The sequence below is a fragment of the Phoenix dactylifera genome, chromosome 9, assembly GCF_051530095.1.
Source record: "Phoenix dactylifera cultivar Ajwa chromosome 9, Ajwa_hap1_PhDact_Kaust_v1.1, whole genome shotgun sequence".
Taxonomy (NCBI): domain Eukaryota; kingdom Viridiplantae; phylum Streptophyta; class Magnoliopsida; order Arecales; family Arecaceae; genus Phoenix; species Phoenix dactylifera.
The window spans coordinates 20,775,563-20,847,651 of NC_143198.1; the positions used below are offsets into that span (position 1 = coordinate 20,775,563).

The 72,089-nt window shown below is 38.1% G+C and overlaps 1 protein-coding gene across 1 annotated transcript; it reads left to right on the forward strand.

Moving 5' to 3' along the window:
- The first annotated feature begins 21,773 nt into the window (after positions 1 to 21,773).
- On the forward strand, positions 21,774 to 31,059 carry LOC103709195 (polyadenylate-binding protein RBP45-like). The gene is made up of 7 exons (XM_008794423.6): positions 21,774 to 22,379; positions 24,202 to 24,676; positions 29,022 to 29,077; positions 29,158 to 29,288; positions 29,374 to 29,470; positions 29,581 to 29,751; positions 30,628 to 31,059. The coding sequence occupies exons 1-7, from the start codon at positions 22,035 to 22,037 to the stop codon at positions 30,628 to 30,630; spliced, it is 1,278 nt and encodes a 425-aa protein (XP_008792645.4). The 5' UTR covers positions 21,774 to 22,034; the 3' UTR covers positions 30,631 to 31,059.
- The last annotated feature ends 41,030 nt before the right edge of the window (positions 31,060 to 72,089 follow it).

Here is a 72,089-nt window from a genome sequence, read left to right on the forward strand (position 1 = left end):
CTTCAACCCCATCTTTTGTAGTTGAGTTCGTCAATCCTTTCTAGCCTCTCCACTTTATGCATAGGATTCTTAATTAAAGGGATGTAATCTTGTACCAAAAAATCAAAGTGATGTAATCGATTTGGGAAGTTTCACTATCCTAAAAATCAAAGTCGATCCTTTCTAATGACCCTACAATGCAACTTCTTGAGGAAGTTTATAGGCTTCATTCCAGAGACAGATGTTATGATTTGCTTCGTGATCTCCAGCTTGTCGAATTTATCAAACATACAAATCCACACTCCAAGCTGAAGATGCTTTTGAACTAGACATACTTTGTGAAAGAAATCTTCCCAACCCCACCGAAGCCGAGTATGAAGCCAGAATAGCAAAATTTTTACCACTCTTTATTTCTTCAGGATCTTAAGGTTGAGATCGTAGTCCGATCACTTGCATCTAAGGTGGCGAGTGCACAAGCAACTAACTCTATCAACCTCATGAAATACAATGCACCAACAATGATTCTATCAATTTTTTCCCCACTCTCTTTTAATCCCCTTTCCCCATGTCATGCCCTAAACCCAGCACCCGGATCCGGCATGCAACATGGACGCACACTTCCTAGAGCAGAGCCCTAGAGAATATGCTAGGCACGAAAATTTAATACAGCCTCAATATCATTGAATAATAATGATCTCAATTCATACCAAACAACAAAGTTAGTCCAATTACAAAATTTGATCATCCAACCAGTATCAGTGATGCTCTATCTAATTATCCCCTCCACCTATAATCTCAACTATAGCCATGTATTATGCAACCTGCAATGCTGAAAAAGAGAAAGAGGAAGAAATTGTGAGCTTTACAACCCATTAAGAATCTCCACGTATCCACACTAACACAATAATATTATAAGTTTGAAAATAGCAAGAAATTGTTGCACACATTATGAAATCACAAACTGACTATCAAAAATGCTTGAATAAATATTATAAATATGTACATGATAAGTGCTAAATAATGCATAAATTAATATCTTATTCATAGCACTTATCATTATTTTAATTCCCATATTTTGTAAATTCAATTAAAAAATTGTGTTACCTTCATCATTTCATTTTAATAAATTATTAAAGGTAATTCGAGTTTTACTTTTTTACTGATTGAGCTTAATGTATGCAGGTCAACTCATGCTTAATTAGGTAAAGCCTAAACTATACTGTATCATTTCACAATTTTACATCCTTCAGAGTCGACTCCAAAAACTCTTCTCCAAAACCCAGTGCTTCCCATTAATTTCTGACTCTTCACACGTTCACCTAAATTTTTTCCCACTCGTTCCAACTCTTTTTCCATATGATCCAATTCTCCTATTTTAATAAAATCCCTTCAATTATTGTTTCTCAGATCTCAAAGCATACCATCCAGTTGCACGGATCCCAAAGCCTTATCCCATCTCAGCCATTCATCTTGCATCCACGTCATCTGCATCATCGGAACAACTCCTTCATCTTTTCCGTGACCAACTCCACCTTCCCAGCTCCCTGTATCCCACAACAAATCCAACCACTCAAGAGTGATATATCATACGATAACTCATAAATCTTCAATAGAATTTTTAATACTTTTTATTCCATTTCTATTTAACTTGATCTGGATCAATTATCTTTTCGACTTTGGGCCAAATCTCGATCACATTTTAATAGTCAATTTTAAAGACCACGCAATAGCACGTATCTAGCAGGATTGTGATTACGGGTATCGATCCACAGAGATTGGGGTACAGTTGTTTTCTTAAAAATATTTGAAAAAGAAAATTTGTGAAAACTATTAAACTTAGAAATGCAATTAAAATGATATCAGTTTGGGGGACCTAGGGCAAGGAATTCACCACTAACATCGGAACAAGGGTTATTTGTATTTTAATTCGTTCTTGGATTAACATGCAAATTGGCTACAAGCCCTATAAGCATTCAAATAAAATTTCACAAAAGTAATTTAGAACATCCATCTTCGGTTAGCATGAAATGTCTGCCCTAAACTAATGCGGCAGGACACTGCATCTTCCCTAAGCATGGATGATCTTTTATTAACTTAGTGATCATGAAAAACGGTTGTATAAACTTCATATTTAAAATCACAGAAATTAAATATGAGATAAAAGAAGATATTCATTAAAAACATTGAGTTCATACAACTCTAAGAACATAAAATTAAACTAAGAAAATTAAACTAAGAAATTTAATAAAAATGCAATTGATAATGATATGAGTAGAAGAAACCTAGGGCAAGGAATTCACCACTAACATAGGAATAAAGGTTATTTGTAATTTATTTCATTCTTGGATTATTATGCAAATTGGCTACAAGCCTAATAAGCATTCGAATAAACTTTCACAAAAGTAATTTAGGCATAATCCATCTTCAGTTAGCATTAAATGTCTACCCTAATCTAAGGTGGCAGCACATCGCATCTTTCTTAAGCATGAACTATCTTATTTTTACTTCAATGATCATGAAAAACTTTTGTATAGACTTCATACTTGAAATCACAGAATTTAAGCATGAGGTAAAAGGATATTTATTAAGAACAAGAATGTCTATACAATTCCAAGAACATGAAATTAAATAAACAAAACCCATCTTCCTTTGTTAGGGTTGCATCCAGCCCTAGAGAAGAGCTCAGCCTTCCATGGAGTTGTAGACGACGGCAACAGCGCAGCAGCAGGCTTCCATCTATTCGTTCATTCTCCCTGGAGACTCCACTAAAATCGGCTCCCTCTCAGCACTTCCTCAATTCTTCTTATGGGAAGTTATTCCCAGAATACCCCAAAAATACTCTCCCTCTTGACTCTATGGGATTCGGCCTGAGAAAAGATAATCCCCAAGGAAGAGGAGTCTTCTCCTTTTATAGCTTCACCAGCCCCCCCCCCCCCTGTTTCCCTCACCTAGATAAGATCTTCCGAGTGGGAAGATAAGGGAGAGGAACGGCTTCTGTGCTGCAGACGCAGGTGAGACGCGGAGAGAATCATCACGGACGGCTAGATTCTCTGAAACGAAGTAATCCGAAAGACTTTCAGCTGGACTCGGGAGGAGATGGGACGCTGGGAGATACACTTGAGAAGATCTAATCCGGACGTTGGGAAGCCGGTGAGCTGAGAGTTGATCACTTCTTCAACGCGGAGGGGGATGCGGACGGCTGGGAACGAACTGGGACCCATCCATGGAAGATGGAGGCTCTGATCCGTGATGAAGAGGAGATGGATGCCGAGATTGCTGATCCGTGAAGCCCGGGAGGATGACGTTGAATCCTGGCTGGTCGTGGGATGAGGATAAAGAACAAACGCGGAGATGCATGGGAGATACGGACGGCCATGCGAAATGCTAAGATGAATCCTTTGCGGTTGGAAGCTGATCGTGTGAGGATTGGTTGCAGATGATTGGAGGTGGCTCTGTTTCGAAGCAGGGGAGGATGCGGTTGAAGCTTGGGACCGGTGGATACGATTGATGGCTGATCCGTGGGAACGAGATGAACTCGGAACAGGCTGGAAGATACAAACGAAGTTGATCCGTGGGAATGGGACTCATGGCTATGTGGAGATGTTGGAAGAATCGGGATGCTGATCCGGATGGCCACATGATGAGAATGGATTGCGGGAAACTCGGAAGGAAGGAGATGGGACGCGCACGATGACGCGGAGCAGGGGAGAATAGCATGGGAGAGACGTTGGGAGGAACTCGTGGACGATGGAAGTTTCTGTTCTTTGGATTCGGAAGGGAATGAATGATAGCTCATCCAGAACGGGAGGAATGATGTGGGTGATGCTTGGACATGGGGTGCATGTAAACGGGAAGAAGAGATTTTCGGGAGATGATCTAATTTGTGGGTGCATGGGATTTGGGTTCAGGAATTATTCCAAATGAGTTCGAATCAACCTGCATACATTAGACTCGACCAAAATAATTAAACCAAACTCGAATTACCTAATAATTTATTAAAATGCAATGATGAAGGGAAACATATTTTCTTATGTTTAAATTTAAAATATGTGCGTAAAAATAATAATAAGTGCTATATAAAATAGATAAATTTATTCATTATTTAACACTTATCACATTTCAAACCTATGATGAGGCTGTCAAGGTATCACATTTTCAGCCTGTGATGAGGCCTGCTATAGTTTCACATTTCTAGCCTGTGATGGAGCTTGCTATAATTTCACATTTCTAGCTTGTGACGATCTCTGCCAAAGTATCACATTTTCAGCCTATGACAGGGCCTGCCATGGTAACAAGATAAGCCCAAAGCCCTTATTTATTCAATCCAATTTATATCCACACATCAATTTTTTTTTTTTTTTTCAGCTTTAGACTAACCACAGTCACATTTTTCGCCCATGACAAGGCAATCAATATAACATGGTTAGTCTAGAGCACCACATCCATTAGTTCGATTATGCAAATATAAGTTATGCTCATATATGCATCCATCATACTATCAATCACAAGCATACATGATCAAAAATATAATTTAATACAAAAACTATCACAAAACTATTCTTGCTTCTTACTTATCTGCATCACTAGCATATCATACATGTATAGGCACAAAAATATCTATATCATGTAGGTCGCTGTATAAAGATTCTTACCTCTTTGTTGATAATCTAGTCAGACTATCGCGATCTACAAATCGGGATGCGCAGAACCCTGCTGAAAGAGATCTATACAGTCTAGTAGTGATAGTATGCTGAAATTTTAAAATTTTTCAAAATCAATGGCTGTACCTATTCGGGTTGCCTATGCACCCCTTCACAAGAGGGATTAAGCCAGACATAGTTCTTTTAATTTTAAAAATTGCAGCGGAAAAATTGAATTAAACTTTTTAATTCTAGCATGCATAAGAAATCAAATCTCTAAATATCACTACAAGAATTCATGATCAATATGTCGGGATCATTTAAACGATTATGCTAAGCATTATTGCACGATTAATATCAGATCTGAAATATAATTATTATTAAGTTCTTAACTCAATTAATCTATGACCCAACTAATCTTCAAATGTCCTTCGAATAGGCTCTGGAGATTACTCTGTAAGGAGCCCCAAAAGAGGTTTAACCCTCGGGGGTTGGATCCTGTTGTCGAATTTCTGTTTACCTAAAAATATACTAAACATATTGTTATTAGAATCGACAAATAAAGTTTAAATTAATTATACTCTTACCTTTTCTACTCGAAGAATAGTGGCCGTAAGAGGTCGATCTATAGGAAGGCGATTGGAGTTGCATAAAAATTAAAACGTTCATCCGGATTCGAAATTGATTTTTGAATGATAGAAGAAAAATATTACTTTGAGGATGTTAAATAATTCTCTGGTTTACCAGAGAATATTTTTTTATTTAAAATTAACAAAAAGCAGGTACTTAGATTCAAAAAGCATTTATATATTTAACTAATCAAAGAAGAGCTTTGGCAATAAAAAGAATGGATGAAAACAGTGCTAAGAAGATTGAAGCCTAGAACATAAATTGCATGAAAGAAAATTTTAATTGATTGCATAAAAAAAATGATAAAGATTACAAAATTTAAAGAACGGAAATTAAAAAAAAAACAAAAATTAAAACTTTAGCATAAATAAAACTCTCTACCCAAATAAACTCTCATAGAAAATAAAATATGAAACTCTCTCCCCTGTTCTTGGTTTTTCCCCTCCTTTGGCCCCCAACCGAGAACTCCCTTCTTTTTCTTTTCAAAAACAGAGCTTCTTCATCTTCTTCCCCGGACCAGCTGACCACCCTCTTCTCCCCTGTTCTTTGGCCCAACTGAGCACCCCTTTTCCCTCCTCTCCTCTTCCTGTTTTATAGATCGCCCCCACCTCTTGAAGCCGGCGATGGATCCCCTGATGGAGGGGTAACGGACGCGGGTCTCGGGGGATTTGCCAGGACACGGAGCAGACGCGGGAGGGCTGGCCGCGGGATTGCTTGGATGCGGAGACGACTGGATCGTCCGGGATGATGGCGTGATCCGTGGAGCTCGGACGCGATCTATGAGGCGGGATGCATGTAGATGGCTTGATCATGGGAGGAAGGAGAGGGCGGACACTGAGGACGCCTCGAATTTGGAAGGGGGATGCGTGATTGCTGGGGTGCCGGATTGATTGCAGACGGCCAAATCAATGGAGCTGGCCGCGAGATCGCTTGGAGGAAGAAGTTGGATGCTGGAAACGTGGATCCGGATCTGGATGATGGCCGCTGGGATTCCGGGAGGTTGACATGCGGACGGAAGAAGATGAGATGGGAGGCTGAGACGGGCGGCTTGATGCTGGGATCATGGATTAGCGTCCGCATCACGGGCGGAAGCAGAGGTGGAGGAGCGGGGTCTCGAATCCAGAAGGAAGAAGCGGGGATTTCTCGGAGGAAGGCATGGAAGTTGGATGCGGGGCGCTGGGATCACGGAAGAGGGGCTGATCATGGTGTGGATGCGGTTGGAACGGGCGGAAGAAGATAGATTTTCTTCTTTGGCCCACGGACGGATGGAGCGCTAAGTCGGAGGAGACGCGAGCTGGACGCGGAGACGTGCCGGAAAGCTAGCTGCATCGCGGGATGAGCTCCATCACGTGAAGATGCTGGCTTGACTTGAGCTCGGACATGTGTTTGCTCGAAACGGCCGGAAGGAACGGAGACAAGCTGGACATGGGAACTGCATGGCTTCGGTTGGGACCTTCATCGCGTGAAGCTTGGAATGGGCTGATACGTTGAGGCATGGCACGGCACAGGCTGTTGCTGGCTGGCACGCTAGGATGAGCTGAGCTCAAACCCAATGTTATTGGGTCTCTTGGATTACTTGCACTCAAACACAAATACAATGTTAATTAGTTAATTTTATCATTAATGATTAACTATAATACTAATTAAGATGGTATGACGATTGCACTTTTGTACTCTCATCACACCCTCCAACTAGCTTATTGCTAGTCTCTAGCAATTTAGTGCAAAAATGATAAAATGAGAGTGCAAAAATTTTATTTTTATTTTTAGTATTAATTATTAATATATATATATATATATGAACTAAAATAAATTCTCACTTTCGTAGAGCACCACGATTGCACTTAGCACGTGCAACAAGCCGTTAAACCCCTAGGATATCCTAGTGGACGAGTGTTGTCTCGTGAGGGTTTGCAGTGAAGTTACCCACAAACTTCAATCCCAAAATAAAATTTATTTTATGAAATGAAAGTCTAATTTCAAGTACATAACTGATAAGAATTTCAAAAGCACACAAGATTTTAATTACTAAGTAGCCCAAATTCTAAGTTAGTATGCAATTTAAGTTGAAGTCATTAAGTTTTTCATTAGGAAGTTGTAAGACTTATTTATACTTAAGTACTCAGTGAAGTCTGGACCATGCACAAGCTAAGGTTTTGGATCTCCAAAATATCGCTAATACTAGTAGTTTCCAAGAATTGGTCGGACAAGACCTATTTGCTGATTCAAAATCATCTTATTTGCAGGATTTCGAGAGTTGTGGATGTTTACTTTAATACCTCATGGGCTTTATCTGTAATACCTCATGACCTATTGTCTTTCTTAAGGTCAATATACATAATATTTTTTTTCAAGAAACATGATAATGTATTCTCACACCAGTTAGCATGAGGTGTCGGGTATCAAGACTCCCCTACGGACCTATACTCGGATTCCTCATCACAAGCCCGCTGACCTTTGATAATAGGTAGCCCTTTTTGATGTACTGACTAAACCACCATTTTTTATTTTTTTTTTATATTTTTTTATGTGAATCAGAAAAAGATGGTTCATCAGGATTCGAGGTTGCTACCATATTCTCAACACAATGTCGAACCTATACCTTAGAAATGCATGTCAGATGTGTTGTGAAATTCAAAGCACTAATTAGCTTACAACTCACTAAAAAGAACTTAATAAAAAGAACTCACTTTGCACTACTTCCGACTAGTCATTGGACTCTTAGATTTTATATACCTTGTGTGTTGTACAAAAATTAGATTTTTTTTTATTTTAAATGCTTAAAAACACCTCCAAATCTAAATCCAACATTGTCCTCAATGTTAAAAAAAATTTAAAGCAGTAATAGGACAGAGGAGAAGTTATCTGATATGGGTAGGTAAATTGACAATTAGGGCAAAAAAACCCCAAACCTGCATGTTAGTAATTTATTGAACTTTTTTTTTTGATAATATTTACATGTTGGGTTGCCTCCCAAGAGCGCTAAGTTTTATGTCTTCAGCTAGACAATTCTAACTTAATTAGCATAAACAGGATCTACCAGAAGTGTTTCTTCAACTTCTGGACTCAGATAATCGAGGTATAGTTTGAGGCGATGTCCATTAACTTGAAAAGATCTGCCATCCTTGGTACTGCCTATAATTATCGCACTACGCGGATGCACTTTCTCCACAATGTATGGGCCAGTCCAGCGGGATTTAAGTTTTTCAGGAAACAGATGTAATCGAGAGTCGTATAAAAGAACTTTCTGTCCTGGATAAAATTCCTTACGAATGATCATTTTATCATGCATGATCTTCATGCGATCTTTGTACTTCTTGGCACACTCGTAAGCATCATTTCTAATTTCTTCAAGCTCATCGAGCTGAAGCTTCCTATGTTCTCCCGCTTTGTCAAGATCGAAATTTAAATGTTTAATCGCCCAATAGGCTTCGTGCTCTAACTCGACAGGTAAATGGCAAGCCTTGCCATAGACAGTTCTATATGGAGACATTCCAATTGGTGTTTTGTAAGCCGTCCGATATGCCCACAGTGCATCTGTTAGCCTAAGAGACCAATCCTTCCGAGATGTATTAACAGTTTTTTTCAAGGATGGTCTTGATTTTCCGATTGGAAATTTCGACTTGTCCACTTGTTTGTGGATGATATGGTGTACTGACCTTGTGATTAATGTTGTACTTTCTCATAAGGGCTTTAAAGATTTTATTACAAAAATGTTTCCCCCCATCACTAATGATAGCACGAGGGGTGCCAAAACAAGTAAAGATAGATTCTTTAAGAAACTTGATCACCACTTTGTGATCATTGGTCTTACACGTGATAGCCTCAATCCATTTTGATACATAGTCAACTGCCACAAGAATGTACTAGTGCCCAAACGATATAGGAAAAGGACCCATAAAATCAATACCCCAAACATCGAAGATTTCTATAAATAAGATAGGGTTCAGGAGCATCTCATTCTTTCTCGAAAGTTTTCCTAATTGTTGACATCGATCGCAAGATTTACAATAGTCATGCGCATCTCAAAAAAGTGTGGGCCAATAAAATCCGCACTACAAAACTTTTGCAGCAGTTTTCTTCCCACTAAAATGACCACCACAAGCATGGTCATGACAAAAGAAAAGGACTTTCCTTTGTTCGTATTCAGGGATACACCGTCGGATGATCTGATCAGGGCAATATTTAAATATGTGTGGTTCATCCCAAAAATACCACTTCACACGAGCTAGGAAGCAATTTGCTCCTATTTGGTCCAAGAGCTGGGCATTTGTTCAGTAACGAGGTAGTTGACTATGTCAGCATACCATGGTACATTGGTATGGGAAATCATCATTAGTTGTTCATCCAAAAAAATTTTGGATATAAGTAAGGATTCTGCAGATGACTCAACAATCAGTCTGGATAAGTGGTCAGCTACTACATTTTCAGATCCCTTTTTATCTCGAATTTCGAGATCAAATTTCTAGAGCAATAGGATCCAACGAATGAGCCTTGCCTTAGCATCCTTCTTTGTGAGAAGGTACTTAAGGGCGGCATGATCAGAATAAACAAGAACCTTAGATCCTATCAAGTAGGGGCGAAATTTATCTAGAGCAAAAACAACTGCTAACAATTCTTTCTCAGTGGTGGAATAGTTGAGTTGGGCATCATTTAGAGTTTTGCTCGCATAATGAATAACATGGGGAAGCTTCTCCACTCGCTGACCTAAGACAGCTCCTATGGCATAATCAGATGCATCACATATGATTTCAAAAGGACGACTCCAATCAGGATACCTTATGATGGGTGCTGAAGTCAATTCAGACTTTAGTCTTTCGAAAGTAGTTACACAAGTTGGTGAAAAATTAAAAATAGCATCTTTGGCCAACAAATCACATAAGGGTTTTGATATTTTGCTGAAATCCTTGATAAAGCGGCGGTAAAAACCCGCATGCCCTAAAAATGACCGAATTTTCCTAATAGTCTTGGGGGGAGGCAATTTAGCAATTAATTCCACTTTGGCCTTATCCACCTCAATTCCCCTTTGTGACACAATGTGTCCTAAAACAATACCTGATTCTACCATAAAATGACACTTTTTCCAGTTAAGAACTAAGTTTTTCTCTTTACAGCGTTCTACAACAAGTGTCAAGTGGTACAGACATTCATCAAAATTGGATCCAAATACAAAAAAGTCATCCATGAAAACTTCTAGAAATTTCTCCACCATGTCGGAGAAAATACTCATCATACACCGCTGGAATGTAGCCGGTGCATTGCATAGCCCAAAAGGCATGTGACGATAGGCAAAAGTGCCATAAGGACAGGTGAACGTGGTTTTCTCTTGATCCTCACGTGCGATAGGGACTTGGTTATATCCAGAATAACCATCGAGGAAACAGTAATGAGAGTGGCCAGCTAGACGTTCTAGTATTTGATCGATAAAGGGTAGAGAAAAATGTTCTTTCCTAGTCATGGCATTAAGCTTTCTATAGTCGATGCATACTCGCCATCCCGTTTGGACTCGAGTAGGGACTAACTCATTGTGATCATTTTTCACCACAGTGATGCCAGACTTCTTGGGTACGACTTGAACTGGGCTTACCCACTGACTATCAGAAATAGGATATATAATCCCTGCATCTAAAAGCTTAATGACCTCGGTTCGAACTACGTCCTTCATGATTGGATTAAGTCGCCTTTGTGGTTCTCTAGAAATTTTTGCATATGTTGGACCACAGAAGGACTAATCCCCTTAATATCAGCTATAGACCAACCGATAGCTTTCTGATTCTTCCGAAGGATACTTAACAACTTCTCTTCATGTTCTTTAGTCAGATTCGATGCAATTATAACAGCTAAGGTCTTGTTGTCTCCAAAAAATGCATACTTCAAGTTTTTGGGGAGGTCTTTAAGTTCTAGCTAGGGAGGTTTGACATTGGATGGCACTAGCTGAGATTCCGAAATAGGCAATGATTCAAACTTGGTGGCCCATCTGCTAGTATCCATCACAGGAATGGAATCTAACAATGCATTAACCTCCTAACTTGATTCACAATCTTGACCGAAATTAGCCAAACAGCTTTCTAATGGATCAGAATAACTCGACTCTTCAAAAGAACTGCTAATTATGTTCTCAATCATGTGAATTTCTTCCAAATCGTCCATCTCAGTTGAATGACTACTACTGTGAAAAACATTGAGCTGGACAGTCATGTTCCCAAAGGCTAGAGTCATTATTCCATTTCGGCAACTAATCACAGCATTTGAAGTGGCCAAAAATGGTCTACCTAGGATCACCGGGATGTGACTTTCTGAATTTTTTACTGGTTCAGTTTAAAGGACTACAAAATCCACAGGGTAGTAGAATTCATTAACTTTTACAATCACATCCTCCACAATTTCTTTGGGGTATTTTACAGTCCTATCTGCTAATGAAAGAGTGATGTTTGTGGGTTTTAATTCCCCCAAACCCAACTCTGTGTAAACAGAATAGGGTAGCAGGTTCATACTAGCTCCTAAATCTAGGAGAGCTCTCGAATGATGGTTTCTCCTATTTTAATTTCAATAGTAGGGCAACCAGGGTCCTCGTATTTTGGGGCAATCTGTTGTTGAATGAGGGATGAGGCTTGTGTCGCCATCACAGGTTGCCTAGGAATACTGGTTTTTCTTTTTACCGTGGTTAGATCTTTTAAGAATTTTGTATAGGAGGGGATCTGTCGATGGCATCTAGGAAGGGTAAATTTATTTGGATATTTTTAAAGACTTCCATGATTTCATCATACTGAGATTTTTTCTTTGAGTCTTGTAGTCTACTAGAAAAGGGAGCCTTGGGTGTGTATGTCTCTATTGGTTTCTCCTCTATTCCTTGTGTTCCCTATTCTTGTGCCTTTTTCTGAGTGGGGTTCGGTTCATGCTTTTCTTCTTTTTCTTGTACAGAAAGTTGGACCTTGTTGTCCACTTGCTTGCTAGACCGTAAAGTGGTAATTGCCTGGACTTCATGGGTTGAGTTTTCATTCGAATTAATCTGAAACTGGCCTCTTGGCCCTTGATTCTGTTGCCTACTAGGGTTAGGCACTGGCTGACTGGGTAATTCACCTTTCTTCCTATCTCCTACAGAGTTATCTATTTGGCTCAGACTAACCTCAAGTTTTGCAATCGCTTGCGCATGGAATTGGTTAGTTTGGGTTTGAGCCATGTTGGTCTGTTGTTGCTGTTGGATGAAGTCTTCTTGCTGCTTCATCATGTTAGCCATCATGGCTTCCAACGATGTAAACTGCTGAGGGATAGGGGCACTATAAGGAGGGATAGGTGGAGCTAATGATTGGTTCATCTGTAGTGGACCTATCTTGGGAAATTTTTCTGAAAACCTGGTGGACCACCCTGATGCTGAATAGGTTCAGTCTGCCTGTATGAGAAGTTCGGGTGAAACCTACTATCAGGATGATAAACTGGGCTGAATGAATTGGGAGTGGGTTTCTTAAAGGCATTATATGAATTTAGAGCATTTACCTGCTCAGCCTTAATGTTGGGTAGACTAGGACAACACTCCACTAGATGCTCAGAACTGTTACACAAGATGTATAAGCCTTGTGGCTCATGTTCCACTTTCATGATGGGATTTGACTCTTTTTGTGAGTTTGAGTTAGTGGAAACCATAAAAGCATCCAATTTTTTACTTAGATTATTCACCCCATTCACCAGATTGGACATGACATTTTTAAGTTTTGGATCTGTTTTTATTCCGTAGGTACTTGGTTCTCTAGACCCATAATCATCTCTATCTATCTCATGACCGTAGCTACTCCAATTTTGGGCATTTTCAGCTAAGTCCACAAAGAACTTATAGGCTTGATCAGGGGTTTGGTTCATGAACCTACCCTTATGCATGGATTCAATCATGTTTCTATGTGCTGGAGGTAATCCTTTGTAAAAGAAATATACTAGATCAGCCTTGTCAAGCCATAGTGCGGACACTTGACCAAAAGATCATGAAATCTTTTCCAAAGTTGGAAAAATTCCTCCTCAGATTTTTCTCTAAAAGTTCGGATGGCATCCTTAATTTTTTTAGTCGTTACCATGGGATAGAACTTAGCCATGAACTTCCTAGATAGTTGTTCCCATGATGTGATGGATTTGAAGAAAGAGAATACAACCATGCAGCAGCATGATCCTCTAAAGTCATGAAAAACAACCTTAATTTGATGCCCTCTTCATCTAAGTTTTGATTTCTAAACGTTTGACATATTATCAAAAATTTGTTTAGATGAATATACGGTTGTTCACTCTCAAACCCATGAAATTTGGATAACATGTTTATTGTTGCAGCCCGAATCTCGAATTGGGCTGCATTATTAATTGGTAATACTATGCAAGTAGGGGGACTAGCGGATGCGGGTGCGAACAACTCATTCAAAGTTCTAATATGTTCACCCATTGTAGAGATTGATGGTTGGCTTACAATTCGCTGATTGTGATGAAAAGTTCTGTCAATCTCAGGATCAAATGGTGTTAACTTACCCCTTAATGACCTTCTACTATGCATACATTATCAACAATTCATTAGATTTGACTCCTAAAATGCATGAAATCTTAAGAGAAAAGAAGGGCTAGACACAGATGACCACAACCAACACCACACAACAATTTGAGTCTATCAGTCTTAGAATTAAGTGAGGTTTAGTAGCTTCTTAAATCTAGTTGCGTGGAGAATTATTGGTAAAAATTTCTAAAATTCTCTCCTAGATTAGACAGCTCCTAATCTCTCTTAACCAGTGACCAGGAAAGTTTCGGAATATGTGGTGGTGCCAGAAGGGATACACCAGTACCACAATACCCGTAACAGTTCTCATTGTTGTAAAACTTTCCTAGACATCACCAATTACTAAATTCTCACTGGAGTAGCTTTCAACCGCTTCCTTCCAAGAGCCTAATTGAGCTCGAAAATTCTAAGGCCAACGTCTAATTGATTTTAATTTAATTTGGCTTAAGATATGTATGCAAGATGGTGATTTTTGGGCTAAGGATAGGTAGTGACTTCCCGACCTTATCTTTTTAATAGGTTTTGCCCTTAAATTATTTTATGCAAATGCTTAATACTAAATGCAGCAAATATTCAATGATTTTTTTAAAGTTTATAGAATGTCATTAGGTTGTACTGATTAAATGAGCAAGCAGAGTTTTTTTTCAATTTTTTTTATTTATTCTTTTATTTTTTTATTCTTCTTTTTTTATTTAAAATATATATATAGGAATAACTTGAATGTAAACCAAAAACTAATCCTTATGCGTCAGTCAATCTCCGAATGCCTGTTGAATAAGCTCTGGAGATTACTCCGTGAGAAGCCCCAATAGAGGTATGATAACCTCGGGGGATTGCACCCTATCAATTACTAGCATTTTTTGATTAAATTTCAAATTTCATTTTTTTTAATTTTGAATTTTTTTTCAAAATTTTAAATTCCAAATTTCAAATTTTAGAATTTAATAACTACAAAATTATTAACTAAAAATAATCAAAACAAGAAAAATTAATAAACAAAAACTTACTACCGGAGTGCGTTCACTCCGGAGATTCAAAATTCGATTTGATCTTCGTGACCGTTCTTGCTTCTCGATTTGCCTCCCCAGCAATAGCAACAAAATTTTGTTGTCGAATTTTTATTTACCTAAAAATACGCTAAACAGATCGTTGTTAGAACCGACAAACAAAATTTAAATTAATTATACTCTTACCTTTTCTACTCGAAGAATAGTGGTCGTAAGAGGTCGATCCACAGGGAGGCGATTGAAGTTGCATAAAAATTAAAACGTTCATCCAGATTCGAAATCGATTTTTGAATGATAGAAGAAAAATATTACTTTGAGGATGTTAAATGATTCTCTGGTTTACCAGAGAATATTTTTTTATTTAAAATTAACAAAAAGCAGGTACTTAGATTCAAAGAGCATTTATATATTTAACTAATCAAAGAAGAGCTTTGGTAATAAAAAGAATGGATGAAAACAGTGCTAAGAAGATTGAAGCCTGGAACATAAATTGCATGAAAGAAAATTTAATTGATTGCATAAAAAGAAATGATAAAGATCACAGAATTTGAAGAACAAAAATTAAAAAAAAAACAACAAAAATTAAAACTTTAGCATAAATAAAACTCTCTACCCAAATAAACTCTCACAGAAAATAAAATATGAAACTCTCTCCCCTGTTCTTGGTTTTTCCCCTCCTTTGGCCCCCAACCGAGAACTCCCTTCTTTTTCTTTTCAAAAACAGAGCTTCTTCATCTTTTTCCCCGGACCAGCTGACCAACCTCTTCTCCCCTGTTCTTTGGCCCAACCGAGCACCCCCTTTCCCTCCTCTCCTCTTCCTCTTTTATAGATCGCCCCCACCCCTTGAAGCCGGCGATGGATCCCCTGATGGAGGGGTAACGGACGCGGGTCTTGGGGGATTTGCCAGGACACGGAGTGGATGTGGGAGGGCTGGCTGCGGGATTGCTTGGATGCGGAGACGGCTAGATCGTCCGGGATGATGGCATGATCCGTGGTGCTCGGATGCAATCTGTGAGGCTGGATGCTTGTAGATGGCTTGATCATGGGAGGAAGGAGAGGGCGGACGCTGAGGATGCCTCGAATTCGGAAGGGGGATGCATGATTGCTGGGGCGCCGGATTGATTGCAGATGGCCGGATCAATGGAGCTGGCCGCGGGATCGCTTAGAGGAAGAAGTTGGATGCTAGGAGCGTGGATCCGGATGATAGCCGCTGGGTTTCCGAAAGGTTAACGTGCGGACGGAAGAAGATGAGATGGGAGGCTGAGACAGGCGGCTTGATGCTAGGATCATGGATTAGCGTCCGCATGACGGGCGGAAGCAGAGACGGAGGAGGGGGTCTCGAATCCAGAAGGGAGAAGCGGGGATTTCTCGGAGGAAGGCATGGAAGCTGGATGTGGGGTGCTGGGATCACGGAAGAGGGGTTGATCATGGTGCGGATGCGGCTGGAATGGGTGGAAGAAGATGGATTTTCTTCTTTGGCCCACGGACGGATGGAGTGCTAAGTCAGAGGAGACGCGGGCTGGATGCGGAGACGTGCCGGAAAGCTGGCTGCATCGCGGGATAAGCTCCATCACGTGAAGATGCTGGCTTGACTTGAGCTCGGACATGTGTTTGCTCAAAACGGCTGGAAGGAATGGAGACGAGCTGGACATGGGGACTGCATGGCTTCGATTGGGATCTTCATCGCATGAAGCTTGGAATGGGCTGATATGCCGAGGCATGGCACGGCACGGGCAGTTGTTGGCTGGCACGCTGGCTGGCTCACTGGGATGAGCTGAGCTCAAACCTAATGTTATTGGGTCTCTTGGATTACTTGCACTCAAACACAAATACAACGTTAATTAGTTAATTTTATCATTAATAATTAGCTATAATACTAATTAAGATGGTATGACGATTGCACTTTTGTGCTCTCATCAAATCCTATAAGATTTAAACATGGATCTAGATTCATATCTTTATGAAATCAGAAGGTAATGGATTTGATGCTCGAGCTTCTTAGCCACACAGTCGTCTGGCCTCTACGAGTAGTCCACGTGAAGCTCCTGGAGAGATCCAATCCTGCGGAAGTGCTAGCTTGCGCAGGATCTTCCTTGTTGTTGAAAATCGTTCTTCTCGACGCTATCAACTTTTGATTTGCCTTCTTGGAAGAACTTGGAGGAATAGTTTGTAGGGATTAAAGAGGACTTAGATCTGATCTAAAAGCTCTTTTCAGGAACCCCTATCAGCTATGGCGAGATGGACTTAGAAGAGGATGAAGTCGGCTAGATGGAAGGCTGAATTTTTCCCATGCATGAACTAAGCTTCCTTTCTTTTTCCTTGCATTCGACCACCAGCAAGATGACCCCCTCTTATTGTCGCCCCACCTCCTAACTCTACTCCTCTTCACATGCCAACCATCCAATATTTTGGGAGGATTTTGTGGAGTTTAGTAGGGATTTGAATTCAAATTTCAAACCTAGTGTCATGCGCCATCACATGATGAAAGGTTGATCTCATCCAAACCCTTCATCATATCGCCTCTTCCCTCATCCCATTCCACCTCCCATGCCCACAATCTGATGGTTAGAGGATCATGTGGAGGTGGGTGGAGTTTGAATTCAAAATTCAAACTCAAATGGAAATGGGTGAGTGAAGTGCATGACATGTGTCATGGCGCCATGAAGAGATGATGTTTGATCTCATTCAAATATACTTCATGATTTCATCTCTTCATGTCACCCCATCAAATGAAAAGTCCCTGATGTTTGCCACGTGTCACATGGTGCCATTAAACAATTTAAATTAATTTTTAATCATATTAAAATTTAATTCATGGCGCCATGAATGAGCATGTGACATGTGGATTTCGAGATCCGAACAATTCAAATCAAACCCATTCTCATTCGATCAAATCCTAACAATTAGGGAAGTCCAATCTCTTTGGGTTGAACCTAATCCAATTAGGTCAAACCCTAATTAAGCACAAATTGAATCTAATTCAATTTGGTCAACTTACGTCCTCTTGGTTCAGACCTAATCAAATCAGGTTAAAATCCTGATTGAGCTCAAAATTGAATCCAATTCAATTTGGCTCATCCTTATTCCAATTACTCAATCAAATTGAGTTTATTAGTAATCTAATTACTAATTAATCCTTCAATAATTACTTTAATTATTTTATAGGACAATTTGCCAATCGAATTGACCAAATTGCCCCTGAATGATTCTTAATCATCCATCAGCCATCTTGATCAATCAAGAAACTTCTATGCGTGTGACCTCATAGGTTCGAACCTAAGCCGGTAGTACAGGAACGATTTCCTGTACTAATCGATGTGACCATCTAGCAATGGTACCCGACGTCCGGATAGGCCGAATATATGTGAAGTAAATATTTTAGAACCCTGGATTATGGTTACCGTATAATTCATCCCTTTGACTCCTAATGCCAGGATGACCTCAGAGTTTTGTCAACTCTGTAATTAGTACATCCACTATGTGATCAACTTTAGAAATCCTGTGACTCCTCACAAGGATTATCCTAGCCAAGGTTTCGCTAAATTGAACACAAAGCATTATCTTCTGTTTTCAGGAGGGGTTAATTCCATCTTGACTCACGCACCCATTTCGCAAGTACTTGACTGCACCCAGTAACTTTCCGTCCCATAATTAGAAATTCTGCTAGTCCGGTACCAAAATACAATGAGTTGCTTACTAATCACTATGGTGATTTCAGGTCTGCGGGATACTTATACCCATATCCACTCGGAACATCTCTCGACAGTAGAGCATTCCGAAATTTGTCACGTTCAGTGAAATATACTCGTACACTTCACCTGTGTGACATATCAGTATCTCCACACTCCTTGGTTAAGAAGACAACCAACGTATATGTCACACAACGATCTAATCTCGACAATGCTGTCATCCTATTAACAACATATCATTTAGTCGCGAGCAGGTTTAAGGACTTGAAGATAAATCCTCCTTTATTATAAAATAAGTTCTAAGAACTTCATCATATAAGAGTTTATTTGAAGATGTATAATAAAATGATGAATAATGCCAAATAACACTTTATTAATTTGTCAATTCATTTACAAAATTCAATCATCAACATGCTGACGATTGACATTTAGGTTACAAATCCCAACACTGCTCAATGTCCTCTTGCCTAAAGGATTGTTCTTCTACAGAACCAAATCAACATCAAAAATTGTCTGAAGTATCCGACAATACAGAACTCTCTACTGGTCCACTAAAAGGTCCTCAATCACGTTGTAATCTAGAATTATCTTCCAAGTCCCTTTAACCAAATTTCTTTTGGATCAAGCTAGAGACAGAAAGTGCTAAGAGAAAGAAATAGAAAGAGAGAGAAACTAGAGTATAAGATCTCATTGGGCTTCTTCCTATCCGGATAACTGTAACCCCCGAAGGAAGACAAAAAGAAGTTAAGACAAAAATATGGGGTTTCGTCACAAGTAGGCGAAAAATGAAAGGTTCGTGAAGGGTTTTCGACTTGAAAGAGTCTGGTTGAAGATGAAAGACGTAGTCTCAAAAGATGGGCTTTGCTCAACAAGTTAGGTCCTCAGCCCCGGATTTTATCAGTCCTCTGACTCGTTTGATGTGTCTTCATGTATGGGTTGCAAGTTGGCAAAACACTTGGCCCTCCCGTTTCAGTCTAGTGACACTGTAACTACTGCCCCCGTAATGATAATTCATTCTGATATTTGAGGGGATAAAAGGCGGTGCTGACCCTAAATAAAGTTCTTAATCTTGCCCCAAGCAAGCTTTAGAAGGGTGTTTTTCGTGGAAGGTAGAAGCCTTTTTGAAATTCTTTATAGTGAAATTGATCTTAGGTAAAGCAGGGACTCGATCGGGGGGGGGGGGATGGAAATCTCGTATGACATGTCCGACAAGTCACACTATACACCCCTCCTCTCCGGGACCAGGCCCACGATCAGGCAGGAAATTGGCTGCTTTTTCGGAGCTCCCTTTCACGAATGATTATAAAATTAGATTCATATACGAAGATATACGAAGCCAACTAGATAACAATGCCCAATTGTTTGAATCAGTTAGTAGAACGTAAACCAATTCATCTGATCAAGAATCATATACCAAATCAAAAAATAGTTCAAGGGTTATCAATTATGGGTCTAAAGGTGACTGACAATAGTCGGGTGCATAATGGATAGGATCGACTAGGTAGCAGCATCCGACGATCCAGATCAATCTGTTCTGGCAAGTCTAACTAGTCAAACCATGAATAAAATTCAAACTATGGTACAAGTAATACAATAGAGATTCATGATGATAGAGTCCAACGATACTCAGCAATGGTTGGGGTATGTCTAGCACGACGGGTGGTCGCAACGACACTAATCTATAATCCTTTACTGGAGTCAACCCAGATCTATAATGAGAACACTGGGACCCTCCTGCTTGGTCCATAGAACCATGCAAAGAGAGATAAACAAGAGAGAGAAAGGAGAGATGAGAGATGAGAGAGAAAGAAGAGAGAGGGCTCTCTTCTTCTTCTCCAAAACAGGGGAGAGTCATTATCTCCCTCTCTTTTTCTTAAATCAGGGTGGTGGTGGCCAAGGCGGCCTGCTTCGATGGCGGCGGCTCACGGCGGTCCATTGGTCGCAGCCTCGCCGGCAATGCTGGCCGACCAGCATGAGGAAAAAGGGAGAAAAATCAAGAAAAAAAATATGGATTGATTCATGGTAACTTGGTCTAGACCACGGCCGATATCCCTGACCGATGACCACATGATCCCAAAGGTCCTAGAATGCGGCGAAGCTCGACCAAACCTGGGGGCTGGCGGCGGCGGAGCTCGAAAGAGAAAGATGAAAAAGGGCACCCCTGTCTTCGGACAGAAATCCAACGACTTGCTAGCTTAATTCAAGGCGAATCATTGCCCAAACCGGAAGAAAGGAGAAGAGAGAGGAGTTGGAAAACTGTACCTTACCTTTGACGAGCTCTCTCGGCCAAATCGATGGTGACATGGCGAAATTCTTCCAACTAAAATCGAAGGAAAACTCGATGCCAAGAGGGAAGATGGATGGCCTTTTTATAGGCCAAATCTAGCAACTCCCGGGGTCCGAGCTGCCTTCCAAGTCTGCTTCTTACCGGACTCGACGAGGAAGAAGACTTCCATCGGAAGTCGTTCTCCCATGATTCATGCGTCGGGCGCACGTTGAGTGGCCCACATGGCCGGCCCAAGCCCAACAAGCTGGACTAGGCCCACAAAGAAACGGGGTTTTACACCCCATTGGCCCATAAATCAAATTAACTACTCAGGTTTGGCCCGGTCCCATCTTTAGGTCGGCTCCTCAGGCCCAAGCCTAGTATTTCTAGACCCTTTTTATATTTTAAAAATATAAAAAAATACTTACAAAAATTAAATATTTGAAATAAATTGGTAAAATCTATGAACTTATATTTATGGTTGTTTATTAGAGGTGTTGCTCATAGGAAGTATTGTTTATGTAAGATTCGAGCAGGGCCGGGCTGAACTGAACCCGAGCTTGGCCTGTTTTAATATGCAGCCCCATATTTCAAGTCCGATCCAGACTGCCAGGTTTAACATCGAGGTTCCTGTCTGAAATATTTCGAGCTCAGACTGGCAGCATGCAAACAGACTTGTCGTGAATGCAGTTATAAGCTCCAGCTGTCTTTGGGATGGAATGCCAGACTGCTGCGTGGGTGTTGTATAAGAAAACAAATAACTTGTGACTTGATACCAATTCACGCATGAAAAGTCTTATGCGCCCCGTGTCTACGTGAGCAGATAGAAATTAAATAATTGCTTCATGTGCGTCATGCATGCATGGGAAGGCGCCGCTGAAGAGCTCAGTATGCGTCCACGTCACGAGCCTCTGGTTTTCTGCACACGTAAGCATACGAGCAGAGTACAGCTGTAAGTGCCCCGCAGAGGATTACCGTGCGGCACCGCGCACCAGTGAGGAGAGCCGTGTGGTGTTCGAATCCTGCTGCTATCCTTTCGTCGGCTTTTTTATATTCACTCCTCTGCGACCCCGCGGGCCCTCTCCGTCTCTCATTCGTGCTCTCTCGCTAGGGTTAGGGTTTTCTCCAACCCACCCTCCCTCTCTTTGGCCACCGCCAATCCGCTTTTTCCTTACCTCGGGTTAGGGTTTGATCGCTCCCTCCCTTTTTTATCTTCCAACCTTTCGGTTGGGGTTCGGGTTTCCCCTCCCCCTTTTCGTTTTCTAGGGTTAGGGTTTGTTGTTATTCTCTTTTCCGAAGATGATGCAGCCTGCCGGCGGGATGGTGCAGCCACCGATGGATCAGCATCAGCAGCCGCAGCCGCAGCAGTGGACGGTGATGCCGCCCCCGCCGCAACCGACGTACTACCAGGCGCAGCCGCCACCGCTGTGGAACCAGCAGCCGTCCCAGATCCCGCCGCCGGTGCCCCAGTCGGTGCCGCCGCCGCCGCAGTTCCAACCTCAGCAGGCCCAGATGCAGTACCCGGCCCCCGCCGCGGCCTCTCAGCCGGCATCGGCTGACGAGATCCGGACGCTTTGGATCGGGGATTTGCAGTACTGGATGGACGAGAACTATCTCTATGGGTGCTTCGTTCAGACTGGAGAGGTGACAAAATTTTCCTTTTATTCTTCCAAACTCTCCTTGATACGTGCTTTGTAATCGATCTACTTGTTTTGGTTTCTTTTGTATGAAATCCTGGTCTTTTTTTGCTTTCTTGACCATTTTTATTATATGGATCTTGATTAATGTGATATTTTTTATGTTTTCATTTTCTTCATTTGTTTTTGTTTTAGTAGCTTGTTTGGTAAGCTAGGATCTGTATTATGACCTTGAAATTGCTATTTTTACTGTCAATCAATTGATCTTAGTGTTTAATTGCATGTAATTATTGAGAATTAGGGTTGCTGTTGCCCCATCACATAGAAACAGCGGAAGACACGTTATAATTAAAAACATGAGTTTTCCTAGTAAAAGAGAGCTACGTGTTTGGATTGTTTTTTGGGCTTTTTCACTTATTGTTTATCATATTTAGTTTTGATTGAATGAGTAAATGTTTTTATTTATATCTTTATAGATCTTAAATTATAATTTTGTCAATGTTAGAAAATAGGCATCTGAAAGACTAGCAAGTTGGTTGAATTAATAAAACCTGAAAATGGAACAGTGAAAGTGAGAAGGCTGTGACTTATACATGTAATTGGTTGTTACTTGAAATTGTTAGTTTGGTATTGTAATAAATTGTGTTTTGTTCAGGATTTTGCAAACCACCTGAGAATATTACTTTGAAACAAATGACATAGTTCTAAAGGGTATGGTAACTGTCTGAAAGGGCTAGCTTTTGTCATATCATAATTTGCTGCTTGAAATACTGTGTTCTGTGATTTCAGATTATATGTTCAGGGTAATAATTTTTTCAGAGGATATGTTACAAATTCTTTCTTTTGTCTAATGAAAGAATTGTGGTTATATGGGAAGAAGTGGTTTCCAGGCTTGGTTTGTAAAATGTCCAAAGCACTAGGGCTGGTCCCAAAGCTTGTCACATTTATAACCAGGCTCATTTCATCCATGTTCACAAGAGTTTCCTTTGATGAAAGTATTAAGTTTGCTACAGCAGCACAACTTGATGAGATTAGATTACATCAATGCAAAACCTTGCTTCACCATCCTTAGTTTACTTTTATCCAACCAAAGTTCTTGAACCTGATAGGCATATTCAAGTTTTCTTTGGTCCCTTTCTCTTCTAGTCGACCACTCAACTTGTATGTGGTATCGTGTCTTTGTCAAGGTTGTTGCACATGTCCATACTGTATTATTTGATTTCCTTACATGTCATTTCCTTCAAAAAAAAAAAAGAAGATTTCTCCACGTCATACTCTTTCTGAGCTTCACTTACTGTTTCTCCTGGGTATGTAAGAACACTCATTTGCTTGCCTTACGCCCGTGGATTCTGCTTACGGTTATTGTACTCTTCTGCCATCAATATAGTTTTGAAGCTTCTATGGGATACAGTAGTTGCATAATTCATAATCATAACTGAACTGCCTTCTTGGTTGGACTTCCAGCTTCACTATTGCGGTGCAGCAGAAGAGAAAATGACATTGTGCTGGCAAGCATACCATCTTGACGCTCCTTTAGCTACCTGTTGATATGATGCAGTTGCTAGTTTGTGTATACATGCTGTGATATTTAGGTTGACATCATGGAAATATGAAATCTTAGTTGCCATTACTGTTATGGAAACACAGTGGACGAAGGTTTTGAAGTTTGATTGGACATGCTAATTTTTCTTGTACTAATTCAATGTGGAAGTGGAATAAAAGTATTATTTTGGCTTATTTATCTGTATAGAACTTGTGATGGTTGCAATCACATCTAACATCAGAATTATTTGGGTCCTTCCTCATTCATGTTGTTCATGATCCTGTAGGTTCTTTCTGTGAAAATTATCCGAAATAAGCAGACTGGGCAATCGGAGGGTTATGGTTTTATTGAGTTTGCAACTCGTGCCACTGCAGAAAGAGTTCTTCTGACATGTAATGGCCAAATGATGCCTAATATCGAGCAAACGTTCAGGCTAAATTGGGCTAGTTCTGGATCAGGTGAGAGGCGCGGAGATGATGGTGCTGATTATACCATATTTGTTGGGGACTTGGCCTCAGATGTCACGGATTACTTGTTACAAGAGACATTCAAAAATCGCTACCCATCAGTTAAGGGGGCAAAAGTTGTTGCAGATAGAATTACTGGGCGATCCAAGGGCTATGGCTTTGTTAGGTTCGCAGATTTAAATGAGCATACACGTGCCATGGCTGAAATGAATGGAGTTTACTGTTCATCAAGGCCTATGAGGATTGGTCCAGCTGCCAACAAGAAGGCGGGTGCTCAACAGTATTCTACAAATGGTAGGTGGATGTTAGACAGTTCTTGATTTCATTTTTTCTATACTGTCACAATTACCCTTATTTTTTGCATTGCTTATAGAGAAATTTGCTGGAACTATAAAAATCACCTCCTGATTTGTATATTTCATGTTAAAATATGTTGTATTGACATCAGCTGAATGTTTAGTGTGGTAGTGGAATCTGCTAAATGTTATCCTTATCATGTTCTATTTCCCAGTCATACACTTGAAGATAAGCGGCATTGCGTCGATAGATGTACAAAAGTCATTTCCTTCCTAGCACTTTCCTTTGTGAAGTTGGGCTCATTTACACTTAGCTTTAAGTAATAAAGACTTATAGAAATTCATGTTGTCTCGAAGCAGGATGCCATGCTATCTTCATTTAGGGCCTGGAATTGACTTCAGCTGAGATGCATATCTCCTAAAATGCGTGGCCTCAGTTAGGTCAGTTTTTCTAATTATGTGATAATTTGGTTCCACGCGCTTTTATGTGGCATTATATGCTACATTTTCGCTTTAGCTCTTCTATTTTGAAATTAGAAAGCTGTCTATATTCGCAATTTACTTCTTCTGGTTCCTCAAAGTAAGAGATCTATCTGCTTTCCCGCTATAAATCCTTCAGTTTCTTCCATTTGAACACCTATTAGTGAAATTAAATTTCTGTCATGTTTCAACTCTACATTTTAAGCTTGAGCATTCTAAAAGGCACTATTTTAGGCATTTTGTATATCAACTTTTTTGCTTTATCTTTTGCATAGCTGTACATTAATCTATTTTCATATTGTTTTTTGATATTGAATTTGGGTTTTTGTTTTAGATTATCCTTTCATGGGTAAAAGCAGTTCTTTTTGGTATTGGACTTTCTTGATTATCATCTTCAGTTTGCCTGAAATAATGATTTTAGTCATTATTCAGCCTCTTAGATGCATTTCTTCTTTGTTGTCTTAGGCAGTTTCATACCTCTTTTGCATTAGAAGTCTTGTGTTTGTATCAGCATCTTTAATTTTTCATGACAGTTTGTAACCTCAAAACAATTACTCCTTTAGTGAAAGTGCAGATTTATTACATGATTTGACAATCAAAGTAATAGGCACTCTTTTTAAGTGGAGATATCTTGTTGGTGACATTGTTGACAGCATTAATTTCAAAATCTAAGTGGCATTTGACGGAAGACCTATTTTGGAGGTCATAGTAAATCTCAAAGGGATGCCCTTTGATGCCATGATGTGAGTAGGAGATGAGAACATTTTTTGCTATTTCAAAACAATGTTAGAAGTTGCAAAATAATGCCATGAGTTGGCTGTTTTCTTTTTCTGATATCTTTTCATGATTTCTGCACCCTTTTTGTTTCTTATTCTTTATTTTCTCTTCTTTGGCTTCATGGTTATTTTGTGATGAACTGTAGAGAACATAGCTCTGTACCATGTGATCTTTGTTTGTTCCTTTGTATATTATTCTTTGCTTCTTTTTTTTTGTTAATGTCTAATGTGTCTGACTTTGATTTTTTAACTCTATATAGGTATTCACGTGTGAATCAAACAAATCATACTTAATGTTGTTCTTTGTCTTCAAATACTCAACTATTTATCTCTAGTTGAGCCTTTTTTCACAATCTGTTGCATATCGTTTCCACTTCTTTGGTGTTCAGAATTTCACTTAATCCCAAGATCTTAGTCGATATTTTGTTCTTAAATAATCATATCAGGAACTGAAACCTCAAGTTGAACTTCTAGCCCTCCCTTAATCAAACTCAGCTTATTATCAGCATGAATATGCATGTGTGATTAAATACCTATCCATGTCTATATGTGCATTGGAAATATGATCAAGTATTTATGAAATGTTGTTCTCCGTGCATTTATAAATGTATGTAGGCACTCATCACCGATCCCCTTGGAAACCCACCCACCTGCTCAGCCCATAACTAACGTTTTTTGTTCCCTGGTTGTGGAAAACACATGGTTGTTTTTCTAAATCTAGAAGCCACATTGTTGTTCCTGGCCATCACAAATCCATTCTAAATACAAACTTGCAAATTTTAGCTTGGTCAAGCTCTCTGATTTTTTTTAAAATAAAATTGTATGATAATATTTGAGTTTTCAAGTTGTATTTTCTTGACGCCTTGTTTTGAAGAAGGTAGTTCTTCAGGGCAAGCAAATGCGGGAGTGAAGGGATCGGTAGCTGTTATGGTCACAACAGGTGAACTGTAAACCCATAAGCGATCTGTTCTGCTTTTCCTATTAGAAGCATACGAGCGGGGGCTTATTTTGAGAGTTTAGTAGAGCTGTTTTCCATAAGATGGAAAATGAAAACTATTGCGGTTTGGGAATAAGTGATTGTTTGATAATGAGCAAGGAATATCCGTCATTCCGCTAAACATGATCTATTGAACTTGTTAGATACTTTCTATGAATATCAGGCCTGGTCATTGCGACCCTTTTTGTGGGGCGGTGCCCTTTCTCCCGAAGTTACGGGGCTATTTTGCTGAGTTCCTTAGAGAAAGAACATTATTAAATACATTAAATATACATTGAATATCATATGATGACTGTGGCATAGATTGCTTCAGCTATATGACATAACATGCATTTCCTCATCAAGTATAACCAGATTAGTCTTGTTTTAAGGGTAGCTAGCTATGTCTGTGTATATCTAGTTCTACTTCTTTCTAATGGGTAATGATTTATCACAGTCAAACACTTTTTGGGTGGAGTTTAATTTATGACTCGTCCTAAATAGGAGTGCTTGGTGGATATGGATCCGTAAAGCAAACCCTTAATTGTTGGGATAAGGCTGATGGCTATGGCTATAATATAGACTATGACCTGTAGTAGGAGAAAAAGAATTTGGCTGCAAAGAGAATTGCATGTGTTACAAAAGGCGCTAGAAAGGTTGTATTTCTGATTCTCTACAATGAATTAAATTTTCATTTCGTAGTTCTTAACCAATGTAGATGTTCTACTGTATTGGAAACTAGTTTCATAGGCTAATTGTTATCAGTTGTGTTTGAAATAGAATGCTATAGGAGTTGCCCACTGGAGTGTGGCAGTGAATCAGTGGAGATGGTTTTGTCTTGTACCATGATCATGCAAGTTTACCATGTCAAAGTTGACAAAGATGAAAAAGGTCCATAAGATGGAAGACCAATTGCAAAGGATATCATCTTGATTATATATGATGTGCAAAGGAGTGCTTGTAAGGTTGTGCCTAAATAGTCATGAGTTCATAGATGATTATTTGGATGGTTATGGGTAAGTGGAGGAATGAACACCCTCTAAAGGGCATTCACCCAGTAGATTAGGTTAGACTTTGTAATGGTTAGAGACAAGGTGATCTTGATATTAAGTGGTAGTGAAGATGAATAGCTATAAGGGTTTGACAAGGTAAATATTTTGTTGACATGGGTCTAAGGTAGAAATTCATGGAAATGTTAAATTATATAAAAATCAGTAGTGTCCTTTTCCAATAAGAGGGAAAGATACTCTCCAGCAAGATGAAGGGGGAGGGAAAGGGGAAGGGGAAGGAACCTGTCCAGCAGAAGACTTTGGTCACATTTTATATGAGAGTATGCCTTGAGCAAGAGGCATAGCATGGCTTTAACATTTCTTGAGAGTCCACACATTTCAATAAGGGCCTCCTAGTCCTATCTATTTGTTGACACTGGAAATACTTCCCACGCTTTATGTGTACAGGTGACAGCATATTAGGTATTGCTTTTATGGCTTTTGACAGCTTCCATTTTATGAACGGGAAAACACTGTCAGCTTTATACAGCCTAAGTAGCCCCTTTTCGAGTGCCATCTCTTCTTATTCTTTGTTTCAAAGTTAGTTGCTTGCACTCTTTCAGAGTCTGCATTGGTGATTCACAAGATTCACGATCTGATTGTGGTTAGAATTCAAAGAATGCAAAATAACTCCTGGATTGATATGGATGCAGCTACCTCCTTTCAATTTTGTCATAAATAAAATTGGGCATTTTTTGATATTTTGGTCAGTTTTCAAATTAATTGTGACCGTTAATGTGCAACATATTCTTATCTTCAGTGGATGACCTGGATACTCACCTGCTAATTACTTTTAGCATGCAAATGCCCATTTAATATAACAAATCAGGCTTTCATATGGTTTTTTTGTTGCAGATTTTATGCTTCATCTGTTGGTAAGTGGTTTGGCTTTCAGAAATTAGTTTGATCTAACAGAACTGCATGCCCATATGTGGTGTATTTCTAGAATTTTCTGGGATTTCCTTGCAGTCTTATATAGAGAGTATTGGACTATTAATGGCATTCATGCTGGCAAGATATTCTCAGCTATGAAGTTGATTCTCGCCTGTTTTGTTTTTGCAGCATCTTACCAGACTACACCGGGAACTGAGTCCGAGAATGATCCAAATAATACCACTGTGGGTAGTTTGTTATACTTTAAATGTTAGAGCAGTCATTTGGGTGTTATGGTTCTGAGATATACTATCCTGGTCTGCAGATATTTGTTGGAGGGCTTGATCCAAATGTTACTGATGATCTTCTGCGGCAAGTTTTTAGCCCGTATGGGGAATTGGTCTATGTAAAGATACCTGTAGGCAAGCGATGTGGATTTGTTCAATTTAAAATCAGGTTTGCATGTCTTAGCTTCAGTGCTCTCTTCGTGTGGATTATACTTTCAGTTTCATTTTGGTGAACCTTTTTTAATGATTCTCAGGTCATGTGCTGAGGAAGCCCTGCGGATGTTAAATGGAACCCAGATTGGGGGGCAGAGCATACGGCTTTCATGGGGTCGTAGTCCAGCAAATAAACAGGTTCAGGAATTTAACGCTATTGGAGTCTTAGTAATCTTTTAAGTGACAAGTTACTTGCCGTTGTTTTGTTAAATTGAAGAAACCTGAAGTCGCCTGTTTGATGTTTTCAGCCACAGCAGGATCCTACTCAATGGAATGGTAGCTATTATGGGTATGCCCAAGGCTATGATACATATGGGTATGCCCCACCACCTCAGGATCCCAACATGTATGCATATGCAGCATATCCAGGATATGGGAACTATCAGCAGCAGCAGCAGCCGCAGCCACAGCAGCAGCAGGTTAGTGTTTCCATTGATTTTGATTTGTTTTTTTCCATTTTCATATCATTCATGTTTCAAGTATATTAGGTTTGAAATTAATAGTTCTTTTGTGAATTGTTTAGTAATAACCAAGTTGTGTTGTTGAAACTTGTCTTATCAAGGCATAACAATGCCTGCGTGGAGAATTTTATTTGATTCAAAAGGTTGCTGCTTTTGGACCTGTTGGGTGAGTCCAATCAAAGTCATTCAGTCCTTAATCTTGGTCAAGGATCAAGTGTGATCATACATAGTGTCCTCAAAAGATTCATGATTCAGAATAGGTTTTTCTTGTTGCCCTCGACTTACCCATCCCAACTTCACCTGCCCTCTCTTTTGGGAACCAGACTATCCTCTGGACGGTGATGGAACTGAGGTTCTTTCTAAGCTTCTAGTGCTGCTAATAGCCTTATTTGCTTGAATCTTGTGTATTGACATTTCAGAATTCCCACTCTACAGGACCTCTTTGAATGTATTAGGTTGGTTGCACAGATTTTCTGTAAAAGAAAGACCTGGTGATATTCTGAGAGTTTGAAAAATGTTTTAAAAACGATATGATAAGCATAAGTAGGCAATGCTTTCCTACTGTAAATCTTAAACTTAAAAGAAAGATGTGTTTCTGGGGTTTTAAAATCAGTTTTTTCATCACAAATTTTATGTTAGGTATAGCGTCCTGGGCAGGTGGCACCAGTCCCCACCATGCATTGGGAAGAACTTGGAACATCTGCTAATTAAATTTTCAGCACTTTTTTTCCATCAATGTTTTTTCCTTTTCGTTTATGTTTTAATCATTTGGGTTTTCTTGAATGTAATCCTTCTATGTGTCTAGAAGACTGATCTAATCATTCCATTCTGCAGTGATATTTTGATGACGGACATGCCTGCTCTAGTAATGATGGTGTCTGAAACTGGGTGTGGACCTGCAGTGTTGACCGCGTATCTATGGAAACAGAGCATTCTTTGTTGTTAAAGTGAGCTGCCTTGAATCTTGTCCGGATCTTTACAGGCTCACTCATAGTGTAAACCTGTAAATGCTGCATAGACCTGAGAGCTGCAGCCGGTGGTGGTGGAGAGTTTGTTTTTTAGCAGTGCTAGCTTTTTTAAGCTTCTAATGTTGCGGAGAGTATTTTGCTTGAATCATATCTAATAGTTAGTTATGTTGGATGGTTATTGTATGAAATATGGTAGGCGTGACATTTTCTTGCTTCTTTGCTGTCAAAACTATAACTGGTCTTCCAAACAATTCTATATATAAATTGCATGGACCTTGTGCTTGCTGTTCTGTGCTAATTGTGGAATATGTGTTATCCAAATTCTTGTTTTGCTCTACATGCATGTGGACCGTTGGTGTTCACATTGTTATTTGTGCCTAGAAGATTGATATAATCATTTTATTGTGCAGCAGTAGAAGAACTTCATGGTTTAGGTAGTGTGATAATGTCTGACGTGGGCTTGAACTTGGTGCACTGGCTGTGAAACTATGGAAAAAGGGCTTCCTTTTTGTTAAAGAGAACTGCCTTGAATCTTGTCCGGTTCTTCATGGGTTAATTCTTTATAGGCAACTTTGTAACGCTGCAGGAACCTCAGAGCTGCAGCTGGTGGTTGTTGGGGAGTTTCTCTTTTAGTAGTTCTAGCTTGTTTTTTATTATTTCGCTGGATGGTTGTTCTGTGAAACGAGGCATTTGCTGTCCGCATTGTATGCAGTCAGTACAAACAGTCTTGCATGAGAATTGCGTGTTCTCAGGTTTATCACAGGCCATACCTTATCAATCCAATTGCTCCACTAAATGCAGGTCATGAAGTGGACAATTGCCCATTTTATTTGTATGGATTTGTATTTTTATTTTTTGGTACAGATTTGTATGGCTGTTTACGGATTTTCGCCAATTGTTAAATTATGTTGGCATCAAACATCTGAACGATACGCTGGTGGATCGGTTCTCTTCGCCAGCTCATCAACAATTCTTTTTGATATGCGGCACATTATGTATCCCCGGAAGGCTAAACATTTTTCTTGTTGGGTCGTCAGATTCCGGATGTACTACGCATCACATCTGTACGCCAAAGTTGAGCATGTTGGATTTATCTGCTGTTTAGGCGGCTCGGACCTCTGATGATTAAGGTTACAAATGGTCTTTTCTTGGATGGAATGCTTTGTGGTTACCTTGGGAATCAAAAACAAAAGAAGAAAACGAAAGGAAGTTGCAGGTGAAACTAAACCAGCAGATTAGCTGTCTCATGATATGCTAGAATGTCCTGTGGTGCAGTATCGTATTAAACGCAGTCACGAGCCAGTACAGCTTTGCTCAAGGTAGGAGGTTGCCATTATTGATTCATATATAAGTATGCCAGCTAGAACTTAAATGCAAGAGTACATGAATTTCAATGGTCGTAGCCGAGGCCCATGTAAATGCTTTTACAACCAAGCCAGTCTGCAAGTGCGCAAACGAAAATAGGAAAGCAATTCATCAAAGAAGATGTGCTATTTAAATCCATTGAATTAGTGCAGGCATTGCAAACTCCTCGAGTACTTAAAGGGTTTGATAGGGTTTTACAGTGTGTGATGACACCAACCGTATGGCATGCAGCAAATGCTTTGGAACGAACGAAACTCAACATCTTGAGTGCCTGGGATTCCTGCTCTGCTATAGACTGTAGAATCCGTACTGACACCAATATTCTCTTTTTCCTTCTCATCATCATCATCAGTATTATAATATATCATTCATCTCTTGGATTTTCCTGCCTCACCTTCCCTCCATCTCTTCAGTGTTATCTTATCCTTTGTTCGCTTCTTAAGCAGATGCTGCCGGTGCAGCAATTTGTCCTCTTCGACCCGCTCTTTCATTTCTTCTCCTTATTTTGCATGCCGTTCCTTCTCTGTAATCACATGAAAACTTGTGCAGGTAATAGCAGCAACCAAATTAATTGTTAAAGCAATAGGCATGACTGAGCTAGTATTTGATTTAGCATTTAATTTCTTATGAACATAGCACAGACAAAAGTTACCAACTACCATGTTTAGAATATACATGTATAAATATATCTCAAAGTACCTGTTGCATTAGAAGCTCGCCTAGTGATGGATGGTTTGTTTCAAGCTAGAACACAAACAAACAAAATCCAAATGGAACCATCAGAGCCTTTTGTCTTGGTAATGGTGATTGCTCTCAGGACATGTCACTTTGACCGATGTATCTCCCAAGAAAAAACAGAACGGAAAATTAAGAGAAGTTGCCTAGAAGACATGTCACAACTTCTGTCGGCAGCTTGAATCTTCCTACCGAGCAACAAGAAGCCGGATCTGCATCTTTTGAACCATCAACATGCCAGAAGAGGTCTAATCAACAAAACATTACCCAGTCAAGGACAGGGCTATAGAGAAACACGTTGCTAGGTTGTGGCAGAATCATGGATCCATACCCAGGATGAAAACAAGATCTTTTCTTTGCAAGCTCGAGGGTGAGGGCAAGCAAAATGTAGCAGAAGAAATTAATGCAACCATAGGCAGATGGGTAATGCGCAATAGTGGCCATAGTGCGGATCAAAAAGAAAGCAGAAATACAAAATATTTTTAGCCATTGGCCCAACAGGTAGCAATCATCCCATTAGCTCTTCCTTTTAAGTTCAAATTAGAGTGGAATTAAAATTCAATTTTTTTCTTTTTTTTTCTCTTTTTTTTCTCTTTTTTTTTTTTGTGCTAAGATGGCCATGTTAAACTACACGAGTTCGGACACACCCAATAGAGTCAGAAAATAAAACTTCACGGGATGTCTTGGGCAAATCTGCATCCTGAGTCCACAACGTGCCACCCACGTGATTGACCGCATAAGCGGCCATTCAGTCCGCAACACTGTTAGCCTTCCTAAAGACGTGCTCGGCCTCAAAGGCCACTCCGTCGCTGCCCATCAACCAAATATCACGTAACAGGGACTGGTCCCCTCCTAGGCCACTCGGACCCTCCTACATCCAGCCTATCACGGTGACTGAGTCTCCTTCCATAATGATGGCGGTGGATTGCAGCACTTGTTGGGCGTAACGAATACCCGTCCATACCGCTCGCAACTCAGCTTCGAAAACAGTGGTGTCCGAAAGTTGACAGCCACCAGCTGCAACCACACGTGAGCGCGAGTCTCTGATCACGAAATCCGCACCCCCTCTGCTCCCACCATCCACAACCGACCTGTTGAAGTTGATCTTGAGGAAGCTAGGGGGTAGGGGCTCTCAGGTGAAGAATACCATACGAGGCGCCACCTGAGCATGATAAAAGTCCCAGATATTAAAAGCCGGTTTGGATGCCCTCGCTTGCAAAGGAATAGCAACCAAAGTAGAGGCGAAAGTATGAGGCCCCTCTGTTGGGGCCATCGAAGGGTTGGCTGCATCCACCACAGTCGATGAAGTGAGCATGGCTTCAGGAGCCGTCACAAAAACTGGAGTGGCCGCCGAAGTAAACTCAAGAATGCTGGAAAGAAGGGCCTCTTGGTCGGCCCCTATGGCAGGAGGCCGAGCGGAGGTGAGAGGGACATAGATTGCCTCCACCTCTGATGATTCTCTTCTAACGGGCTCCTCCACCCTAATGATAGGGCTTAACACCACCGAGAACCCGACCAGCAGTAGGAGAGTGTGTCGTTACTCTTCTCCTCCTTCTGCTTGAGTAAAAATTGCTCTCGCTAGACTTCTTCTTTCTCAAGGTACTGAAGAGCTCGTCTATCTCGAACTTCATCGCTGCAAGTACAAAAAAAAAATAAGTTAATCAGCAAAGCAGGGTTAGTAAAAAACAGAACGAGACAAAGAGATATACTAATGGCAAAGGCAGGGCTCAGACCAGCATTTACCAAGGACGACTCCGAGAACAACTCAGCCAAAGGTGGAGCCCTCATCTGACGAAGCAATCAGCTGACTCCTACTCTTCATCCGACAAAAATGAGAAAAGACTTAGCGCTTGATTCCTGAGTATTCTCCACCGACTTGGAAAATCTCAGAAAGCCATCGAGGACATGAAGAAATATTGATCCTTTCAACTATGAATGGATGAAAGGCTAGGAGGAAGGATATTATAGCCTTTCCTACAGGAAAGATTCCGCCACCCCTTATTTTGGAGATGAGCCTTCACTTGAAAAAAAAAAAGCACAGAATATCCCCACTGTAGGGATGATTTCTTGAAATCGAACAAAACAAAAGAAGCCCACTATCATCCTCCAAGCATCGGGGATGATATCCATTACCATCAACTTTCATCTCAAAATTAAACATTTTGACGTATTTTTCTAGTACATTTTCCATTGTTCGGGCATGGAGCATCTGGATTTTATGCACCATAAAGGCCATGAATCATGTGTGATACAACCAGATTATAAAGTTGTGGATCATCCTATGAGTAATTTTGTACTAACAATCCAATTAATTTCTTATGCAGTTCTACATGTATCTTCTTCCAATGTGGTAATTAATATATGTATATGGGACAACCTTCTCTTTTGGAATTCAACTGCATAAAGATCTGCAATTGTTTTAATATAATAATCATTAGGATTTGAGAATCATGTGCATATATATTTCAAGTTTTCGAAATAAAGAATAGTAAGAAATATGTTAGTTTCGTATCTGTTAGAAGTTTTTTAAATAATTTCTTCACATCCCTTAAAAATTGTTTCATTTTGATGTGAAAGACCCTTGCCACAATACCTGGTCTATCCTCGATTCTTTATCCAGGAATCTGCCAGAATGCCTCTTTTATTTTGGTTCAATTTAGATTGCAAGTGAATGTGATAAAAAAATCCGGTGGACCTCCAAAATAGAAGATAGTCATAGCATCTTGATAATTTTGATGCATGTACCAAGGGCTATGATAAAAGGAAGGGAAAATAAATCATCTTCCAACAACTACAACAATGATTTCATCAATAATTATGGCATCTTACAAACCTTGGTATAATTTGATACAAACTTTTGTTTGGTCATGTCGCATCCATTATAGTTTATATTTTTCAATAGCAGCATTGTTGTTACCAACATACTATTGGAAGAGCCTACCATTTTGCAGACGTGTTCTTCCTTCGAATGCATAAAATTGCATCATGTAAGCACAAAATTTTCCCATTGGTATCGGATATATTAGGATTAACCTTTGGATAGACAATAGGAATCATATCAACTTCTACCTATTGCGCCTTTTCTTTTGCTTTTGATCTCCTTTGCCCATAATAAGAATCATCGATAATTACATGTGAAAGAGATCCTATCATGCTAGTAGTGATAGCATACTGAAATTTAAATTTTTTTTTTCAAATCTATGGCTGTACTTGTTCGGGTTGCCTACGTACCCCTTCATAAGGGGGATCAAGCCACACGTAGTTCTTTTAATTTTGAAATTCGCAGCAGAAAACCGAATTAAATATTTTAATTCTAGCATGCATAAGAAATCAAATTTCAAAGTATCACTACAAATATACATGATCAATATGCCATGATCATTTAAACGATTATGCTAAAATCATTGCATGATTAATTTTAGATCTGAAATTAGATTATAAATTAAGTTCTAAACTTAATTAATCTAATCATCCAACTAATCTTCGAATGTCCATCGAATAGGGTCTGAAGATTACTCTCTGAAGAGCCCCAAAAGAGGTTTAACCCTTGGGGATTGGAACCTATAAGAGATATCATTGAATTTAGTTTCATACCTCTATGAAATCAGAAAGTATTGGATTTGATGCTAGAGCTTCGTAGCCACACACTTGTCTGGCCTCTATGAGTAATCCGCACGAAGCTCCTGGAGTGATCCAATCCCACAGAAGTGCTAGCTTGCGTAGGATCGTCCTTAGCTGAACTTGGATCTTCCCAATGCTATCAATTTTTGATTCGCCTTCTTGGAAGAACTTAGAGGAAAGGTTTATAGGAATTAAAAAGGATTTAAATCTGATCTAAAAACTCTTTTCAGGGATCCCTATCAGCTATGGTGAGATGGACTTAGAGGAGATGGAATGGGCGAGATGAAGGCTGAATTTTATTCAATGATTTTATGCTCTCGGCGACTTGGAACTCTTCCTTTTTATAGGCACGCCATCTGATCACTTGAATTTGAAATTCAGGTGAAATCTGGTATCTTGTTGGCGCATGAAGGGGTTGATTGCAACAAGATAGATCTTATCTTTGTTTGAATTCAAAATTCAAACAACATATGGTTCATGCGGATAAGATAGGATCAAAATGTGTGGTGATGATCTTCCATCATCATCTACCCATTCTTCCACATGTTCCACGATCCAAATCCCACGAGATTTCATTGAAAAACCAATTCTGGATCGAATCCCAGAGGTTCAGAACATCTGCGAACTCCAGATTTTCCGAAAGGAGTCGACCTTCCCGATCTTCGAGTCGACTCCAAGTCGCCTCAAGTCGACTCCTTCCCCTTCGAGTCGACTCCAAAGCTTTGCGGGTTGACTTCGGCTGAGACGACAGAGAACAATTTCTCTGATACGCCCAGCAAGTCGACCCCTTCATAGCTCGAGTCGACTCCAAGAAAACTCGAGTCGACTCCACTTGGAAAAACAGAAGACGTTTTCTATGGATTCTAAGAGAGTCGACCCCAACGCATCTCGAGTCGACTCCAAAGAAACTCGAGTCGACTCCAATCAGGATAAAACTCTGATTGAACTCAAAATTGAATCCAATTCAATTTGGCTAATCCTTAGTCCAAATACTCAATCAAATTGAGTTTATTAGTAATCTAATTACTAATTAATCCTCCAATAATTACCTTAATTATTTTATAGGATAATTTGTCAATCAAATTGACCAAATTATCCCAGAATGATTCTCAATCATCCATCAGCTATCTTGATCAATCAGGAATCTTCTATGCGTATGACCTCACAGGTTCGAACCTAAGCCGGTAGTATAGGAACGACTTTCTGTACTAATCGATGTGATCATCTAGCAATGGTACCCGATCTTTGGATAGGCCGAATATATGCGAAGCAAATATTCTGAAATTCTGGACTATGGTTACTGTATAATTCATCCCTTTGACTCTCAATGCTAGGATGACATCAGAGTTCTGTCAACTCTCTAATCAGTACATCCACTATGTGATCAACTTTAGAAATCATGTGACTCATCACAAGGATTACCCTGGCCAAGGTTTTGCTAAATTGAACACAAAGCATTATCTCCTATTTTCAGGAGGGGTTAATTCCATATTGTGATCACCCAGTGACCTTCCGTCCCAGAATTAGAAATTCTGCTAGTCCGGTACCAAAGTATGGTGAGTTGCTTGTTAATCACTGTGGTGATCTCAGATCTGAGGGATACTTATACCTATATCCACTCGGAACAACTTTTGACAGTAAAGCATTCTGAAATTGGTCACGTTCTGTGAGATCCCGAAACTGGGCCCGGTCCATTGACCGGCCCAGCCCAAATTTTGGCCTCACGTGCGTCGCACGTGAGGGCGTGTGAGAGGGAGGGAGCCATCCCGAAGAAGCCGGCTCCAGCCGCTGCCGGCCAAGAGAGAGGGAGAGAGGGGGAGAGAGAGAGAGAGAGAGAACCATTAAAAAAGGTGGGTCTTCTTCGGCACGGGTCTTCCTCTTCCTCCATCGCCGCCGGAGAGGAAGGAAGGCGCCGGATCTTCGTCGGGGCTAAGGTAAGCTTTTTCCTTCTCCTTGCTTGGTGATTAGCCATGGTGGGTGGTGATTTTGAGCCGGCCGATCGCCGGATTTTGGCCCAAAAAGAGATGCTTTGCTTCGGCTAGAGGCGTTAGCGCCGGCGTGCTCGCCGCCGCCAGCCGCAGGGGGTGGTCGGGCTTGCTCCGCCGCCTCCTGCCGCCGTCGGGGCCGGCCACCATGGCCGCCCCGGAGTCCGACCGAGAGGGAAGAAGAAGAAGAAGGGGGGGTCACGGGACCCCCTGTTTCGCCGAAAGAGAGGAAGAGAGTCGGGAGAGAAAAGAAGAAAGAAGAAAGAGAAAAGAAAAGAAAAAGAAAAGGAAAGAAAAGAAAAAGAAAAGAAAAGAAAAGAAAGAGAGAAAAAAAGAAAAAAAATAATAATAAAATAAAAGGAGGGTGGTCTATGGGTATGAACCCGAATCCGAACTCGAACCCGGGGTGCTAGACATTTCGGCAGGGTTGGCCCTGGGAGCATGTTAAAATTTAAGTTTTTATATATATTGTGATTAATTTTAAAAGAAAATATGATTTTTGGATATTAGGTTCTGCAAGAAATTTGTGAGATTAATTGGATTGTTGTGGATCGCGTTCAAAGTAAGTAACGAACTGCCTTCTCTAGACTCTTCATTTATATAATATTATTTTTACATTGAACAAGTTGTTAATGAATTTATATTTGATTTATGAATTTTACGAGATGATGAATTGAATGAAAAATGAATATGTGAACTGAAATAATATTTTTTCGGATTATTGCTATATTTACTGTTCTTGCATCGTATAAGCATATTTAGATCAGATTATGATACATGTATTATGTTACCACAAGAATTTTGATGTGCATCAGATTTAGAACTCTCAGCCTGGCTATGTTCTGGACCCTGCCAATAGGGGGTTATGCATTGGCAACTCTGGCCCCACCACAGGGTATAAGTGTGGTATTCTGGCCCACTCCGCAGGGTATAAGTGCGGTATTCTGGCCCACTCCGCAGGGTATAAGTGCGGTTCTGTTTCTGGCCTAGCCACAGGGTATAAGTGTGGTCGTAGCTAAAGGCTGATGAGATGAATATGATTTGTTTCGAATCAGATTTATGATTATGTATATAGATATTTGAAAAATATGAATTTCAATGAATTTGTGCTTGAAAAGGAATTGATTATGTTATTAGGTTGATTTATCGTAATTTGTATTTATATTTTATGTTATTATATGAATTTACTAGGTAAGGTGTTTATTACTTACTGGCTGTCTAGCTCATTATACAATTTCTTGTTGTTTTACAGATTCCGAGAACTAACCTATCGAGGATTTAAAATGGGAGAGCGACTAGAAGAACTGAAGCACAAGTTATCCTAGAATAGACTTTATTTAAATTGATGTTTTATATTTATTGTTCCGCTGCGTATTTAGAACTGTGAGACTATATAATTTGTGTCAATCAATGGAATAAGATTGCATTTATTTCAGCTGAATTATTTTATTTATATAACGGAGATGTTTGGTTAAGATGCCTTGCATGCTCGTGGGGAGAGTTTCCTACGGGTGTGCGGCGGTTGGCGCGGACCCCCGGCTCACGATCTCGGGCCGGAGGCGTGACACGTTCACTGAAATATACTCCTACACTTCACTTGTATGAAATATCAGTGTCTTCATACTCCTTGATTAAGAGGACAACCAACGTATATGTCACACAACGACCTAATCTCGATAATGCTGTCGTCCTAATAACAGTATATCATTTAGTCGCAAACAAGTTTAAGAACTTGAAGATAAATCCTCCTTCATCATAAAATAAATCCTAAGGATTTCATCATATAAGAGTTCATTTGAAGATGAAATGATGAATAATGCTAAATTTTATTAATTTTGTCAATTCATTTACAAAATTCAATCATCAACATGCTGACGATTGACATTTAGGATACAATTTCCAACAACTTCCATTTAGCCTAAAGCCAATCGGCACAGTATCTAATATCCATCTTTGACTTGTATTCATTGAATTCTTTGATGCCGAGGACTTTGTTAAATGGGTCAGCCAAATTTTTTTCTGTATCAATCTTCTGCAGATCAATGTCACCTCGTTCTATAATCTCTCGATCCAGGTGATAGCGTCGCAGAATATGCTTGGTCCGCTGATGTGCTTTAGGTTTCTTTGCCTGAGCTATGGCTCCAGTGTTATCACAAAATATAGAAACTGGACCATCAATGGAGGGTGCCACTCCAAGCTCGGTGATGAACTTGCGCAACCATACGGCTTCTTTGGCTGCATCAGATGCTGCGATGTATTCTGCTTCGCATTTAGAATCTGCCACTGTGTGCTGCTTGGAACTCTTCCAGCATATGGCACCACCCTTAAGAGTAAAGATATAATCCGACACGCTCTTGCTATCATCTCTATCTGACTGAAAAATGAAATTAGTATATCCTTCAAGTTTCAAGTCAGAATCACCGTAGACAAGCCACTGGTCCTTAGTATTTCTCAAATATTTATGGATGATTTTTACAACCTTCCAATGGTTGCTACCTCGATCAGACTGGTATCTACTCACTACTCCTAGAGAGTATGCCACGTCTGGTCTAGTACATGTCATGGCGTACATTATAGATCCCACTGCTGAAGCATATGGAATTCTATTCATACTCTCTATTTCTTGAGGAGTTGTCGGACAATCCTTCTTAGAGAGGTTAATTCCAATGCCCATCGGAAGATATCCTTTTTTTGGAATTAATCATGCTGAACCTCTTCAACATAGTATCAATGTACGTAGATTAGGATAATCCAAGCAATCTTTTAGATCTATCTCTATAAATTTTCATCCCCAGGATGTAAGATGCTTCACCCAAATCTTTCATGGCAAATTGAGATGATAACTATACTTTTATTCCTTGTAATGCAGGAATGACATTCCCGATTAGAAGAATGTCATCCATATACAAAATAAGAAATATAATAACTGAACCATTTGCCCATTTATAAATGCAAGGTTCCTCTTCATTCTTAATGAAGCCATATGATTTGATCATCTTATCAAATCGTATGTTCCAACTCCGTGAAGGTGGCTTTAATCCATAAATGGATTTTTGAAGTTTACACACCTTAGACTCATCTGCAGATATAAAACCTTCAGGTTGCATCATATACACCTCCTCTTCTAAATCTCCATTTAGAAAAGCGGTCTTTACATCCATTTGCCAGATTTCATAATCTAAATGTGCTGCTATCGCAAGCATAATCCGAATGGACTTGAGCATTGCTACGGAAGAAAACGTCTCGTCATAGTCAATACCATAATGTTGACGATATCCCTTAGCAACTAGACGGGCATTATAGGTCTCAACCTGACTGTCTGCTCTCCGTTTCTTTTTGAAAATCCACTTACACCCTATGGATTTAATCCCTTCGGGTGGGTCAACTAATGTCCATACATCATTGACCTTCATGGATTCCATTTCGGATTGCATGGCTCCAAGTCATGCATCAGAGTCATGCCTCTGCATAGCATCCATATAGATGATTGGATCATCATCGTTTTCATCAAGTTCGATAGGATTCCCGTTCCGGACCAAGAAACCGTAGTATCTGTCCGGCTGACGTGATACTCTACCTGATCGTCTTAATGGTGCATCTAAGATGGGTTCGGAATCTGATCTAATCAAATCTGACTCAATAGGTTTAGTGGATGGTGTTGGGTCTTCTACATGTTGAACTTTCCTAAGTTCTATATTAGAGCTTCTACTTCCTTCTCCAAGGAATTCCTTCTCTAAGAAAATAGCTCTATTGCTTACGAACAATTTTTGTTCTTCAGCAAAGTAAAAATAATATCCTTTAATTTCTTTTGGGTAACCGACAAAGAAACATTTGTCAGACTTGGCTTTAAGTTTGTTTGTTTTCAAATGTTTGACATAAGTTGGACACCCCCAAACCCTAAGGTCAGAAAGTATCGGTTTCTGTTGCCCAGATAGACAACCCAAGAGGGGGGGGTGAATTGGGTTTTAAAATAATTTTGCAATTAAAATGTTGTGGATGACTAATTAATGCTTTACCAAGATGGTTAATTAATTGCTATGTGCTGTGAATGAAATGAGAGTAAAAGAAAGAGACAAACAATCACCAACACAAGGCTTTTATAGTGGTTCGGAGCTAACCCTTGCTCCTACGTCCACTCCTCAAGTCTCACTTGGGAATTCACTATAACCCCTTGGATTACAGCCGGTTGTTTTACAAGCTCACAACCAAACTTGTTGTTTTACGAGCTCACAACGAACTCGGTCGGTTTTCCCTGGCTCACCGACTAGAACCACCCCGATTGTTTTTCCGGGATCACAATCGAACCCTTACATGTTGGTTTTACACTCGGCTCACCAACCAACCTCTACACCCTTGATTCAATCCCCCGATTGAACCAAGCAAAGACAATATGGAAAGAATAAGAAACAAACAGAAAAACTGAGCTTCTTAAAAAGCAGATTTGCTACAATATAAACTAGAGAGAAGTTAAGAGCCCTCAAATACTTTTGAGTTGGAGTAGAGTAGGGCTTCTTGAACTTTGAGTCTCCTCTGGAATATCTGGTCGACTTGAATGCAGGAGGAGGCTTCTTTAAAATGCTGGGAAGAGGAAGTTGGATGGAGTTAATGGCGCTCTTCCTTCTTTTCGTTGAAGACAAGTATGCAGAGAATGAATGCTCGATTTTTTTGAATGGAATGGTGCTTCTTTTTCTTGCTACAGTCCTCTGTGGCTATTTAAGCCATCCCCCACGGAAACTAGCCGTTAAACACCTTTTTCTGCCCGTTCTGCATACTCTGCACAACCTGACAATATGTCCGTTGGGGGTCGGAGTCGACTCGCGCGATCAGGAGTCGACTCGGCTGTAGCGGGAGTCGACTCATGCTTTTCTGGAGTCGACTCGGCAACTGTTCCGGATTTGAATTAAAGTGGCCTCTTCGACTGGGAGTCGACTCGACTTGACCCGGAGTCGACTCGCCAACTTCTGGAGCTGACTTGGCATTTTCGGAGTCGGCTCATCCCATGAAGTCCACGGAGCCAATTTTCAACCTGGCCCACTCGAGTCGACTCGACAATCCTGGGAGTCGACTCGGCGCTCAGAGCCCGAACCTCCGATCTTCTGTCTTTTGGCTCGTCCAGTCTTGGAGTCGATTCGGACTGTTCTGGAGTCAACTCGGCTCTCAGTTTCCGAAACATGGCCTTCTGCCTTTTTGGTGTAGCGCTGCCTTGGGGTCGACTCGAGCTGTCTGGGAGTCGACTCGGCTCTCAGAGACAATAATTCGGTCTTCTGTCTTTTTGGGGTCGCGCTGTCTCGGAGTCGACTCGCGCATTGCGGGAGTCGACTCGAATCTCAGAGTCCGAAAACTGCTCTCTGACTTTTGCCTTGTGAACCACTGTGTTGCCCAGTAGATACAACCCAAGAGGGGGGTGAATTAGGTCTTTTAAAACTTTTAGGCTACTTCTAACACTTTTCAATTAATTATACTAAGTTGTATAGATGCACAGTGGAATTTAAACTTAGCAACAGTTTGATTTATTGAATGAGACTTGATTAAGTAAATTGAATATGCTTGCAACTAAAGGATGCGCGGATAAGAGTTAAGCAAGCAATTTATCTAAGTAAGTAAGTGAGCAAGTTAGACAATGACAAAAAGCATCACAAACACAATAAACATATAGTGGTTCAGTGCACCCCAGCACCTACATCCACTCCCCAAGACCTCTTGGGAATTTCACTATAATCCTCCAGATTACAGTCCGGTAGTTTTGCGAGTGCACTACCCAACTCGTTGTTTTACACCGGGCTAACAACGAACCCTACAATCCGGTAGTTTTTCGAGTGAACTACCCAACTCGTTGTTTTACCCCGGGCTAACAACGAACCCTACAATCCGGTAGTTTTTCGAGTGAACTACCCAACTCGTTGTTTTACCCCGGGCTAACAACGAACCCTACAATCCCCCAATTTTAACTTAGGCTTGGGACGCCTATCCCTTGTTCCAAGTCCCTTGACTGAAACAAGCTAAATATTCAAACGTTTTACAAAAGATTTGAAAGCTCTTAAGAAGCAAATATAACAATGAGAAACAATAAAATCGGAAGAACCCTTTTTGCCGTTGGAAGCGTGGATGATGGTGGTTCTTCCGATGTGGATCACGTTGGCTTGAATGCGAGCTTTGATTGCCAAGTGGGAGTGAGTAGATGAGCACGAAATCAGATGGGAAAGCTTGAATGCACTTGATTTCTCCTCTTGAAAGCACTAACTCCCTTGAACCTCTTTCTCTTTCTTCTCTCTTGAATGATCTTGTGTTTGGTTGGTGAGAAGTTGTTTGAAGGCACTTAAAAGCTCCCTTTTATAGCCCAAAAAGCAATAGATCCGTTAGACACAAAAATATGACCGTTTGAAATTCAAACAAACCTGTAAAAGTGTGTCAGTCGCGTCCCAGGCGCTCCGGAGACGTCTCCGCTTGAACGCGAGACGTCTCGGCTGTATAAAATTTCTTTTGACGTTGTTTGGAGTCGACTCGGCACTTTACGGGGACGTCTCGGGATGTTTGCACTTTTTGCATGGGGACGACTCCGCGACGTCGGGGACGACTCCGCAGTTTTATCACCGAAAAACAAGTCCTCTGGAATTCCCTGAGAGAGTCGACTCCGCGCTTTCTGGGGACGACTCCGCGTCCTTCGGAGATGACTCGCGCGCATCCCTTGAAATTGGTCTTTCTGCCGCCTCTGAGAGAGTCGACTCCGCAGAGTCAGGAGTCGACTCCGACCCTGCGAGACGCCTCGCCAGGTGCCGGGGACGTCTCCAGACGTGCCAATTCTTCCTGTTCGTGCCAGAGACGTCTCTGTGACAAATCGGAGACGTCTCGGCTGTCCCTGATCTGTTTTCTTCATCTCAAAAATTCTTCAATAAATCCTTGAAAAATATGGAAACTTGCCTAGACATTTCTTAACAATATTCTTAATTAAACACCTGAAATCCTCAAATAAATTGTTAAGATAAAGGGAATTATACTCTAGTGTTTTGTGTTCATCAAAATCCATTAGGGGGTCAACAATCTCCCCCTTTTTGATGATGACAAAACACTGAGTATATGCAAAATTCGAAATTTAAACATGTACACAGTATTTGATCAGATGTACAAGTATTGTGTTTTGGTTAGAGCTAGATACAGTGTGCATAATTCAAAATAGTCAACTTTCAGTTCTATCCTTATGCATAAGTATTGATCTTAGTAGCTCTTGAGCAATTTTAGCATATCAACTGAATTTGAATCAAGTTAAGATGTAAATTAATGAAATATTGATGCTAACAACAATTAAAAACCAAATACTTTTGACTCCCCCTTTCTTTTTCAGAAGGACAATTGTCTTAAAGCCAATATTCTTCAATTTTATCTTTTCATTTTGTTGATTCTAATTAAAATTTCAAGTATGAGTTTAAATTTTGCATTTTGCATTCCATATTGGTTCTACTCCCCCTTTTTGACAAAACTTGGAGTAAATGCAACACATAAAGCATTATGAGCATATACTCAGATATTTCTCCTCCTTTTTGACAACATCAAAAAGATAGTGAAACATTAAGCACAAAGATAAGAATGCTCAAGGCAATAATGTTAGAAAAAGATAAATGAGCATAGATCAGAGCCATTTCGGATAATTTCAGAGCAAATTATGATGAGAGCACATCTAATGTGATTCCAAGGATAGTTTTCAACTCAAGTGTAGATGGAATCTTTCTTAAGTTAATTCAAGAAGTACCACAAATGATATTCAAGGAAAGCACGAATGGAAATCTAACCTCTCTTCAATAATAAGTATGAAAGCTTGTTCATTTAAGATCTTTTGCCCAATATATTAAGTATTTTATCAACATGAGAGCAATTTAACTAATTTTCAGAGTATAAGAGCAGTATATTAAGTATGATTGCAAAGTTCTTTTATGGTGTAAAAATATTGTGGCATAAATGCCAAAAACATGAATTCATGCAATTTATGATATATCTTAGAGCATACATAAAATTCAAAGCTTTGAAGGTTCTTATAAAGACTTTAATCCTTTAAAAAAGAAACACATTTTGGTACATATAATAATGAATTGGCATAAAAATTGAAGTTCTAGAGAACAAGCCAATAAGAACTCATCAGTAAATTCCAAAAATTGGTTTTCTAAGAGATACTCAAGAAAATTCAACACATTATTCTCCCCCTTTTTCATTAAGTTAGAGGCTCTTAAGATCAACTGTTTGAATTGCAATTTGGTTCATGATTTATGCATAAGATATATTAACCAAATAATAAGCCTCAAGGTGTATCATAAAGATTTTCAGATTTAAATTTCAGATGATACATATTGGAGAGCATTAGGATCACTTTTCATTTAGTATGCTTTCTCTCTCCTTTAGTTATAGATTTATGCGATTAAGTTCTATAAGATCTCTCCTTCTGAGATTTTCTTTCTCCCCCTCAATTGATCATTCCATTTAAGAGTTTAAAATTTGAAGATAATGTTCAATAAAATTGTCAATCTCAAAAAAAATATATATTTTCTATAAGTTTCAGCTTATTTTCATAAGACTCAATGTTTGAGATAAGACAACCTTTATAGAACTCATCACAAGGTATAAACTTATTATATAATTAAAACAAGTCTTGCAATATAAGGAGGTTCATCAAAATCAATCCATAAAAGTCAAGGTATGAGATACTGAATATCTAAAGCTCCCCCTCAAAAGATGCATTCTTCTTTAATCATTCTTTTCTATGATATCGAGAATGTAGAGTAATCTAGTATTATTCAAAATTTGTAGCAATTACTCTTTCTAATCCTTCAAGAACAAGTTATGCTTTCTCTTAATCTTAGAGAAAATGTATAGAAATATTAATCAGAAAATGATTCATTTGAAGCTCAGTTTCTTTCAAAAGCATTTACATTTTCTTTCTTTTAGAATCGTTTGAGTGAGCTGAAATATTTCTAGCTTTAAGATCATTCACTCTATATATATTCTGATGGAAGTCTTTAAGAATGTAGGAGAGAAAAACATATAGATTACCATTGAGGTATATATATTTATAGAGCTCAAATTCTTAATCATAGTTTTTCAGCAATGTATACATGAAGCACAATAAATCTTTTAATATCAAAATAAAATCATATATTTAGAAATTTTTTTTGTTTGCAATCAAGATCATCGAAAGACACATTATTTGGACCAATATTAGTACACTTTAAAGATAAGAAATGATATGTTTCAGATGCGTATCGGGGCAAACAATCAAGGCATCAGAATTTCTCTATTTTTCTTAAACTGTAGTTTTTATCTATAAATCATATTGAGTTTAAGCTTTTATACAAAATCAGATTCTGAATTTCATAAAAATTTTCAATAGAGGCTTTCAAAATCATAATTTGAGACATGTATCTTCCACATTGTAGCTCATCTTAAATCATTACTATTGAAAACACATATTTCAAACATATAAGAGCATATTCAGAATATTTGTATTTATGTTGAGTTTTGGTATGAATTAGAACATTATATACCAAGGTTAGGCAAGTTGAAAGATAAAACAAAATCAATTCATTTTGCCTAATTAGAGATATACTTCTCTTCTCCTTTTTACAAATTTATTCAACTTTCAGATTTCAAAGATGATTGTGAACGACAAATTTAAAATTTCTTTTCAATAATACCATAAAATAACTTCATATAGTATTTCAAACATTCAATCAAATTATCCAAGCATGGAACATTACAAAATATTGAGAACTCATAATTCAAGACATCATGCCACATGCAAAATATATTATGTGTTAAGTCATGCATTAAAATAATAAGAAAAAGAATGTCAAGGATCAAAATCAATTCTTTTCAAATAAACTCCCCCTATTTAAATATAATTTTGCACTGATTTCAGCCTTGAAATGTGTTTTCAAGTGATTAAAGCTTGACTTGATTCTTCTTATATACTTTCATTTACTTTGTCATTCATTTTTACTTTCTTATGCTCTATACTCTATTTGCTCCCTATCCGGTGGAGTTGGAAGGGGCACGAGGTACTACCACTAGCCTCCCTCTTGTGCCGTCCCTAATATGCCCTACACCGAATAGTTGGGTCAAATAGTGCCGGGTACTACCACTAGCCTCCCCATTGGCACCATCCCTATGATGAGCAATATAGAAAGGTTAAAATATTTACTTTAAGCTCTCCCTCTATTTAAGTATAATTCATTACGGATTTTATCCTTCCAAAAGAATGCTCACACAAGTCTTACAAATGTGGTGAATATATTATGCTTGTTTTGCTTTTTCTTAAGATTGGAGTATTTGCCTTTACTTAGATTTTACTTCTCTTGAATAATATCCATTATCTCTCCTTTATCTCTCTTTCTTTTTGTTATTCTCAAGTAATTTTCTTGAAAGAGCAGAATAAAGAAATAATCAAATGTATCATGTAGAGGTATATCATGCAAACACATTTTCATTATGCTCAAGAATTCATAGCTTCTCACAAGTCATTTTAAATCAAAATTCTAAGTATAAACTTGTGTAGTTCATGGTTATGACATAGGTAAAGATATATTTTAGTTTGGGCAAACCATGAAACAATTTCTAAAAGCACAAGTCAATCAATACATATATAGACATGATATCAAGAAATTAATAATTAAAGACTTTAATCATGCCATAGTAAGATTTAAGTTAATGACTTTGCTCAGCTAATTTATGAGAGAGGTATCTAAAATTACCGAATCATTCTGCATTTTTCAAGTCAAATACCTACTAGATTTCTTATGTGTAACCTTTTGGCTAAAGAAAGTCCTCTCTCTTGTTTGCATGTGAATGTTTATTGTACCTTTTATGGAGGTGTCCTTCAAGTTGAAATCTCCCATTTTCTTGCTCAAGGATCCTGCAAACTCCTTTTCTTTCTTGAAAGAAAGTCATTAGTTTCTTCAAGATACAAAACATTCATCTACTATATTTTTAACTAGATGACTCAATACAAGATATGACACTAGTTGAATGTTGAGTCACTTTACTCAAGAGATTGCCTAAGTATAAGCAAGCACATATCACTTGAACTAAAGAGATAGTTTCATTAACCAAGATGGTTCAAGGACAAGCATGTGAGGCAATATGAAGATTTATCAAGGTCAAATCAATTTCTTATTTTCAAAATCAATTTAGTTTAGATTTTATTTGCTTAAGATAATTATCAATAAGACACGCTAGCTAAGTTTTAATCAACTTATCTTAAACAGTTGTTTCTATCAAAGTTCAGATTATGATTTATTTGTTATCAATAAATTATGATTCATTAGAGTTAGATTGAAATCTTGCACATAATGAGCATACAATCTGGTCTACTAGCTGTATGATAAAATAAGTATTCTATCATGCTTCAATACAGCTTTAAAAATAATAGATCTACCTTGCTCATTCTTTTCAAATTCTACAAGATGAGGTCATAGAATACCTTCTTCATGCCAATCTTCTATAAAAGTTTTCTTGTGGACTAACTTTGGTCAATGAAGATCCTCTTTCTTGTTTTTCTTAATTTGGAGTTTGAGAGAAGATGTTAATTTATTCATCATACATTTTTCAAACTCACCATGCATGAGCTTAGTAAAATCTTCATATAAATCCTCGTTTGTAGAACCAAAGATGATGTCATCAATGTATACTTTGAGCAAATAAGATATCACAAATTCTTATTTTTGATGCATAGATTTATCACTATTACTTTCTACCAAAAAGGTTACTCAAGCTTTTATATCATGCTTTTGATGCTTGTTCCAAATCATATATTGCTTTATCATATTTGTAATGAGTGTTTTCAAATATGGTGGTTATTTAACATATATCTTCTTTAATAAAATAAGCACCTAGGAGTGCATTCTACACATTCATTTGATAGAATATAAAGCTCATAAAGCAAGCAAATGATAATGGTGATCTTTACTTCTAATCATGCAAGAATTTCATCAAGATCTATTTCATCTTTTCTTAATTTAGTCTTTTAGTAATCATCAATTTTACTTCATTAAGTGTATTTCTGAAAAACTCAATTTGGTTCTAATTATTAACAAGTTTTCAGATTGTTATATGTAAAAGATTAACCATATACATATATAATTTAATTTTAGTATCTTGATAATAAATCATTAGTCTCATAAAGAATAAAATGAGTTCATATTTCTACAACTAGAATCTTTTCATGAATGTTCTATATGCATTGCTTGATGAATGATATCCAAAGATAGAAATATCTTTATCAGATTTGGCATTGTTTTCAAGAAACCATATCAAGCATAACATATACTACTGAAAAATATGAAAGATATGCAACAGATCATTTTCTATTTTTCAGAAGATCAAATGGAGTTTTCATCAAAAATAGATCTAATAGAAACCATATATATGACAAGCAATGATGATAGCTTTTTAAAAAAAAAATCATTTAAGTAGATGACGATCATACATCATTGTCTTTTTCATTTCTTCAAGGATTCTATTAATCCTATTTTACTTATGGTGTTCTTGGTGCAGAAACAATTGTATTCAATATTATTTTCTGCGCACAACTAAAAAAAATTGGTTTTCAAGACTATGCCATGATACTTCTTTTACTTTCATAGTTTGCAAACCTTTTTCATTTGATCCCTTTCACAAGATAGCAAATGCAGAAAATACTTTAATTTTACTTGCCAAGAACAAATTCAATGTAAGCTTGTGAAAACTTAGTGATGGAAACAACATCTTTAGATTTAGAAATTGATTCTTGTTTGTTTCCTTAGTTAACATGCATAGCAAACTTTGACCTTGCAGAAGATAATCTAAGTAAACCAATGACAAGATCTTTTGAGATTAGGTCCATACTAGCATAAGTTAATTTTATATGCCAAAAAGAATTCTTTGATCATAGTATTTATAATGCATATATTCAAAGATATACCAAGTACACATTTTCATATCTATGATCAATGAACAATAATGCCATGGATAAAAACTCTCAGTCAAGCATATAGAGAATTCATAGAGTTATTCTTAGGAGAATTGATTTACCAAATTATCCATCTATAAGTAAAGCATAATCTAGAAAGATAGAGTGATTTGGATATATTTTCTTTTCATATCAGAAATATCACTTATATCACAAGAAAAGAATGATTAATACTTGCAAGTTATGTTTTAATCAACTAATAAAACAGTTTCAGTATGAGAGGATGCAAGAATTACTAATTTCATTATTTCTTCCATTTTAGTCACTTTTCTTAAGTATATTATAAGTTTCATTCTTTAATATATGTCTAGAGCACCCAATGTCCAATTTAACATCTTTTGTTGGAGCCTTGAGTGCTAGACACACCTGCAGAAAATATTTAGATTTTCAACTTAGGAACCCAAGCTCTTTTGGGTCCTTGCAGGTTAGCTATTATTGTTCCTTTTGGAACCCATATTTTCTTAATAGCTATTTTGTCCATAGGCTTGCAGATTTTAGGACTACAAGAAGTGTATTTCTGCATCTTCTTATTAAATTTAACAAACATGGATTTAACATGAGTGGTAGATAACCCTTCAGTTTTCTGTTTTTGCCTTTTAGGTTTATCAAATTTGTAATGTACAGATTTAGGAACAGAAGAGATTTTGCATAACCTTTGTTCCTGTTTATCAGCATTATAAGAGTCTATTTTAAAATGATTAGAAACTGTTTTAACAAACATATTCTTGAAGGATTTTTGGGTGTACCAAGGTTGACATCCCAATCCAATATTATCAAATTCAGCTCTTTGATTATTTATCATTAGATTCAACTTTTCAGAGCTCAAAGTAAATCTTTCAACAACAGGTTTTAATTTGTCAACTTTTTTAGTTAATCTTTTGTTATCTTCTGAAAGCAATTCATTATTTTTCTTAAGTTTATCATGGCTTTCAGTGAGAAGTTGGTTTTTCTGATTTAGTTCTTTATTTTCCTTAATTAAGATTTCAGTTTCATTTACTAGGATTTTCTTTTCATTCTTCAGGTTCTTGTTTTTACAAATGAGTTTCTTATGTTCTTTCATTAGATCAAGAAATGCATCATGTAACTCATCAAGTGTAAAATCATTTTCAAGTTTATCATATACTTCATATTCAGAAGAGAAGATACTTTGCATTTCAATACATACCTCATCCTTGTGTGCCACAAGGCATAGGTTTTCAATATCACCTTGTCTCTCTTTTTCTTTAAAGCTAATTTCAGATTCACTAAAAATGTTAGTGCTTTCATATTTAGCCTCTAGCATATTCCACATGTCTTTAGCAGTTATGCAAGAAGATATGCAATTAAACTCATTCCTATCTAATGCACAATATAATAGGTTCATGGCTTTTGAATTTTGTTGAGCCATTTTCTCATTATGATTAGTGTTTGTGTGTGTTCCATTGACTATAATGCTCCATAAATTATAATCAAGCGATTGTATGAAAACGCGCATGCGTGCTTTCCAATGTGTATAGTTTATGCCATTAAATAGTGGAGGTCTATCAATTAATTGTCCCTCTCCTAGAAAACTATCTATTTGAGTTGTCATGATCTTTGGCTCTTTGACGGTTAGGTCAAAAACACAAGGCAAGAAATTATAGAGCACCTGCTCTGATACCACTTGTTGCCCAGTAGATACAACCTAAGAGGGGGGGTGAATTGGGTCTTTTAAAACTTTTAGGCTACTTCTAACACTTTTCAATTAATTATGCTAAGTTGTATAGATGCACAGTGGAATTTAAACTTAGCAACAGTTTGATTTATTGAATGAGACTTGATTAAGTAAATTGAATATGCTTGCAACTAAAGGATGCGCGGATAAGAGTTAAGCAAGCAATTTATCTAAGTAAGTAAGTGAGCAAGTTAGACAATGACAAAAAGCATCACAAACACAATAAACATATAGTGGTTCAGTGCACCCCAGCACCTACATCCACTCCCCAAGACCTCTTGGGAATTTCACTATAATCCTCCAGATTACAGTCCGGTAGTTTTGCGAGTGCACTACCCAACTCGTTGTTTTACACCGGGCTAACAACGAACCCTACAATCCGGTAGTTTTTCGAGTGAACTACCCAACTCGTTGTTTTACCCCGGGCTAACAACGAACCCTACAATCCGGTAGTTTTTCGAGTGAACTACCCAACTCGTTGTTTTACCCCGGGCTAACAACGAACCCTACAATCCCCCAATTTTAACTTAGGCTTGGGACGCCTATCCCTTGTTCCAAGTCCCTTGACTGAAACAAGCTAAATATTCAAACGTTTTACAAAAGATTTGAAAGCTCTTAAGAAGCAAATATAACAATGAGAAACAATAAAATCGGAAGAACCCTTTTTGCCGTTGGAAGCGTGGATGATGGTGGTTCTTCCGATGTGGATCACGTTGGCTTGAATGCGAGCTTTGATTGCCAAGTGGGAGTGAGTAGATGAGCACGAAATCAGATGGGAAAGCTTGAATGCACTTGATTTCTCCTCTTGAAAGCACTAACTCCCTTGAACCTCTTTCTCTTTCTTCTCTCTTGAATGATCTTGTGTTTGGTTGGTGAGAAGTTGTTTGAAGGCACTTAAAAGCTCCCTTTTATAGCCCAAAAAGCAATAGATCCGTTAGACACAAAAATATGACCGTTTAAAATTCAAACAAACCTGTAAAAGTGTGTCAGTCGCGTCCCAGGCGCTCCGGAGACGTCTCCGCTTGAACGCGAGACGTCTCGGCTGTATAAAATTTCTTTTGACGTTGTTTGGAGTCGACTCGGCACTTTACGGGGACGTCTCGGGATGTTTGCGCTTTTTGCATGGGGACGACTCCGCGACGTCGGGGACGACTCCGCAGTTTTATCACCGAAAAACAAGTCCTCTGGAATTCCCTGAGAGAGTCGACTCCGCGCTTTCTGGGGACGACTCCGCGTCCTTCGGAGATGACTCGCGCGCATCCCTTGAAATTGGTCTTTCTGCCGCCTCTGAGAGAGTCGACTCCGCAGAGTCAGGAGTCGACTCCGACCCTGCGAGACGCCTCGCCAGGTGCCGGGGACGTCTCCAGACGTGCCAATTCTTCCTGTTCGTGCCAGAGACGTCTCTGTGACAAATCGGAGACGTCTCGGCTGTCCCTGATCTGTTTTCTTCATCTCAAAAATTCTTCAATAAATCCTTGAAAAATATGGAAACTTGCCTAGACATTTCTTAACAATATTCTTAATTAAACACCTGAAATCCTCAAATAAATTGTTAAGATAAAGGGAATTATACTCTAGTGTTTTGTGTTCATCAAAATCCATTAGGGGGTCAACAATCTCCCCCTTTTTGATGATGACAAAACACTGAGTATATGCAAAATTCGAAATTTAAACATGTACACAGTATTTGATCAGATGTACAAGTATTGTGTTTTGGTTAGAGCTAGATACAGTGTGCATAATTCAAAATAGTCAACTTTCAGTTCTATCCTTATGCATAAGTATTGATCTTAGTAGCTCTTGAGCAATTTTAGCATATCAACTGAATTTGAATCAAGTTAAGATGTAAATTAATGAAATATTGATGCTAACAACAATTAAAAACCAAATACTTTTGACTCCCCCTTTCTTTTTCAGAAGGACAATTGTCTTAAAGCCAATATTCTTCAATTTTATCTTTTCATTTTGTTGATTCTAATTAAAATTTCAAGTATGAGTTTAAATTTTGCATTTTGCATTCCATATTGGTTCTACTCCCCCTTTTTGACAAAACTTGGAGTAAATGCAACACATAAAGCATTATGAGCATATACTCAGATATTTCTCCTCCTTTTTGACAACATCAAAAAGATAGTGAAACATTAAGCACAAAGATAAGAATGCTCAAGGCAATAATGTTAGAAAAAGATAAATGAGCATAGATCAGAGCCATTTCGGATAATTTCAGAGCAAATTATGATGAGAGCACATCTAATGTGATTCCAAGGATAGTTTTCAACTCAAGTGTAGATGGAATCTTTCTTAAGTTAATTCAAGAAGTACCACAAATGATATTCAAGGAAAGCACGAATGGAAATCTAACCTCTCTTCAATAATAAGTATGAAAGCTTGTTCATTTAAGATCTTTTGCCCAATATATTAAGTATTTTATCAACATGAGAGCAATTTAACTAATTTTCAGAGTATAAGAGCAGTATATTAAGTATGATTGCAAAGTTCTTTTATGGTGTAAAAATATTGTGGCATAAATGCCAAAAACATGAATTCATGCAATTTATGATATATCTTAGAGCATACATAAAATTCAAAGCTTTGAAGGTTCTTATAAAGACTTTAATCCTTTAAAAAAGAAACACATTTTGGTACATATAATAATGAATTGGCATAAAAATTGAAGTTCTAGAGAACAAGCCAATAAGAACTCATCAGTAAATTCCAAAAATTGGTTTTCTAAGAGATACTCAAGAAAATTCAACACATTATTCTCCCCCTTTTTCATTAAGTTAGAGGCTCTTAAGATCAACTGTTTGAATTGCAATTTGGTTCATGATTTATGCATAAGATATATTAACCAAATAATAAGCCTCAAGGTGTATCATAAAGATTTTCAGATTTAAATTTCAGATGATACATATTGGAGAGCATTAGGATCACTTTTCATTTAGTATGCTTTCTCTCTCCTTTAGTTATAGATTTATGCGATTAAGTTCTATAAGATCTCTCCTTCTGAGATTTTCTTTCTCCCCCTCAATTGATCATTCCATTTAAGAGTTTAAAATTTGAAGATAATGTTCAATAAAATTGTCAATCTCAAAAAAAATATATATTTTCTATAAGTTTCAGCTTATTTTCATAAGACTCAATGTTTGAGATAAGACAACCTTTATAGAACTCATCACAAGGTATAAACTTATTATATAATTAAAACAAGTCTTGCAATATAAGGAGGTTCATCAAAATCAATCCATAAAAGTCAAGGTATGAGATACTGAATATCTAAAGCTCCCCCTCAAAAGATGCATTCTTCTTTAATCATTCTTTTCTATGATATCGAGAATGTAGAGTAATCTAGTATTATTCAAAATTTGTAGCAATTACTCTTTCTAATCCTTCAAGAACAAGTTATGCTTTCTCTTAATCTTAGAGAAAATGTATAGAAATATTAATCAGAAAATGATTCATTTGAAGCTCAGTTTCTTTCAAAAGCATTTACATTTTCTTTCTTTTAGAATCGTTTGAGTGAGCTGAAATATTTCTAGCTTTAAGATCATTCACTCTATATATATTCTGATGGAAGTCTTTAAGAATGTAGGAGAGAAAAACATATAGATTACCATTGAGGTATATATATTTATAGAGCTCAAATTCTTAATCATAGTTTTTCAGCAATGTATACATGAAGCACAATAAATCTTTTAATATCAAAATAAAATCATATATTTAGAAATTTTTTTTGTTTGCAATCAAGATCATCGAAAGACACATTATTTGGACCAATATTAGTACACTTTAAAGATAAGAAATGATATGTTTCAGATGCGTATCGGGGCAAACAATCAAGGCATCAGAATTTCTCTATTTTTCTTAAACTGTAGTTTTTATCTATAAATCATATTGAGTTTAAGCTTTTATACAAAATCAGATTCTGAATTTAATAAAAATTTTCAATAGAGGCTTTCAAAATCATAATTTGAGACATGTATCTTCCACATTGTAGCTCATCTTAAATCATTACTATTGAAAACACATATTTCAAACATATAAGAGCATATTCAGAATATTTGTATTTATGTTGAGTTTTGGTATGAATTAGAACATTATATACCAAGGTTAGGCAAGTTGAAAGATAAAACAAAATCAATTCATTTTGCCTAATTAGAGATATACTTCTCTTCTCCTTTTTACAAATTTATTCAACTTTCAGATTTCAAAGATGATTGTGAACGACAAATTTAAAATTTCTTTTCAATAATACCATAAAATAACTTCATATAGTATTTCAAACATTCAATCAAATTATCCAAGCATGGAGCATTACAAAATATTGAGAACTCATAATTCAAGACATCATGCCACATGCAAAATATATTATGTGTTAAGTCATGCATTAAAATAATAAGAAAAAGAATGTCAAGGATCAAAATCAATTCTTTTCAAATAAACTCCCCCTATTTAAATATAATTTTGCACTGATTTCAGCCTTGAAATGTGTTTTCAAGTGATTAAAGCTTGACTTGATTCTTCTTATATACTTTCATTTACTTTGTCATTCATTTTTACTTTCTTATGCTCTATACTCTATTTGCTCCCTATCCGGTGGAGTTGGAAGGGGCACGAGGTACTACCACTAGCCTCCCTCTTGTGCCGTCCCTAATATGCCCTACACCGAATAGTTGGGTCAAATAGTGCCGGGTACTACCACTAGCCTCCCCATTGGCACCATCCCTATGATGAGCAATATAGAAAGGTTAAAATATTTACTTTAAGCTCTCCCTCTATTTAAGTATAATTCATTACGGATTTTATCCTTCCAAAAGAATGCTCACACAAGTCTTACAAATGTGGTGAATATATTACGCTTGTTTTGCTTTTTCTTAAGATTGGAGTATTTGCCTTTACTTAGATTTTACTTCTCTTGAATAATATCCATTATCTCTCCTTTATCTCTCTTTCTTTTTGTTATTCTCAAGTAATTTTCTTGAAAGAGCAGAATAAAGAAATAATCAAATGTATCATGTAGAGGTATATCATGCAAACACATTTTCATTATGCTCAAGAATTCATAGCTTCTCACAAGTCATTTTAAATCAAAATTCTAAGTATAAACTTGTGTAGTTCATGGTTATGACATAGGTAAAGATATATTTTAGTTTGGGCAAACTATGAAACAATTTCTAAAAGCACAAGTCAATCAATACATATATAGACATGATATCAAGAAATTAATAATTAAAGACTTTAATCATGCCATAGTAAGATTTAAGTTAATGACTTTGCTCAGCTAATTTATGAGAGAGGTATCTAAAATTACCGAATCATTCTGCATTTTTCAAGTCAAATACCTACTAGATTTCTTATGTGTAACCTTTTGGCTAAAGAAAGTCCTCTCTCTTGTTTGCATGTGAATGTTTATTGTACCTTTTATGGAGGTGTCCTTCAAGTTGAAATCTCCCATTTTCTTGCTCAAGGATCCTGCAAACTCCTTTTCTTTCTTGAAAGAAAGTCATTAGTTTCTTCAAGATACAAAACATTCATCTACTATATTTTTAACTAGATGACTCAATACAAGATATGACACTAGTTGAATGTTGAGTCACTTTACTCAAGAGATTGCCTAAGTATAAGCAAGCACATATCACTTGAACTAAAGAGATAGTTTCATTAACCAAGATGGTTCAAGGACAAGCATGTGAGGCAATATGAAGATTTATCAAGGTCAAATCAATTTCTTATTTTCAAAATCAATTTAGTTTAGATTTTATTTGCTTAAGATAATTATCAATAAGACACGCTAGCTAAGTTTTAATCAACTTATCTTAAACAGTTGTTTCTATCAAAGTTCAGATTATGATTTATTTGTTATCAATAAATTATGATTCATTAGAGTTAGATTGAAATCTTGCACATAATGAGCATACAATCTGGTCTACTAGCTGTATGATAAAATAAGTATTCTATCATGCTTCAATACAGCTTTAAAAATAATAGATCTACCTTGCTCATTCTTTTCAAATTCTACAAGATGAGGTCATAGAATACCTTCTTCATGCCAATCTTCTATAAGAGTTTTCTTGTGGACTAACTTTGGTCAATGAAGATCCTCTTTCTTGTTTTTCTTAATTTGGAGTTTGAGAGAAGATGTTAATTTATTCATCATACATTTTTCAAACTCACCATGCATGAGCTTAGTAAAATCTTCATATAAATTCTCGTTTGTAGAACCAAAGATGATGTCATCAATGTATACTTTGAGCAAATAAGATATCACAAATTCTTATTTTTGATGCATAGATTTATCACTATTACTTTCTACCAAAAAGGTTACTCAAGCTTTTATATCATGCTTTTGATGCTTGTTCCAAATCATATATTGCTTTATCATATTTGTAATGAGTGTTTTCAAATATGGTGGTTATTTAACATATATCTTCTTTAATAAAATAAGCACCTAGGAGTGCATTCTACACATTCATTTGATAGAATATAAAGCTCATAAAGCAAGCAAATGATAATGGTGATCTTTACTTCTAATCATGCAAGAATTTCATCAAGATCTATTTCATCTTTTCTTAATTTAGTCTTTTAGTAATCATCAATTTTACTTCATTAAGTGTATTTCTGAAAAACTCAATTTGGTTCTAATTATTAACAAGTTTTCAGATTGTTATATGTAAAAGATTAACCATATACATATATAATTTAATTTTAGTATCTTGATAATAAATCATTAGTCTCATAAAGAATAAAATGAGTTCATATTTCTACAACTAGAATCTTTTCATGAATGTTCTATATGCATTGCTTGATGAATGATATCCAAAGATAGAAATATCTTTATCAGATTTGGCATTGTTTTCAAGAAACCATATCAAGCATAACATATACTACTGAAAAATATGAAAGATATGCAACAGATCATTTTCTATTTTTCAGAAGATCAAATGGAGTTTTCATCAAAAATAGATCTAATAGAAACCATATATATGACAAGCAATGATGATAGCTTTTTAAAAAAAAAATCATTTAAGTAGATGACGATCATACATCATTGTCTTTTTCATTTCTTCAAGGATTCTATTAATCCTATTTTACTTATGGTGTTCTTGGTGCAGAAACAATTGTATTCAATATTATTTTCTGCGCACAACTAAAAAAAATTGGTTTTCAAGACTATGCCATGATACTTCTTTTACTTTCATAGTTTGCAAACCTTTTTCATTTGATCCCTTTCACAAGATAGCAAATGCAGAAAATACTTTAATTTTACTTGCCAAGAACAAATCCAATGTAAGCTTGTGAAAACTTAGTGATGGAAACAACATCTTTAGATTTAGAAATTGATTCTTGTTTGTTTCCTTAGTTAACATGCATAGCAAACTTTGACCTTGCAGAAGATAATCTAAGTAAACCAATGACAAGATCTTTTGAGATTAGGTCCATACTAGCATAAGTTAATTTTATATGCCAAAAAGAATTCTTTGATCATAGTATTTATAATGCATATATTCAAAGATATACCAAGTACACATTTTCATATCTATGATCAATGAACAATAATGCCATGGATAAAAACTCTCAGTCAAGCATATAGAGAATTCATAGAGTTATTCTTAGGAGAATTGATTTACCAAATTATCCATCTATAAGTAAAGCATAATCTAGAAAGATGGAGTGATTTGGATATATTTTCTTTTCATATCAGAAATATCACTTATATCACAAGAAAAGAATGATTAATACTTGCAAGTTATGTTTTAATCAACTAATAAAATAGTTTCAGTATGAGAGGATGCAAGAATTACTAATTTCATTATTTCTTCCATTTTAGTCACTTTTCTTAAGTATATTATAAGTTTCATTCTTTAATATATGTCTAGAGCACCCAATGTCCAATTTAACATCTTTTGTTGGAGCCTTGAGTGCTAGACACACCTGCAGAAAATATTTAGATTTTCAACTTAGGAACCCAAGCTCTTTTGGGTCCTTGCAGGTTAGCTATTATTGTTCCTTTTGGAACCCATATTTTCTTAATAGCTATTTTGTCCATAGGCTTGCAGATTTTAGGACTACAAGAAGTGTATTTCTGCATCTTCTTATTAAATTTAACAAACATGGATTTAACATGAGTGGTAGATAACCCTTCAGTTTTCTATTTTTGCCTTTTAGGTTTATCAAATTTGTAATGTACAGATTTAGGAACAGAAGAGATTTTGCATAACCTTTGTTCCTGTTTATCAGCATTATAAGAGTCTATTTTAAAATGATTAGAAACTGTTTTAACAAACATATTCTTGAAGGATTTTTGGGTGTACCAAGGTTGACATCCCAATCCAATATTATCAAATTCAGCTCTTTGATTATTTATCATTAGATTCAACTTTTCAGAGCTCAAAGTAAATCTTTCAACAACAGGTTTTAATTTGTCAACTTCTTTAGTTAATCTTTTGTTATCTTCTGAAAGCAATTCATTATTTTTCTTAAGTTTATCATGGCTTTCAGTGAGAAGTTGGTTTTTCTGATTTAGTTCTTTATTTTCCTTAATTAAGATTTCAGTTTCATTTACTAGGATTTTCTTTTCATTCTTCAGGTTCTTGTTTTTACAAATGAGTTTCTTATGTTCTTTCATTAGATCAAGAAATGCATCATGTAACTCATCAAGTGTAAAATCATTTTCAAGTTTATCATATACTTCATATTCAGAAGAGAAGATACTTTGCATTTCAATACATACCTCATCCTTGTGTGCCACAAGGCATAGGTTTTCAAAATCACCTTGTCTCTCTTTTTCTTTAAAGCTAATTTCATATTCACTAAAAATGTTAGTGCTTTCATATTTAGCCTCTAGCATATTCCACATGTCTTTAGCAGTTATGCAAGAAGATATGCAATTAAACTCATTCCTATCTAATGCACAATATAATAGGTTCATGGCTTTTGAATTTTGTTGAGCCATTTTCTCATTATGATTAGTGTTTGTGTGTGTTCCATTGACTATAATGCTCCATAAATTATAATCAAGCGATTGTATGAAAACGCGCATGCGTGCTTTCCAATGTGTATAGTTTATGCCATTAAATAGTGGAGGTCTATCAATTAATTGTCCCTCTCCTAGAAAACTATCTATTTGAGTTGTCATGATCTTTGGCTCTTTGACGGTTAGGTCAAAAACACAAGGCAAGAAATTATAGAGCACCTGCTCTGATACCACTTGCCTCTTTGCTTAGCTTGGTCGATTCTGGATAAGTGCCCAGTAGATACAACCTAAGAGGGGGGGTGAATTGGGTCTTTTAAAACTTTTAGGCTACTTCTAACACTTTTCAATTAATTATGCTAAGTTGTATAGATGCACAGTGGAATTTAAACTTAGCAACAGTTTGATTTATTGAATGAGACTTGATTAAGTAAATTGAATATGCTTGCAACTAAAGGATGCGCGGATAAGAGTTAAGCAAGCAATTTATCTAAGTAAGTAAGTGAGCAAGTTAGACAATGACAAAAAGCATCACAAACACAATAAACATATAGTGGTTCAGTGCACCCCAGCACCTACATCCACTCCCCAAGACCTCTTGGGAATTTCACTATAATCCTCCAGATTACAGTCCGGTAGTTTTGCGAGTGCACTACCCAACTCGTTGTTTTACACCGGGCTAACAACGAACCCTACAATCCGGTAGTTTTTCGAGTGAACTACCCAACTCGTTGTTTTACCCCGGGCTAACAACGAACCCTACAATCCGGTAGTTTTTCGAGTGAACTACCCAACTCGTTGTTTTACCCCGGGCTAACAACGAACCCTACAATCCCCCAATTTTAACTTAGGCTTGGGACGCCTATCCCTTGTTCCAAGTCCCTTGACTGAAACAAGCTAAATATTCAAACGTTTTACAAAAGATTTGAAAGCTCTTAAGAAGCAAATATAACAATGAGAAACAATAAAATCGGAAGAACCCTTTTTGCCGTTGGAAGCGTGGATGATGGTGGTTCTTCCGATGTGGATCACGTTGGCTTGAATGCGAGCTTTGATTGCCAAGTGGGAGTGAGTAGATGAGCACGAAATCAGATGGGAAAGCTTGAATGCACTTGATTTCTCCTCTTGAAAGCACTAACTCCCTTGAACCTCTTTCTCTTTCTTCTCTCTTGAATGATCTTGTGTTTGGTTGGTGAGAAGTTGTTTGAAGGCACTTAAAAGCTCCCTTTTATAGCCCAAAAAGCAATAGATCCGTTAGACACAAAAATATGACCGTTTGAAATTCAAACAAACCTGTAAAAGTGTGTCAGTCGCGTCCCAGGCGCTCCGGAGACGTCTCCGCTTGAACGCGAGACGTCTCGGCTGTATAAAATTTCTTTTGACGTTGTTTGGAGTCGACTCGGCACTTTACGGGGACGTCTCGGGATGTTTGCGCTTTTTGCATGGGGACGACTCCGCGACGTCGGGGACGACTCCGCAGTTTTATCACCGAAAAACAAGTCCTCTGGAATTCCCTGAGAGAGTCGACTCCGCGCTTTCTGGGGACGACTCCGCGTCCTTCGGAGACGACTCGCGCGCATCCCTTGAAATTGGTCTTTCTGCCGCCTCTGAGAGAGTCGACTCCGCAGAGTCAGGAGTCGACTCCGCAGAGTCAGGAGTCGACTCCGACCCTGCGAGACGCCTCGCCAGGTGCCGGGGACGTCTCCGGACGTGCCAATTCTTCCTGTTCGTGCCAGAGACGTCTCTGTGACAAATCGGAGACGTCTCGGCTGTCCCTGATCTGTTTTCTTCATCTCAAAAATTCTTCAATAAATCCTTGAAAAATATGGGAACTTGCCTAGACATTTCTTAACAATATTCTTAATTAAACACCTAAAATCCTCAAATAAATTGTTAAGATAAAGGAAATTATACTCTAGTGTTTGTGTTCATCAAAATCCATTAGGGGGTCAACACACTGAGAGTCGACTCTCGCTTTCTTTGGAGTCGACCTACCAACCATCGGAGTCGACTCGCGTTCCACAGGAGTCGACTCGAATCTCAGGGTCGAAATTCGCTCTCTGACTTTTCTGTCTGTAACTCCTTGGAGTCGACTCATACTACTCCGGAGTCGACTCGGTAAACATCGGAGTCGACTCGCGCACTTCAGGAGTCGACTCGCTGACAGGTTTTGAGTTGATGCTTTCTGCTCGTCTGTCTGTTCTCAGTCGGAGTCGACTCGTAATGATCCGGAGTCGACTCGAGCCCGTGCCAGTGATTCTGATACGCTTGGAGTCGACTCGTAATACTCTGGAGTCGACTCGAGTCTCAGACTTTGGTTCAAACTGACTTCATAACTTATCCAAAATATTATGAACCAAGTCTAGAAACACTTTAGACAAGATTTTCACTGAAACACTCAATTGAATTCATTAGTAAACAAGAGATATACTCAGATGATTTGAGCTCATCAAAATCAAATAGGGTTATGATCAATCACTCCACAATCTTCCCCTTTTTGATGATGACAAAACATTGAGTATATGTAAAGTGAATTGCTCAATAAACAAGGAAATAAAATCCATAAATGAATTCAAGTGTCTGGTTATTTAATTTATCCAAGCTTGAAAGGTGTGAAACAATAAATTTTGGAATTAAAGCTCCCCCTTTCATTTGGAATTATATAAGCCTTCATATCATGCAATCAATTGTTTGGCTTATATATATTTAATGATTTAGCTTTCTTAAAAATTCAGATTCTCCCCCTCAACATATGCATTCAACTTTGTTTTGATTCTCTGAATTTCCTTTTAATGCATTGCAGTTTTTGAACTGAAATTTTTGGTTTTCAGAGGGAAAATCTGTCAATTTGTTCTTGAGTAGGATTCAGCTAATCTCCGAATATCCCTTGAATAGATTCTGGAGATTACTCCATTAGGAGCCCCAACAGAGAGATAATGAGCCTCGAGGTACCAAATCCACTAAGAACAAATTATGTTTTAATTTTTGATTCTCATTTTGAGTTCTTTTATGTTGATTCCATTTACATATCTACTAAATATTTCTCCCCCTTTTTGTCATCATATCAAAAAGGAGGTAAGCAGAACAAACAATCACTTAGAGATCAAATTTCACACAATTGAAGAGAATATGTCTACTCATTGTATTGATGTGTATGTAAATACATTTTAGAATACAATAAGTAAAGCAAAAAAGTACATATCAAAATAACACAAAATGATCTAAGGCTTCCTCGAGGAGGATGCGGGTCCCCGGGGCATGCGCTCTGCAAGTAGTGTGACTGCATTGGTGACGTGCTCGAGCTGTCGGATAATGGCCGAGGTGGCCCTGCTATGTGTCGTATCGAGCTCGGTCACCGACTTCTGAAGTGTGTCCAGCTTGTCGATGAGCACATTCGCCAAGCGCTCGGCCCCCTGGGTAGTGGTGCCCATATCCTGTCGGACGTTATCGCGCATCTTCCGAGTGGTGCTCGAGACTTCGCTCATGCTATGGAACTGGGCTTGGACCAGAAACCGTACATTGTCGATCTCTTCCCGCACATGGGCCGTCATCTCAGTCACGGCTGTCAAGGAAGGGACCAACGCTGAAGATGGTGCAGGAGAGGGAGCAGGCACTGAACCCCGGAGCTCCCGAAGTAGATCATCCCGCAGGTCTCTAACTATCTCCTGGCGCAACTCCCGGAGCTGCTCAGGAGCGATCCGGACCTCCATGGGCTGAGGAGCTGAGGAGGAGGGTCCGGCTGAGGTGGTAGGAGCAGAAGTGGAGGGAAAGTCAGGATAATCTGAGTCTGGCTCAGGACTAAGGGAATGTCTGGTGGTATGTGTGGAGGTGGAAGACTTCCTAACCCAGGTCCCCTCTACCTTCCGAAACCCCATCCTGTGTAGGGTCCCCGGACGCATGCGATCTGTCCATCGCAATGCGCGAGAGGGTTCCCCCTCAGGAATAGGGATCTCGGCCTCCCTAAAGATAAGGGTGAACATCATGCCATAGGGGAGGGTGAGCCTAGGTCTATCTAGTGGCTCACATAGGTATCTATATATCATCTTGGGAAAGTTTATAGGGGTATCCTGAAGAATGTAGTACATGAGGGCTAGGTCCCTCTCAGACACAAAATCGAACCGTCCGGTCTTTGGGAACAAAGACCGAGAAATGATGCTCAAGAGGAGCCGCATCTCAACTGAAAGTGAGCTGGCGGACACCTCATCTAAAGGGGACTGGGGTGGATGCCCTAGAATGGCCGTAAGGGCCTCAGTCCTATCTTCGGGGTGTGTGGGAGCCACCCCTAACTGTGGAAGGTGGAGGATTTGGGCTATGAAATCCTCGGAAATAAACAATGGGACACCGGCTATGGTTCCCTCTATTCCCCCATTCCCCCTATGGACAGTACCATAGAACTCTCTAATTAGGCCAGGGTATGTGCGGAGGTCTAGGGAACAAAAGTACTCTAAACCCTGGGCCCTAAGTCTATCTCCTATAGTGAAGCCCTTCCAGGAGAGATAGTCGAAATCGACGTATCTCCCGGTGGAGACCGCCTTCCCGGCACACGGCCTCGAGGGAACGGCCCTCGGCGGGGAACGAGCCGGAGGTTGTGGCCTCACGGGGTCGTTCCGAGCCTTGGAACGCTGCTCGGCACCGGTCGCGGAATGGGGCCTCTTCCGGCTTGGGACAGTGGCTTTGCAAGGCATGGTTGACCTAGAATGGTATGAAATCCTAATGGACGATGAAGGATCAACGGGAAAAGGACCTAGGGGCGGCCGGAGACGTTCTAGGAGTCAGCTCTAGGGTTTTGAACAGTGGCGGCGGTGAAAATAAGTATTTTCTAAACGATAGAGTTAGGGTTAAAAAGTCGGATCCCGACTGCGAGTCGACTCCACTGAGTCGCGAGTCGACTCGACCTCGAGTCGACTCCAAAATATGCGCGAGTCGACTCTCCTTAGGCGCCTGTTGACCTCGAGTCGACTCCCGTAAATGTGCGAGTCGACTCTCCCTTACGAGCCGACTCTGAAACTTACTCGAGTCGTCTCGAACTCTGGCACGCACCTAAAAATCATGCTATGTTCGTGCCGAATGAGGAAAAATCACTAAGTTATGATCTGATTTGATGATCATTGTAAAGAAACTCTAAATTAACCACAATCTAATCATCAAAATCAATGAACTAGTGGAAAACACCACTAGCATGGATCAATTACTCCTAATCCCCTCCTAAGCACACTAAATCTCTCTTCACTTAGGAGTTTTGTAAAAATGTCAGCTAATTGATCATCAGTACAAACAAATTGTAGTGTCACATCACCATTCAGTACATGATCTCTTATGAAGTGATGTCTTATCTCAATATGTTTAGTTCTTGAATGCTGAATTGGATTCTTAGTTAGATTAATGGCACTTGTATTATCACAATTAATGGGTATTTTATCTTGTTTAATGCCATAATCTTCTAATTGTTGTTTGATCCATAAGATTTGAGCACAACAACTCCCGGCTGCAACATATTCAGCTTCAGCAGTAGATAATGCAACCGAGTTTTGTTTCTTGCTAAACCATGAGATTAAGTTTTCTCCTAGAAATTGACAAGACCCGCTGGTACTTTTTCTATCAAGTTTACATCCAGCAAAGTCTGAATCTGTGTATCCTATTAATTTTAGGCTAGATTCTTTAGAATACCATAAACCTATATTCTTAGTTCCTATTAGGTATTTAAAGATTCTCTTAACTGCAATTATATGTGATTCCTTAGGATTAGACTGATATCTAGCACACATGCAAACACTAAACATGATATCAGGTCTACTTGTAGTAAGATACAGTAAAGATCCTATCATACCTCTATATAGTTTCTGATCTACAGATTTACCTGATTCATCTTGGTCTAATTTGCATGATGAGCTCATGGGGGTGCTGATTGACTTGTTCCCCTCCATATCAAACTTTTTAAGCATCTCCTTGATATATTTGGCTTGATTGATGAAGATGCCTCCTTCAGACTGTTTGATTTGAAGCCCGAGGAAGTAGTTCAGCTCTCCCATCATGCTCATCTCAAATTCACTCTGCATCAAATCAGCAAATTCTTCGCAGAGGCGATTGTTAGTAGCACCGAAAATAATATCATCAACGTAAATCTGCACTAATAACATATCTTTGTTTTGCTTTTTCAGAAATAGTGTTGTATCTACATTACCCCTAGAGAACTCATGTTCTAATAGGAATTTGCTAAGCCTCTCATACCATGCTCTAGGTGCCTGTTTCAAACCATAAAGTGCTTTGTTCAATTTATATACAAGATTAGGGTATTGATGATTTTCAAAACCAGGAGGTTGTTCTACATATACCTCCTCATTAATATACCCATTTAAAAATGCACTTTTTACATCCATTTGAAATAGTTTGAAGTCCTTAGAGTATGCATATGCTAATAATAATCTAATAGCCTCAAGTCTAGCTACAGGAGCAAAGGTTTCATCAAAATCTATGCCTTCTTCTTGATTATAGCCCTTTGCTACTAGTCTAGCCTTATTCCTTATGACAATTCCATTTTCATCAAGTTTATTTTTATAAATCCATTTGGTACCTATAATTGGATATTCAGAAGGTCTTTCAACTAGATTCCATACTTTGTTTCTAGTAAATTGGTTTAATTCTTTTTGCATTGCATTTATCCAATTTACATCTTTTTCAGCTTCTTCTATGCGTTTAGGCTCAAAATGTGAAACGAAAGCTAGATGATTATTTAAGTTCCTAAGGGATGCTCTAGTCCTAATAGGTTGAGACGGATCATCTAGAATTAATTCCTTAGGATGCCCGTGAGCATACCTCCAAGCTTTAGTTAGCCCATGATCTACTATAGTCTCTTGGCTTGATGATGCATCTTCAATTAATTTTTGACTGTTATCTTGTAATGTCATCTCGTCAATCTTTTCTTCAAGAATTTCCGTATCATCATCAAAATTAACTCTCTTACTAGAAGAGATATCACTAGAATCATCGAAGACAACATGTATGGATTCTTCTATAACTAGGGTTCTTTTATTAAAGACTCTATATGCTTTACTAGTTATAGAGTACCCTAAGAATATGCCCTCATCAGATTTAGAATCAAATTTTTCTAGATTATCTTTCCCATTATTATGAACAAAACACCTACATCCAAAGATACGAAAATAGTTTACCTTTGGTTTTCTGTTTTTCCAAAGTTCATAAGGTGTTTTCTTTATAATAGGTCTCAATAAAACTCTATTTAATATATGACAAGAAGTATTAATGGCTTCTCCCCAAAAGTACTTAGGGAGGTTACTTTCACATAACATAGTTCTAGCCATTTCCTCTAGAGTTCTGTTTTTCCTCTCCACAACTTCATTTTGTTGTGGTGTCCTAGGTGCAGAAAAATTGTGTGTTATCCCCTTTTTACTACAAAACTCATCAAATAAATGATTTTCGAATTCGGTACCATGGTCACTTCTAATAGCTATTACTGAAGTATCTCTAGCATTGGTTACTTCTTTATGAAATTTCTTGAAAACTGAAAAAGCTTGATCCTTATGAGCTAAGAACATAACCCAAGTGTATCTAGAATAATCATCTACAATAACTAGACCATATTTATTTCCATCTAGGCTTGTGGTTCTAGTTGGTCCGAATAGGTCCATGTGTAGTAGTTCTAGAGGTCTAGAGGTTGAGACACAATTTATAGATTTAAAGGAGTTCTTTGATTGTTTGCCAAATTGACATGCTTCACATATTTTATTCTTTTCAAACTTTAATTTTGGCAAACCTATCACCGAATCTCTTTTAACTAGTTTAGATATTGTGTCCATGCTTGCATGACCTAACTTACGGTGCCATAACCAACTAGCATCATTGTCCTTAGTTTCATTAACAACTAAGCATGGTTGGCAAGATCCTCAAGGTCTACAACATACACATTTCCACGTCTTATTCCTTTAAAAACTAAACTATTGTCATTGGGGTTTGTTACGATGCATAGTGATGGTTTAAACATAACATCATAACCTTTATCACATAATTGACTAATGCTTAATAAATTATGCTTAAGACCGTCAACATATCTAACATTATCAATAAAAGTAGAAGAGGTAATTTGTACTTTACCTATACCAATGATGTGACCTTGGTTGTTGTCTCCAAAAGTCACAGCACCTCCCTTCTTAGCTTCAAGGGTGAAGAATTGATCTTTGTCACCCGTCATGTGTCTTGAACAGCCACTATCCAAGTACCAGTAATTTTTGTTGACCTTGGCTGCAAGACACTCCTACACAAGCAGATCATATAATTTTAGGTACCCAAGTTTTCTTGGGTCCTTCATGGTTAGTCATGTTGGTTCCTTTTGGAACCCATACCCTTTTGATTTTTCTTTTAGTTTTTCCTTTCCTATAGTCACATACATTTGCTTTATGTCCTACAGTTCCACAACAAAAATAGGTTATTTTCTTAATTTTACTTTCTCCTGCTTCAACAAAGAAGTTACTAAGAAGTTTTTGCTTGTTTTTAGGTTTGTATCCTAGACCTGCTCTATTGAATACAGCTCGTTGACTATTAAGTATCATATTTAATTTTTCAGAACTATATGTAAATTTTTCAACCAAGGGTTTGTATTTCTCAAGTTCTTTAGTTAGTGTCTGTTTTTCTGCTTTTAGATCATTTAGTTCTTTTGTGATACTCTCATTTATATGTTTATAGTTTTTGGGCTCTAATGTTTCTTTGTTCAGCCTTTCATTTTCTTTAGTTAAGGTATTATTCTTTTGTATCAAGATTTGGTTGCTTGTTTTAAGTTCTGCATTTTCTTTGATAAGAACATCTTTATCCTTAATTAATGAATCATACTTACGGAGATGAGTTTGGTTAGTTACTTTTAGTTCTTTGTTTTTAACGTTTATCATTTTGTATTCATCCATTAATTCATTGAAAGCATCATACAGTTCATCGAAAGTAAAATCTAAATGTGGTGCGGATGTTACCTCATTTTCATTGGCCATGAAGCAGAAGTTGGCCTTTTCTACTTGTTCCTCATCCGATGAGGATGATGATGTGTCGGAGTCCGATAGGGTGGTGACAAGGGCTTTCTTCTTCTTGTACTTGCTCCCCTTCTTTAGTAGAGGACACTCAGCTCTGATGTGTCCCGGCTTCTTGCACTCATAGCATCCAATCCCCTCATTTTCCCTTTCCTTACCTTTATCCTTCCGATAGAAATTTGAGGGGCCTCTCCTCTGATGAAAGGTCTTCTTTTGATTGATGAATCTTCTGAATTTGCGCACGAGAAGAGCCTCATCATCGTCTTCCTCATGATTCTCTTCTTCACTGCTGCTACTGCAAGACAAGTCCTTGTTAGATGATGTAGATTTAAGAGCTATTACCTTTTTCTTATGGGAGGACTCTTCTTCGCTGTGCTGCTTCATTGTCAGCTCGTGCGTCATTAGAGATCCAAGAAGCTCTTCAAGTGGAAGTTTGTTCAAGTCCTTAGCTTCTTGGATTGCCGTCACCTTGGCTTCCCATGACCTTGGTAAGCAGCGAAGAATTTTCCTGACAAGATCACTGTTAGTATAGTTTTTGCCAAGGCTTTTTAGGCCATTGACAATGTCAGTGAATCTAGTGAACATGCAAGTGATTGTTTTATTAGGATCCATTTTAAATAGTTCATACTTATGAACCAATATATTTATTTTGGATTCTTTGACTTGATTCGTGCCCTCATGGGTCACTTCAAGTCTATCCCAAATCTCTTTTGCAGAATTGCAAGTAGAGACCCTATTGAATTCATTCCTATCTAATGCACAGTAAAGCACATTCATTGCTTTGGCATTGAGTTGTGCTTTCCTAAAGTCATGGTCATCCCAATTCTTTTCTAGTTTGGGTACATTGACACCCTCTACATAGATGGATGGAATGTATGGTCCATTTACTATGATGGTCCACATCTCATAATCTTGGGCTTGGATAAATATCCTCATCCTAG

Coding starts and splice junctions, on each gene's coding strand:
- LOC103709195 (XM_008794423.6), top strand. CDS start 22,035: ATGATGCAGCCTGCCGGCGGGATGGTGCAGCCACCGATGGATCAGCAT. Junction 29,078..29,157: donor ATGATCCAAATAATACCACT/GTGGGTAGTTTG, acceptor CCTGGTCTGCAG/ATATTTGTTGGAGGGCTTGA. Junction 29,289..29,373: donor TTTGTTCAATTTAAAATCAG/GTTTGCATGTCT, acceptor AATGATTCTCAG/GTCATGTGCTGAGGAAGCCC.